The sequence below is a fragment of the Tamandua tetradactyla genome, chromosome 2 (assembly GCF_023851605.1).
Source record: "Tamandua tetradactyla isolate mTamTet1 chromosome 2, mTamTet1.pri, whole genome shotgun sequence".
NCBI lineage: Eukaryota > Metazoa > Chordata > Mammalia > Pilosa > Myrmecophagidae > Tamandua > Tamandua tetradactyla.
In genome coordinates, this window is record NC_135328.1 from 69,914,753 (window position 1) to 69,986,841 (window position 72,089).

General features: G+C 37.2%; 1 long non-coding RNA gene across 2 annotated transcripts; it reads left to right on the plus strand.

The window, feature by feature from the left end:
• Positions 1–14,482: 14,482 nt before the first annotated feature.
• LOC143660692 (uncharacterized) lies at positions 14,483–44,340 on the plus strand. Of its 2 annotated transcripts, none has more exons than XR_013164182.1 (5): positions 14,483–14,632; positions 20,915–21,036; positions 21,367–21,538; positions 31,633–31,775; positions 44,198–44,340. It is a non-coding gene; the product is annotated as an uncharacterized LOC143660692 (long non-coding RNA). The 2 variants fall into 2 exon arrangements; XR_013164183.1 differs by lacking the exon at positions 14,483–14,632 and adding an exon at positions 17,025–17,087.
• Positions 44,341–72,089: the final 27,749 nt, after the last annotated feature.

Consider the following 72,089-nt stretch of genomic DNA (forward strand, 5'->3'; position numbering starts at 1 on the left):
TGAGTGATGCTTAATTTAATCACTGGAAGCATTTTAAGGAGGATTCAGAAGAGACAGGCTCTCTTCCTACTTTGACTGGTAAGCCTCTCCTGTGGAGTTTGTCCAAACCCTCCATTGGAATTGTCAGCTTCACAACCTGCCCTACAAATTTTGGACTCTATGTTCCCACAGTTATGTGAGACACTTTTATAAATTTTACATTTACAAATATTTCCTGTTGATTCTGTGTCTCTAGAGAACCGTAAGTAGTGCAGGTTATGTAAATATTTCTAAGAGCCAAGCCATTAGGTTCCCATTTCTTTTCTCTTAGAAATCTCATTGCTAGATAGCCTGGTCCTTTTGCTTTGACCTTAACTGAACCTGATGCTCTGCTGTCTTCTCAGATTTCTCTTCACTATTCCTAAGAATTTCATTCCTTTTTCTCTTTTTGGCCTCATTTCTGGCTCTCATATTTTCCACTGCCTTGGTTTATCTCTGTGAAAGATGGCCATTGAGAATATGACATTACTACCATGCTGTTTTTATATTCTCCACTGGATTGTATGGAAAAAGCCTAAAAATCCATTTTCTAGAATAACTTTTCTCATATATGATTTTGAGTTAGAGTCTACCAAATAGAGACATTTGCATGAGATTTTTGGAAGGCAGAAGAGGAGGAGAAGCCATTGTTTGCTAGTAGCAGTTACGTGTAGACCTCTAGGTGAATAACCAGCTCTTGGGAAATCACCCTCATAGACGTGACAGGCAATTGGGATAAAATTAGATAATTTCTCTGTAATTCACTTCTCCAGCTCTTTTATTGGTTGTGTAATCTAATTTCTTTTAAACCTTTTTTAAAAAAATCTTTTAAAAATTTTAAACCTCTTAACTTGAAATAGCACATTGCATTTGATTTGCTACTTTGTTTTGTTTGAGCATACTCTCCAGCAGCTTTCTGAGAAAGGGTGATGGTAAGTCTTCTAACCTCACACTTGATTGATAGTTTGCTCAATTATAGAAATCTAGATTGGAAGTATTTTTTTCCTCTCAAAATGTTGAAAACATTCATACACTGTCTTTAAGTATAACTTTAGTTTATTGGTTGATATTGTTGTTAATAAGTGTAAGAAATCTGACATTCTAATTCTGTCCCTATCCAACTCTCAGAAGCTTTTAAAATTTCTCTTAGTGTCTGGTGCTTTATGATATCAAGATGATGTATATTCATTTAAACCTCATAATAATTGTGTTCAATAAGAAGATTCTATTCTTTTTGGAAACTCCCTTCAGTTCTGGGAAATATTCCTTTTGATTTTTGATAACTGTCTCTTCCCATTTCTTTGTTCTTCATTTCTATTATCTCAGTTAGTGAGTTTCATATAACTCCTAGCTTATTTCTTTAAATTTCTTTGCTTATTTTTCCAATTAAAAAAATAGTTTTTTGTCTTTTTTTAATTGAGAGAGCTCTTTGATTTTATCTTACATTTCTCATGTTGATTTTAAAATCTTAGCTTTTAATTATGATTTTATTTTTAATTTCCAAAATCTAATTCTTGCTTTATAAATCTCCTTTCTTTCTTTTTGTCCTAAACGGAATTTTGTTGTTGTTGTTTTCCATAAGAATGCAATATTTTCTTTTATTTCATTGAAGATATCAAGTGAAGATTTTCTAAAAATTTTTGGCTCCTTAATTGACCATTTCTTCTGATATCCCCCTGACTATTTGCATTGATTTCTGCTTTCTAATCTTAAGTAGCTGAAGAATTTTGCTAGTCTCTCATATTTTGGAAGCTTTGTGTACATGTTTATCTTTGTGTATGTAGATTAACAAGTGGCAGCTTCATTGTAAGATGATTAGACAGAGAATAGGTCATTTAGTTATAGGATTCCCAAATGTCATTCCTTGCAGATCTTTCTCTGTGGCTGGTTCATATTTTTTAGATAGACTTTGTCAGCTTTCTGCTAAGAATTTATATGCAAAATATTTTAATACAAATATTTGCATATTTTCATATACAAAAAAGAGAAAGGTGAATAGAGTTCATTTCACTCTGAATGTGAACTTTCACTTAGCCCTCACTTTTCCATAAGATGCCTCACTTTCACCCTCTTCTTTAGTGACCTCACTTGTCTTTTCTGTTTAATTTATGTAAAGAGTAATCTACAGTCTTCTGCCTGGGTAAGAAGGGAAGTTTTCATTTTTCAGCTCTACCCTTCATCCTTAATTTTGGAGTATTGAGTGTTTACAAGTTCAATCCTAATGTTTTTGCTGCAAAAATCAACTTGCTTATTTTGGCTTCTTTCTAGGTAGGTACTTAGGGTTCACCATTTTCTTCCTTCTAAATAAATAAACCGCATTCTTATTTTTCATCTTTCAAAATGTCATTACATCTCTCATTAATAATTTTCTCTGCTACTGTTCTTATATCACTTTAATACTTCTACAATTTTTTCCTGTTATTTTATTTAAAATTGAAGGAAAAACAAAGACAAAGGTTTGTGTTGAATTAGTAAAGCATAGCTGAATGTCTCTTGCACATCTTTGTTAGACTTAATCTTAGGTGCTATATAATTTTTAATTCTATTGAAAATGAGATATGTTTCTTATTCCATTATCTAATTGGTAATAGAGTATAGAGGATACTACTGACATTTCTATATTGATCTTGTATTTAACAATTGTGTAGAACGATTTCTAATATTTTTTCTATGAATTCTCTATGTAAATAATTGTATTGTCTGAAAATAATGATAATATTTTCTCTCTCCTTTGCTCTATAATCTTTTTTTTTTCCAGCAAATGACCACTTTATTACTTAACCAGCACAAAAGATAAGGGGAAGAGGTCCATTGTGGCTGATCCCCTGCGGAGGCCAGCTGCTCAGGAAAGGGTTAGTGGATGAGCTGCTCTGTCTACCCTGCTTTTTAAAATTTTTTATTAATAAAACCAATCAACATACAATATGAACATTCTTTTTTTCATCACATAGTTGTATATTATCATCATGATCATTTCTTAGAACATTTGCATCAATTCAGAAAAAGAAATAAAAAGGAAGCAGAAAAAAAATTCATACATACCATACCCCTTACCCCTCCCTTTCATTGATCACTAGCTTTTCAATCTACTAAATTTATTTTAACATTTGTTCCCCCTGTTGTTTACTTATTTTTAACCCACATGTTTTACTCATTTGTCCATAAGGCAGATAAAAGAAGCATCAGACACAAGGTTTTCACAATCACACAGTTGCAATGCGAAAACTGTATCATTATACGATCATCTTCAAGAAATGTGGCTACTGGAACGCAGCTCTACATTTTCAGGCAGTTTCCTCCAGCCTCTCTGTTACACCTTAACTAAAAGATGAAATCAGTTTAATGAGCAAGAATAACTTCCAGGATAACCTCTTGATTCTGTTTGGAATCTCTCAGCCATTGACATTTTATTTTGTCTCATTTCTTTCTTCCCCCTTTCAGTTGAGAAGGTTTTCTCAATCCCTTGGTGTTGAGTCCCAGCTCCTTCTAGGATTTCTGACCCATGTTGACGGGAAGGTTCACACCCTTGAGAGTCATGTTCCACATAGAGAGGGAGAGGGCAGTGAGTTTGCTTGTCCTGTTGGCTGAGAGAGAGAGGCCACATCTGAGCAACAAAAGAGATTCTCTTGGGGATGACTCTTAGGCCTAATTTTTAGCCTATCCTTTGCAGGGTTAAGTTTCATATGAACAACTCCCAAGATTGGGTGCTCAGCCTATTGCTTTGGTTGTCCACACTGCTTGTGAAAATATCAAGAATTCTCCACTTGGGAAAGTTGAATTTTTCCCCTTTCTCACCATTCCCCCAAGGGGCATTGCAAATACTTTTTTTATTCACTGTTCAAATCCTTCTGGGATTTATTGAGGCATCCCTCTAGACAAACTTACAGAATCTCATGACCTACTCAAGGTTTCATATACTTATGGTATTCAATTAAGCTGTCCATATAAATTATATTAGGAAATGCACTAGTTGAAATATAAATTTTGTACCAAATAAATATTTTTTTGCTTTAGTCTCACACAGAAGTTAAAGTTTTAAAATATTAATTTTGATGTTTTCAACATCCTGCATTATTGACATTCCTTTGTTTTTCCTCATGCAAAACATCCTTAAATTTGTACATTTAGTCACTATTATTATATACTCTAGGCATTCATAGATTATACCATCTCAGTCTTTATCATATACCTTTTGTTCTGATTTCATTTGTGCCCCCAGACTTCCTCCCTCTATCATTCTCACATTCAGCTTCATTCAGTGTTTTAACATTATTATATTACAGTTAGGTAATATTGTGCTATCCATTTCTGAATTTTTACAATCAGTCCTGTTGCACAATCTGTATGCCTTCAGTTCCAATTACCCAGTATGTACCCTATTTCTATCTCCTGATGATGTCTGTTCTTAACTAAAATTATCTAAGTTCACTCCATAATCTTTATATCATTTAATTTAGTCTTATTTTGTTTTCTGGAAAGTCTAACATAATGTTGAATATAGATAATGAATGCAGGTATTTTCGCCTTGTCCTAATGTTAATGGAAAAACATAAATTTTTATCATTTAATATGTGGGCCTCTTAATTTAAGAACGTTTCGTTCCAGTGTGCTTAGAGATTTGCTTATTTATTTTTAAACAAGCTGGACATCTTTGTTTCCAAATGTTCTTCTGCATCTACCAAAATGAACATCTAGTTTTCTTCATGCTATAATTTGTGTTGTGGTTCTTTTTCTATTTTTTCCAATCAATTTTCATAAATTATGATGATCTCTTTGTGAAAAACTATATTGGGTGTGCTGAATTTTGTTAGGATATACTTTTGACTGTCATTTCATTTTTTCATTATAAATTTTTCAGGTTAATTTATATAATGTATATTTTAATTACAAATTACCCACATTTTTTATTTTTAACCAAGTATTTTTGGTATTACTGTTAAACATTTTTTAAATTTAACTTTAATATTTTCAAATTAATATATAGTTATGCCTCCTTTTCAGATCCTAATATATTTTATGCTGTCTTCTTTTTTCTTTGATCAGAACTTTCAGAGGTTTGCACATCTTATTAGTCTTCACATGCAAAAAATGACAAAACCCTGCTTTAAAAAATTGCTTTCTACTTCTTAAATTGGTGCTTTTATCTTTATCATGTCTTTAGTTCTAGATTTAATAGTTTTCTGTTTAATCTTTCTTCTGGGTAGTAGATTTGAATGCTAAATTTATTTATCATTGTCAATATTCTTTGCTAAATAAAAACATTTGGAGTTATAAATTTTCTTCAAGAACTTCTTCTCCACCATTGTAGAATTTGAAAATTTGTGAGTTTTTTTGTTTTGTTTTTACCGATTTCAGAATATTTGAAAATTTCTTTTATAATATATTCTGTAAACCGTGGATACTCAGGTTTACAGGGTATAATTTTTAATACTTAAAAATTTATTTTAACTTTTCTAAAACCATGTTTCATTGTGGTTTTCTTATTGAATAGGATTTATGGTTAGAAAGTATTAATGGTATATTTATTTTGGTTGTTTTATATATTTTTCGAGTGATTATGATATGACCTAGTTTTAGAAAGAGGCTCTGAATACGTTTTTTTTTAGACTAGACTTGATAATAGATCTATTAGTTTCTGGTAAATGTGTTTATTTTTTTTTGCATTGGCTGGCACTGGGAATCCAACCCAGGTCTCCCACATGGCAGGCAAGAATGCTGCCTGCTGAGCCACCATGGCCCACCCAGTAAATGTGTTTTAAATCTTCCATTATAGGTTGTGGATTTAATAATTTTTTCCACTAAGTTTTCCAGTTTTTTCCTTCCTGTATTCCAAAGATATATTGTTAGAAGTATATAAGTCCATAGTTATGTTTACTTTGTAGATTTCTTTCCTTTATTTTTGCTACTCTTAACCTCTATCAATGCATTTGTCTTTGATTTTATCTTATCTCAAAACAATATTACTTTCAAAAAAATAAATAAAAAACACAAAACAATAATACTCCAACATTTTTTTTTGTAGTTATTAGTTTTTAAAGAAGTTTTAATTAGATAAAACTGACATAAAATATTCCCCACATTTTAAAAATGAACAATTTGTCATATGTATTTAGTTCTGGAACTATCACTGTAATAAAAATAATGAACATATCTATCACCTCCCAAAGCTTCCTTATGCCCCTTGGAAATCTCTCTCCCTATTCCTTCCATGTCCCTTTGGTCCCAGACTACCCTGGATATGCTGTAATCATATATCAGTTTTTTTTAGAATGTTATAAAAATAATATCATATAGTATATACCCTATTTTGTGTGGCTTCTTTCATACAGCATATTATTTTGAAGTTCTTACTGATAGCACACAGCCTAGTCTTGCTTTTCTACCCAATCTGGTAATCTCTATCTTTTAATTGAGTTGTTTAGATAATTTACATTTAATGTGCATATTTATATAGTTGGGTTTAAATCTACCTTCTTGCTAATTTTTTTCCTCTTTGTTTCATCTATTCTTGATTGTCCTTTTCCTTTTTCACTGTCTCCTTTTGAATTAATTGAATACCATTTATGATTTGATTTTAGCTCTTTTTCACTTATTAGCTCTAACTCTTCATTTTGTTATTTTAATAGTTGCTTTAGGGTTTATAGCATACATCTTATATTTATCAGTCTACTTTCAAGTGATATTATACCACTTCATTCATAGTATATGACTCTATCATTTATTTTCCTGAGTTCTTAAAATATCTATCTATCTATTTATGTATTTATTTATTTATTTATTTAACATGGGCAGGTACCAGGAATCAAACCTGGGTCTACAGCACGGCAGGCAAGAACTCTGCCACTGAGCCATGGTTGACTGCCCAATATCCATATTTTTGATGATTCCTAATGGTTTAATTTTTATATCTATGATTAAATGCTTATTTTTGGTTTATAATTTTTGCATTTTTGATGAATTATATTCTTTTCCTTTACCTCTTTGAAGATACTAAGCATAATTTATGCTAATGTCATTCTGAAATCTCACCATTATTTCCATTTTATTGGAGCCAAAATATCTCTGTTGTTAAGTTTGTGTCTGTCTTTCCTCATAGTTTGAGTGGGAAACTCTCACCCTTCACCAATCTATCTAGTGTTGTTTTGCATCCACCTGGTTTTCCAGGGGACCCAGTTTCTCACTGATGGCTCAGGCTCCTACTCTGTTTGATTTTGGTTTTCAGGAAGATGCAGCCACTGAACCACAAACCAGCTTATCTCTGTTATTCTCTACATTTTTGCAACTGCTTCCTCTGTTTCTTTGTTGTTTTTGTTTGAGCACAGGCATGTGGTTTTCAACAATCTTTAGCCCTGAAAGTATTTGAAACTTGTTCTCGGTCTTCTTCATGAGGAATTGAGCCTACTGTAGCCCAGTATTCAGTCAGTCAGTCTATCTTCATCATCAAAGTGTTCTGTTGTTCCCTGTGACTCTGTAGGAGTCAAATGAACAGTTGCTTCCTTTTGCTTGCAGATCTGGAGTCCAGCAGGCCCTTGGCTTCAGCTTTGCTCATTTCTGAGTTCCTGAGCCATTTCTGGTGAATATGCTATGTCTTATTTTTTATTTGAAGTCTTTAATTTTAATATAATTTAAGCTATTTTATTTTTTATTTTGGAACAGTAGAGGGAACTCAAATCATGAACTCATAATCATATATATTTGGAGTCTTTGTCTTTTTAAAAGACATTTATGATACATGATTGTATTACTGCTACGCAGCAGAAAAATTACTTGAAAAGAAAACCGTCCTAAAAGTGGGTAGTGCCTCTTTTACTTTCTTCCTAATGACTGTAATTTCTGATGTGAAAATGCTTAGTCTTTTCCTCAGCAACATATAAATTTGCCTTTGGGTATAAGAATTTGAGAAGCAGAAAATTAATTATAGGTCTAGGATGACTTACACTGTGGGGTATTTGTTCTAGTTTGCTAGCTGCTGGAATGCAACACACCAGAGAAGGATTGGCTTTCAATAAAAGGGGATTTATTTAGTTTATGTATAGTTCTTCAGAGGAAAGGCAGCTAACTTTCGACTGAGGTTCCTTCTTATGTGGGAAGGTGCAAGGCGATCTCTGCTGGCCTTCTCTCCAGATTTCTGGGTTCCAACAACTTTCCCCAGGGTGACCGTTCTGCATCTCCAAAGGCCTGGGCTGAGCTGCGAGTGCCAAGATGAGGTATGCTGAGCTGCTTGGGCTGTGCTATGTTGAGCTCTCTCATTTAAGCACCAGCCAATTAAATCAAACATCATTCATTACAGCAGGCACACCTCTTAGCCGACTGCAGATGTAATGAGGAACAGATGAGCTTCACATACCATTGGCACATGTCCACAGCAACAGAACTAGGCACATTCACCTGGCCAAATTGACACCTGAACCTAACTGCCACAGTAGTTAAGAATGATGGGTAGTGTGCTGGTTTGAAAGGTTGTATGTCCCCTAGAAAAGCCATGTTTTAATCTAAATCCCATTTCATAGAGGCAGAATAATCCCTATTCAATACTGTATGTTTGAAACTGTAATCAGATCATCTCCCTGGAGGTGTGATTTAATCAAGAGTGGTTGTGAAGCTGGATTAGGTGACGACACATCTCCACCCATTTGGGTGGGTCTTGATAAGTTTCTGAAGTCCTATAAAAGAGGAAACATTTTGGAGAATTGCGGGGATAGCTTCAGCCGGTTGCGCAGCCGGGCGGTTTCGGCTCCAGACTTCGGGTGGTTCGGGGGGCGAGCTCGCTGGGATATTCCCTGAGAAATATGCCACAGAGAATGGAGATTCAGAGAGAACAGAGAATGCTGCGGCACCATGAAGCAGAGAGTCCACAAGCCAGCGACCTTTGGAGATGAAGAAGGAAAATACCTCCTGGGGAGCTTCATGAAGCCAGAAGCCAGGAGAGGAAGCTAGCAGATGACGCCGTGTTTGCCATGTGCCCTTCTAGCTGAGAGAGAAGCCCTGACGATGTTCGCCATGTGCCTTCTCACTTGAGAGAGAGACCCTGAACTTCATTGACCTTCTTGAACCAAGGTATCTTTCCCTGGATGGATGCCTTAGATTGGACATTTCTATAGAGTTGTTTTGGTTAGGACATTTTCTTGGACTTAGAACTTTAAACTAGCAACTTGTTAGATTCCCCTTCTAAAAGCCATTCCATTTCTGGTATATTGCATTCCAGCAGCTAGCAAACTATAACAGGTAGTGATGTGTTTTTGTGCAAGATAAGCCTGCTCAGTAGAGTGGGACACAAATCCAAGCCTTCTTGGGGTGTTCTAGTCCTCTCTAGAATTTGCACTTCACCTATGCTGATCTTTGCTTTTCTCTATCAATAGGGGCTTCCACAGTTATGGAGATTTTTCTTCTGAACTTTAAAGAAACAATTTATTTCTTATTTCCTCATGGGTAGCACTGTAGTATGTCTCTTATTTTTCTCAGATAAGTTGAAGATGGAAGGAAAGAAATGTCTCCTTTCATTGCTCTATTTTCCAGCAAACTCTCATATCCTTTCAAGCTCTACAAACACGACAACACCTGCATTAGGCCACCTGCTTCTGTTGGTGGGACACAGGTAAATTTCCTTACAGAGGTTACATTGCAATTACTGTGAATTAGCTGAAGTTAAGAGGGATTTTTGATCTGGCTTCCTTTGGAAAGGGGGTTGCTTTCCCAGGTAGATTTTAGGTCTTGATAGCTGAATTTCTAATAATATAAGGAAAAATCTTAGATGAAAGAGGGAATCTTTGTTAAAACTGCTTATCAGTGATTAATAAATAATTCTTCAAACACCATCTTTACATTTAGCCATGCTACTTTTGGAAGTTTCCAAGAACCTAGATTCAGGAAGCAGACTACCAGAGTTCAAATCCTGGTGCTGCCATTTATCAGCTATGTGACTTTGGGCAATATACTTAACCACCCTGTGCCTTGCTTTCCTTCTATGTAAAATAACATTTGAGATTGAAGCTAATTCATAAAGGTGTGGCAAGTATTGAACAAATTAATATATGTGAAGCACTTAGTGCCTAGAGCATAGTTAAAACTAAATCAGTCCTTTTTTAGTTGTTATTATTTTTATCTGCTATGTGCCAGACTTTGTTCTAGGCACTGAAAATATATTGGTGAGCCTAACAGAAAAGTTCTCTGCTACAAAAGAGTACCCATTCTAGTGGGAAGAAACATGAAGCAAAAATTAAGATAATTTCTGATAGTTAGTGCCATGAAGAAAATAAGGTTTGTTTTGGTTTGCTAAAGCTACCAGAATGCAGCATCCAGAAATGGGTTAGCTTTTACAATGGGGATTTATTAGTTTACAAATTTACAGTTCTAAGTCATGAAAATAACCAAATTAAGACATCAAGAGGATGGCACTTTCTTTAAAGAAATGCTGCTGGCATCAGGGATTTCTCTGTCACCTGAGATGTCACATGGTTGGCATCTGCTTGCCTTTTTGTCTCTAAGCTCTCTCCAGACATCTCTGGATGATTTTTTTTCTCTCTGAGTTTCTGTCTTTTATCATCACAAAGGACTCCAGTAAAGGATTAAGACGTACCTTGAACTGGGTGAGTCACATCTCAGTTGAAACAACCTAATAAAAAATCCCATCCACAATAGGTCTATACCCACGAAAAATGGATTAAAAGAACATGGCTTTCTCTGGGATACATAACAGCTCCAAATTTACCACAAGGTTCATAATTCCTAAATCTGGAATTGAAATTGCTAATAGAAAATTTATATTATGGTTGAGTAAAATAATGTAAGTTCTTCACCTTAGATTATATCACAAATTCTCAGAACTGTAAATAATTTGATTTGGGGTCATATAAAATGTAATGATAATGTCTCAGGAGCTTGAGCTTAATTCTGTCTGCCACATTCGTGCTAGAGAATTGAATCTTTATCTTTTGCCAACTCTCTTATCCTCAAAGAGCCTCTCTTCAAGAATTTCCCCATAGGCCGCTGACTCTGATCATTCTTAATTTAGCAATTTACATATAAAGGGATCACTTGCTTCCAAAGTCACCATTGCAAGTGGCTACAGTGTAGTTGAGGGCAGAATCATTATCTTTTTGTTTATCTTGTGTTTTATTTCATAATATACTTGTTTCCAGTTTGCTTATGTCAGAACTCACTCCCCCACATAAGGAAGTTATAGAAATGGAGTTACCTCTGGAATCTATTAAACATATATAAATCTGTAATTTAAAAATGGTGGGACAAGTTATTTTGACTATTGTGCTGATGGTGAACTCATAAGACCCAAAATGACAATAGTTCTGAGTCCACAGTTTATTGTAGGAAAGGACACACCAATAGCATGCTGTAATAAAGCAGCAAGTACGTTCCCTGCAGCCAAAACCTGCCTCACAGAATAGTTCTGGAGAGCCAGGAGCAGATTCCTGTTGTCTTTCTGCAGGATGAGCTTTCCCTCAGATTCAAAACTGCTGATGTGTGCACGGAACATTTTAGAATCACAGGGCCCAGATAATGTTTCAAAAGAGTTCATCCACCTTGTTGGACTTATAGGCACATAACTGCTCTGTGACTAGATCCAGAGCTTTCTGGTGTTCACTGAGACCAGGTACAAACCATCAATCCTGCTGTAATTAATGAAGAATGCTGATCTCTGGTACAAACTGTCCCCAGACTTACCACAGGCCCACCTTGTCCCAACATAACACTACTAAAAATGACCTTTCATTCCTGGACCACAGATGATTACTATGCAGGTAAACCTCTGATTTCAGAAAAACAGCTCAGCCTCATTTCAGTTCTGCTGGAAGTAACACTCATAGTGCACCTCTTTTCACAATGAATTAAATCTAATCCTTTCAAGGCTTCCATAGTAGGCAGTATATTTAGTACAGAAATAACTATTAGTGATTTCTCAGTAAAAGTAGTATATAGAATATTAATGCAGTTCTGCTCTGAGAAATGTGGATAGTGGAAGTAGAGAGTGGTGGGTTTCAATTCACCTTTAAAAAACTTTTCAGGATGTTAAGAGATTTGGGAAGACTTAAAAAGAGAAAGCTCTGATCTCCAGGCATCAGTCAGGGTTCCCTACAACAGGTGACACTACAGAAATTAATTTTGTTTTATGATGTCTACATAGTTGAAAATCTCCTATATTTTTAATTTGCAAAGCATTTGAAAAAGAATTTTATAGCTTTTTTTTGTGTGTGTAGGCAGTATGAAAGAGTATGGTGTAAGCAAGTGGAATTTACATCTATTGGAAAAATCATACCTAAACTGTTTCTGTTAATGAATTGGTGCTAACTTACAGGGAGATGTCTAGAGGCATGCAACATGATGATTATACCCACTCGCACACAAATCTGGAAGGCGTGGTTAATATGTTCTAGTGATTCAGAAAAATGATCATAAACTATAGTGCTCAGCCAAAATGATTAAAATGGAATTTAATTGGGATATATCTCTCATTTAACAATGGCCGATATTTATCAAACACTTAATAGATGCCAGACACTCTGTAAGGTCTTTCAAGTGTTAATTCACTGTATCCTCACAGCCTGGTGCAATAGGTGTTCCGCTGCCCCTATCATCCAGACTTGCTCACCAAGTGCCAATGAGCCTAAGGAAATTGTGCCAGGTGACACAGCTTCTAAGTGGTAAAGACAGTTTTCAAACTCTGGCAGTGAGACTCTAAAGGTTATCTTTCTCAATTAGATTGAAGGAAAGGATTGAGGAAACTTTGATAATCTGAGGAAAATTTTGTAAATTTGTATGTTCAGCATAAGCTCTGTGAAATAGCTTTCACAGCTACTGAAAATCAGGCTGCTTTATTTTCCCTCTCTCTCTTTCCATTATTTCACATTGTTTTAAGAGTTTATAATGAAGTCTTCTTTTTATTGGGTTATTCTTTTTGCTTGTTCAACTTTAATTTCAAGCCTCACCTCATTTCTCAGTACCTCTCCTCTGCCCGTACCTCCCACCCTTCATTTTAGGCCATTTCTGCTTGTACAAACATGCTGGATGCTGCTGATTCCTTGAAAATTTCATTATTGAAACCTGGTGCCCAGATCAAATGCTACCCCCTCCATGGGCAGCTGAAAGGCTGGGAGAACTATACAGAGTAGTTTTATTGTCATGATAATTATATATTAGTTATTCATGTGCCAGAGTATATCACACACTGGTTTTTTTTAGTTCAGCCATCCATAGAGTCTCAGTCCTGCTTTCTCTCAAGAGAAATTGAGTACACATATGCTGGATAAAGCATCAACAGTCTCTTTCTTAGACTGTTGCAAGAAGCTATTTGTGCTGTGATAAAGCTTCCCTGGAGTACTATGTCTATATTTGCCACAGCTACATTGTCCTTTGTGACATTCTTAGGGATTCAAGAGTGGAACAGAGTGAACTATGTAGCCTGTCAAAATTGTCAGCCTGTTCCTGGAGACTTTCCACAAGCATTTCCCCCCAAGATGTTTCTCCATTGTGCCTTTGCTACCCCATCTGTATAGATTACATTTGTCCTCTGCTTCTTATATACTTCGGAGCATCTGGTGGTTATTTATAAAATGTTTGACATTTTTTTTTGTTTTTAACTTATAGAAAATATTCTCTCTATCTCAATTCCAAGAATAGATGTGATTCTTCCTTTTCTTACTGCAATATCCACCAGCAGATTGCCCTAGATTTACCCAGACATTCATACTCACTAGACTCCCATAAGCTATAGTTGGGATCAGTCTTCTTAGAAGGGTGTATGAGAGGAACATGCTGGTAAAAGATTCCTCTTGTCTGGAGTTCTTGCAGCAGTCTATTTAATGATCTGCACAGCTCATCTAGAGACAACTCAAGTGCATGAAAATGATATCCACATTGTACAGGTGAAATTGCTGCCTTGGTTGGAAAGCTTCATGCCTGACAGGAGCCAGTATTTCTTGTGAGAACTCCATAGATATAGCTTCCAGAGTCCCCAGGGGGTCATGCCAATTGCATGAATCATCATCTTCAGAAAATCCCAAAATTTGGCTTCCACATCAGGAATTATGAGTCTCCCAGGTTACATACAATCTGTCTATCAAATGTTACCTAATAACATCACTTACATGTACCATCTTTATTTGTTTCCAGGGAAACAGAGCCAGGAAGTGAACCAAAGGTCAGACCACACACAAAAGGAATTTTCTTAATACTTTGCCTAAATTTATGAACATTGCAAATTTTATCACTGCTTTATTTCTTTGGGTTGATTGCTAGGAAATTTGAAGCAATGGGGGTCTGAGGCAACCATACAGAGTGAGGGCTTTATGATCACCCATCACTGATTTTCTTGGATCAGATTTGGATTATTGTGGTTATTACAAGTTTAGAGAGAGTGGTGTAAAAGTGATAGTATCATAATTTTAAGGAACTTTAAAAAATGAATACTATACCTCCTCTAATTATAACAGATTTATTGAGCAATGGCTATGAACCAAATCACATTAAATATGCTGTCTCATGGACTTTTCCCAATGATATGAAGATTTCATGAACAAGAAACTGAGACCCAGCAAGATTAAACCATTTGCCTGATGCCACACAACCAAACCCATATGCATTATCAATCAACTGATTTAAGGTATTGCCTCTAGAATTTACCAATAAGCATATATGTTTTTTAAAGAACTGTACACATTCTCTCATTTTCTGTTTAACATTCTTCAAAAATATTCCCAATAATTTCAATGAGTCTTAGCGATCACCATTTACGAATGCTTGCATGCTGTTGTAACACACTGAAATACAAAAATTTACTTAATACCCTGTTCTCACACAGATACTTTATTTTCAATATTTTATTACATTGCCACGGCATTTTTTTTGCATGTAACTTTAATTTATTTTGCTCTACTGCTTATTTTCTTTGCAGTTTCTTTTGTTATAATGCTGAGAGAATGATCACTTCTTCCCAGTCTGATAAATAATAATACATTATATTTTACCATGGTTTGATTTTTTATATTTAAATTTTTACTCCATGTGGAGATTATTTTGCCTTTTAGAAGAGAGATGTGGATCCAATTTGTTCTTTCACAGATTGCTAGCCAATAATCTTAGCTCTGTATTTGAAGTAATACTCTTCTTGTTTTTCAAAGCATAATTGTTATAGAAGTTCTTAAATAGAAGTTCCTGAGTCAATTTCTCCTCTCTTTCCTGTATTCCATGGAACAATATACCATTTGGATAATGCTGAAATGGTATTATTTTTTAGAGATAGAGAATATTATCAAGTGTGTTCACTCCAGTTTTACATTTTATTTTTTTTTCACACACTGTAAATCCATCTTAACTGTATAATCAATGGCTCTTGGTATAATCACAGAATTGTACACTCACTATTGCAGTCAGTTTGAGAATATTTTTATTGCACTGAAAAAAATATCCCATGCCCTTTATAGCCCCATTATTGATGCTTACCTTTGGTATAGTACTTTTGTTACAATTGATGAAAGAATATTATAGTGTTCCATTAACTGTAGTCTATAGGTTGCATTAGTTGTATTTTTTCCCATACCATACAATTACTAACAGTAATGACATACATTTGTTCTTCTTCACAGAACTTTCTTATATTTATAAGATTAACCACAATCATCATTCACAACAAGTTTTGCTATGTTTTACAGTCCCATGTTTTACCCTCTAGCTTTGCTTCTGGTGACACACACGATGGTGGGCTTCCCTTTTCAGCCCCCACTCATACTCACCACTGTTTGTTATGCTTACAGTGTTCTGCTACCATCACCCCACCCACTTCCAAATATTTACAATCAACCTTATTAAAAATTCTGTACACCTTAATCATCATCTGTCCATTCTCTACCGTCTTTCTATTTGCTGGTAACCTCTACTCTAGATTTTACCTCCCAGAGTTTGCGCATTGTAATTAGTTCATATTAGTGAGACCATACAGTATGTGTCCTTTTGTGTCTGACTTAATGGGGTGAATTATTGTTTCAGTGTACAAATTTCATTATTTCCTAAGGTTACTTTACAGAATATTACTTGATATTTTCATTTGTTTATTTTTCAAAACAAATTTCTGAATCATTTGCTCAACTTCCACCAAAAAAGTTCTAAAGAGATTTTAATTGGATTCCATTAACTCCATAAATTAACTAGAATAGACATGTTTGCAGCACTTATTCTCTCTTTCATAGAATATGGTGCACTTAATCTGCATATTGGTTTCTTTCTTTCTTTCTCTTGTTTTAAGATGTCAAGTTTGTGGTAATTTGTTATGAAGCAACAGAAAACCCCCTTTGATTGAAGCTAAACTTCAATCAGCTAACGTTTGCCCTACTTCTGGAACAGAGGAGGTGCTTTATTGTGTTTAATGTAGAAAAAAAGATTACATAATTTTGTACGGTTATGAAGGTATTTATTTAGTTTTGTTCAACACATTTCCCTTTGTTGGGCAAGTTTAGTGTTTTCAGAAGCAGTAGAAATTTGCTATTTTTATCAAAGCCAAGTTGGATTTTTCATTGGAATAGGGAACATTGTGAGTAAATATTTTACATATATTTGTGTTCTTTTTTGTGGGGAAGTAGAAATCCTGTTGTCATAGACATACTTCTAATGAGGCAGAGTCTCTTAAAAGATCAGAGGGAGAGAAAAGTCTTAGAAACTTGGATATCTGGAAAGAGCAAAAATGAGGACTAAATGTCTTAAGGAACTACAGTTGGCAGTAAGGTAGAGGGTACTAAAACGTATGATAACCATATTTCGTTGATAATTTTTGCATCTATATTCATTAGGGAGATTGGCCTATAGTTTTCCTTTCTTATAGCATCTTTACCTGATTTTGGTATTAAAGTGATCTTAGCTTCATAAAATGAGTTAGGTAGTCTTCTTTTTTCCTCAGTTTTTTAGAAATGTTTGAGCAGAATTGGTGTTAGTTCTTTTTGGAATGTTTGATAAAATTCCCCTGTGAAGTCATCTGGCCCTGGGCTTTTCTAATAGAAAGATTTTTGATGACTAATTGAATCTCTTTACTTGTGATTAATATGTTGAGATCCTCTATTTCTTCTTGAGTGAGTGTAACTTGTTTGTTTGTTTCTAGGAATTTGTCCATTTCATCTAAGTTGTCTAGTTTGTTAGCGTATAGTTGTTTGTAGCATCCTCTTTTGAGTTTTTTTTTAATTTCTTCAGGGTCAGTGGTAATGACACCCCTCTCATTTCTGATTTTATTTATTTGAATCCTCTTTCTTTGTAGACTTGCTAGGAGGCCATTGATTTTATTGATTTTCTCAAAGAACCAACTTTTGGTTTTATTGATTCTTTCTATTGTTCTTTTGTTCTCCTGTTCATTTATTTCTGCTGAAATTTTGTTATTTCTCTCCTTCTATTTGCCTTGGGATTAGTTTGCTGTTCTTTTTTAGTTCCTCCAGGTGAGCAGTTAAATCCTCAAATTTTGCTTGTTCTTGTTTTTTAATATAGGGATTTAGGGCAATAGATTTCCCTCTCAGCACTGTCTTTGCCAAATCCCATAAGTTCTGGTATGATTGTTGTATTCTTATTCTCATTCATCTCCAGTTATTTACTGATTTCTGTAGCAATTTCTTCTCTGCACTACTCATTAAGAGTACATTGTTTAATCTCCATATAGTTGTGAAAGTTCTCGTTCTTTGGGGCTTTTTTGATATCCAGCTTCATTCCATTGTGGTCAGAGGAAGTGCTTTGAATAATTTCAGTGTTTTTAAATTTATAAAGATCTGCTTTGTATCCCAGCATATGATCTATCTTGGAGAATGTTTCAAGAACACTACAGAAGAATGTGTATCCTGGTGTTTTGGGGGTGTAACAATTTATCTATGTCTGTTAGGTCTAATTTATTTATCAAATTGTTTAAATTCTTTATTTCCTTGTTGATCCTCTGTCTGGTTGTTCTATCTATAGAGGAGAGTGGTGTATTGAAGTCTCCCACTATTGTTGTTGAAAGGTCTATTTTTCCCTTCGGTTTTGCCAATGTCTGTCTCGTGTACTTTGGGTCTTCTTGATTAAAAGCATAACCATTTATGATTGCTATCTCTTCCTGGTGAATTGTCCCCTTTGTTAATATTTAGTGTTCTTCCTTGTCTCCCATGACATCTTTACATTTAAAGTCTATTTTGTCTGAATAGTTATTCTTCCTTTCTTTTTGGTTAAAACTTGCAAGGAACATCTTCCATCCTTTCACTTTTACTCTATTTGTATCATTAGAGCTAAAATGAGTCTCTTGTAAGCAGCATATAGAAGGATTGTAGTTCTTAATCTGCCAATCTGTATCTTTTAACTGGTGAATTTAGTCCATTAACATTCAGGTTATTACTGTAAAGACATTTCTTGAATCTACCATCTTGTCTTTGGTTTTCATTTGTCAGGTCTATATATTCTTTTCCCTCTTTCTCTTTTTATCCTTTAGGGTTCTCTTAACTGGTACTTTTCAATTCTGTACCCTCCTCTAGATCTCCCTCTGCTGTCTTTTTTTTTTTTTTTTTTTTTAGCCAACAGAACTCCCTTTGGTATTTCCCTTTAGGGCTGGTTTCTTGTTGATATTCTCTCAGACTTTGTCTTTCTGTGAAAATTTAAATCTCTTTACTTTTGAAGGGCAGCTGGCTGAATAAAGACTTCTTGGCTGGAAGTCTTTCTTTTTCAGGATCTTAAATATATCATACCACTGCCATCGCCTTCATGGTGACTGAGTAGTTTGAACTCAGTCTTATGTGGTTTCTCATGTATGTGTTGAGTTGCTTTTCTTTTGCTGCCTGTAGGAATTTCTGCTTCTCTTCAACATTTAACAGACTAATTAGAATTAGACCTATTTGGATTTATTCTATATGGAGTTCACTGGGCTTCTTTGATTTACATATTTATGTGTTAAGTGTTGGGAAATTTTACCCCATTATCTCCTACTCTTCTTAGCCCTTTTCTCTTCCCCTTCTGATACACAAATGATCCCTATATTTGTGTGCTTCATGTTGTCTATGATTTCCCTGAGACCCAGTACAAATTTTTCCATCTTTTTTTACCATTTGTTTTTTGTGCATCAAAAGAATTTTTGATTCTTTTTCAATTCAATTGAATTCAAATTCAATTGACCTGTTCTTAGTTCACTTATACTTTCTCTGCCTCTTCAAATCTGCTGTTGTGAGTTTCTATTATATTTTTAATTTGGTCTACAATATTTTCTTCTCTGTGATATCTACTATTTTTTTACTTATTCTTTCAATTTCTTCTTTGTACTCCTCTAATGTCTTCTTGATCTCCTTTATGTCTTTAGGCAACCCATTGAATTTATTTAGGAGATTTTTATGGACATCTTTGATAAGTTCCAAAGTCTGTGTCTCCTTCATGTTTTAATTTATTCATTTGGCTGTGCCATATTTGCCTGCATCTTCATATGCTTTGGATTTTTCGAGGAATTTGATTATCTTGAAGGAGTTATTTTGGAAGCTGATTTTCCTCAGTCATCTAAGCTTTTATATTTTCTTTGTTTTGCATTGAAGGTCTTCTTTCCCACTTGTTCAGTCAGTAATTCCCTGCCAAACCAAGGCCCAAACCTCATGCAGGGGATGCAACTCTACTTGAATATCTGTTTGAAGGTAGATGGATAGGCAGTTGGCCAGACTGTATTTTCTGTTTCTTCCTAGCAGATGGCACTCTTGGGCCTTCTCTTCTCCTCAGGCCTGCCTCTCCCCAGCTGTGGTAGCCAGGTGAGCTAGGTGGAGACCCAGTACAGTTCCAGCCAGGTCCACTGGTCCCAGTGTACACTGAAAGGTTGGGAATAGGCAGTGTGCACCTCAGTGGAGTTTCTGCTTGTGGGCCTGATGGGACTGGCAGCCCACAGGCTCCCGCTTGGAGTGACTTTGGCTTGCGGGACTGGGTATGTCAGCTGCCCCTATCCATAGCTAATCTGAAAATGTCAGCTGGCTAGGTGGGACGCGGTGAGGGAGTTGGGACACAGGGTATTGTGGGGATGTGGTATGGGTAAGGGCATGGGGATGAGGGTGCCGGGCAGTGGGGCACAGGGTGGGGCACAGGGAGGCAGGGCATACCATGGTGGTGGTATCTGGTGTGGGGTGGGCAGCACAGGTGAACACCAGGGTGTGGGCAGGGTACAGGGCACAAGGGCACAGGATGCAGCATGGCTTGCTGCCTTGTCCCTGCCTCCCTGCCCCCGCCTCCCTGTCCATGCACTCCTAGGGTTCCAGGCCTTCATATGGAAAGGGTAGAGATAGGCTCTGTGCACCAGCTGGATGGTCTGTATGAGCAGAGAATACAAGTTTGCCGGCTTCCAGGTTTCCCAAGGGAGCTTCATGCTGCAGAACAGAGGGTGTTTATCTCCCAAGCTAGCTGAGGGGGCAGGTACTTTCCTGGGTATGGCCTCTTGTCCTCGGTAGACTTCTGATGGAGCTCCCTTGCCCTGTTTTCCACATCCTAAGTCCTCAGCTCTTTCATCCAGGACCTCCCTATATAGCATAGAAGACCCTCTCTGGTCATTTGCACCCACAGCTGCTGTCTGAGTCATTTTTCTGTCACTCCTCTAGGTGTTACATGGAGCAGGGGTGAACTCAACCTATCCTATTCCACCATCTTTCCATGACAACCATATTTTAACAAGAAGTAAAAGCTGAGTATAAGAGGGGTGGAAGCTAAGTTCCAGGACCAGAAATTATAAAATAGCTTGGGGGTTACTAAGTGGAAATGAATGACAAGCAGGTAAAACAATAATTCTGATTTCTAAGTTCATGCAGGGTACCTTAATTGTATTTTAGGAAATATTATTTAGCCCATCTTAAAAGAGCTATTGTGGTCTATCAGTAGGAAGTGAAGCCAAGTATTGTTTCATAAGTAATATGTATACTTTTTATTTTTAAAGAGTACTTGTGAAAGTGCTTCCTTCAGCTGCATCGTTGTACCTGTTGAGAGAATAACCACAGTAAATTAAAATGAGGTGGTCAAATCATCTAATGTAAAAACTTCATCAGAAGTCTCTTGGAGGTAATCAGGAAAATATTTAAGTTGCTATAAGCGGAGAAACGTCCTGGAATGGTTTCCTTGATAAAAATCATACAATGTCATAGATCAGCTAATTTTAAAAATGACCATTAATTGATTCTGTGGTAGAGAGTATTCATTCGTCATTGTTCCTTCTCTCCTGCCCTGGACGTGATTATGTATGTGGGCTGAATATGCTTCCTTCCATGCTGACTTTGAGGTTGTCCATATGGCTTACTGTGGTCAGTGGAAAGGGGCATATGTAACAGTGTGTGAGATTTGATTGCGTTTCCTCCAACCTTCTTGCCCTTTCGTTATCTACCATGAGCTAAGCATGCCTGAAGCAGCCATCTTCCAATCTGAGTCTCAGACAGGGAAAGTCATGGAACAGAGAGACTGTTGCAGACACATCCTGCATGCTGGAGCCAAGTGCAGTTTAACTGGCCGGGAAAGCTTAATCCCATCCAGCAGAGCCACAGCTGACCTGCATATTCCTGAGCAAGAGGTAAATGTTTGCTGTTGTAAACCCTTGAGATTTTTGAGATAATTTTAGGCTTCTTTAAGCAAAATTGGACTAATATTTATGCCTAATATTTCTGCATATTTACTAGGTGCTTTATTTTTAATATCATCCTTACAAAAAAGGATCATAGTAAACTGACAGGGAAAGGGTCAAAGAAATGAAAACTTTTAGCCTATATCATGCAAATAATCAGTAATTTAATGGATATTGGAATTTGACTTGTGTGTCTGAATCCCATAGCAATATTCTTTCTCCTACTTCCCAAATAGTAAGGAAGGGTGAGGGAGGTCTTGATTACTTTTCCTTGTGACCATTGAAAACCCATGGTCAAGTATAATTCAAGTTATGATGACCATAATATATTTCAAAAAAGAGATTTTAGTGATTTGAATCAAGCGGTACATTTTAACTATAGATATGGAGGTGTGTGCAAATGCATAAATTTGGCTCTTAACGAATTATAAAATAAAAACGTACATTAAAGTTACTTTGAAAATGCAATACACGTTAGAGAATAATATGTGGCAACCATATGCAATAAGGAGAGATGAGATGAGAACATCATTTTGTTACACTTACATTAGCTCTAATAGCATTTTGTAGCTGATGCTCTTATGAAGGCTGCCAACTAACATTTTAGGTAAATGAAGAGCTAGGATGTAGAGCCTTCAGAAAGCAACCACCTCTCCTGTCAAGTAGGTAATTATAGAGGCTATGACTCCATTAGGAAAATGGAGGCCAATCAATGTAAACCCTAAGAGCTCAGATCCTTTGTAATTGATTGAGAGATTCAGTGACTTCAATGCAATTGAGTTTCAAATGTTAGAAGCCAATATTTGGCCAGGTGGCTGCCATGAATTCCAGAGGAAGTTTATGAATTTTAATGAGAGCAGTAGCTATACAATTCAAGTCACATATGTTAATACTGAATGAAATATGCAGATCAATATTGAAACTGCAACCTCGGGTACAATCAAGATTTCATTTGTTGCATTCTAATACTGATTTTTATTTCAGCGGGTATGTAATCCCGCCGAAATAAATGATCATACATGGTCTGGGGAACTCGTTAATGCAAATCACAATTGATGTTTGCAATTATAGTCTACCTCTTATTTCTGCTGAGATGAACCATTGCACAATTCAGGAGTATTTAGAATTTCTATATCAGAGGTGTCCTGTTTGTGCAAACAAGAGACATTTAGGTTTATTCATTCACTCAACAGTTCCTGCAAGGTTAATGTGAATAAGATACAGAAATTGGGGTAATTCATGATGAATCAAGCATGGTTATGGATTGTTTCCTAAAGGAGTTTAAGCATCTAATAAAGGAGGAGAGGATTTTTTTGAAATGATGGATGGTAGTGATGGTAGCACAACTTTGTAAACATAATTAACAGCACTGAATTATATATTTGAATGTGGCTAATAGGGGAAATTTTAGTTGTATGTATGTTACTAGAATACAATTAAAAAAGTGATTATAATACCTGGTTGGAAACGATATCATAAGAGAGGCACAGATAAAGCAGTAGTTCTGTCCAGTGGAAGTAATTAATCTATTATGGAGAACTAAGTAAATAATAAGAGCAGAGACTTTCACTTCTGGTAATATCACCCTAGGTAATTTTAACCAACATTCTCAACAAAGATGACAAGAACAGCTGGACAACATTAAAGAAAACATTAGTCAAAGTATAGAAGAGCCAAAACTATACTGAAGAATTACAGAGAGAAAAGCTAGGCAAAGACAGATGTCCAGAGACGTGAACCCAGCATTCAGGTTGCATTTCACCTGAAGAGATGATTAAAATGCTAAGAAGTACTTTTGATAGCCTTGTGTAACTAAGGGGACAAAAGCTGGAACCTAGGCCCAGTGAAAAGTAGGGGCCCTGGTTAAAACCCCACTTTGTGCTCTAGGTTGGGATCCCAAAAGGCTTACCCCAAGAGTAAGGATGACTGGGAAGTCAGTTTGACCCAGGCTTTACCCATTTCATAGGCCCAGAAAAGCTCAAACCCTGTAAATAGATTAAGGCAATTTTTGGTGCTATAAGGTGCCTGGCACAAGCAATTAAAAGTCCCTTCTGGAGCAAGATAATTCACTGGAACCCCGGTGACAAATACCACACAATGGATCAGCTTAAACAATAAATACTTATCTCAGGTTTAGAAGTCCTGACTTCCAAAATCAAGGTGTCAGCAAGGCCGTGCTTTCTCCCAGAGAAGTTGGTACATTCTGGTGATGACAGTCCTCTCTCCATGGCAGTTTCTCTTTCCTTGTGTCTGCTCTTCTGCTTTCTGCTGACTTCTGGCTTCCTCCTGTGGCTTTCTCTGACTGCATCAGAATTTCCTCTTTATAGGGCGTCCTGCCATGCAGATTAAGGGCCACCCTGATTTATTTTGGCCACACTGAATAGCATCTTTGAAGATCCTATAGAAAAATGAGTCCATACCTTAAATGATAATATAACCTTAAAGGTCTTATTCCTGGGCGGGCCACGGGGGCTCACTGGCAGAGTTCTCACCTGCCATGTCCAAGACTCAGGTTCAGTTCCCAGTGCCTGCCCATGTGAAAAAAAAAAAAAAGAAGTCCTATCCCTGAATGGCATCACACCTACAAGAATGTGTATTAAGATTAAGAAAGAACATGTTTTTTGCGGGGTGTATGATTCAGTCCCCAAAAGAGGTGTAAATTAAAAAAAAAAAATACAGTGGTCATCATATGATAAAGAAAAAAATGAGCTGACAAGCTAAGAGATAAGCTGATATGAATGAGACTGAGTAGAATCATCAAAGGCTTTAAAATAACAAGGCTTAATAGATACAAGGAAATAAAAGGCAAGCTTGAAAATATTTACAGAGAATTGGAAATGCTAAAAATAAACAGAGAAATTATAAAAAGAAGTAAATAAATTCTAAAATCAAATGATTGTAAAAAATTTAAGTGGAGATATTTTCTTTGAAATAATTTATTAAGCTATGTGCTTATATTTTCCTGAACTATTGTTTATGTGTTTCATGTCACAGTAAGAAATATAAAAGGCGTAAATGAGCTAATACCTAATATGTCAGAGAATAAGTTAAATTTTTGAACCTATTATTTTGTTCGATCTTTTGAGATAGGTACCATTATTATTTCACCAGACAGATGGGAAAAATAGCAGCTAAAATGGGTTTTCGTTTAAGGTTACACAGCTGGAAAATGGCAGAGTCAGGCTACCTAGAATGCTTGACTTTATCTCAGACTCTGAACTCTATACTAGTAGAGGCTTCAAGAATTGTGTCTAAGGATTATGCTCAAAGTGATACTATTGTGGCTAAACCTTCTGCTGCAGCTATTGATGCTAGTGGTTCTGGAAGGGATGATGATCCTATCCTTTGATATTATGCTCAGCCAAGAGACATTCATGGCAAATCAGTTGGGGATCCCAAAACTACCATTTCTTCTTTAGAACCTAAATGTGTCCTTGGGGTGGGGCAGGCACTGGGTCCCGACAGAAGAAAACTTCCATTTCTCTTTTCCTTCTTTGACCCTAAGTTGGAACTGGCCTCCATGTCCTATTGCTTTGTACACACATGCTTATTTTATTTCAGGAGTTTGGCTGCTTTTTTCTACCATTGGGCCTTTTATAAGATTGATCCTTTCCCTCCTAAAAAGGCCCTCATCTCTTTATGCAAATTCCTGACTCCACATCCCCTAACCAGAGCTGGGAACAAATAAAGGGATGTTGTGAGAAATAGATTTAGCCAAACTGTAGAAAACAGAGGATCTTTTATATCCTTCTCCGGGGTGATAGGCATTATTTGCCTTACAATTTTATAACTAATGTCATGCAAATGATTCTTTCAGGAAATAAAGATTTATTCAGAAGTCAATTACTGGTTCCATTTCTAGATATAATTGGCTGGTATTTTTAGTTGTCAGCTTCTCATGCTTAAAACAAAATAAATTTCTTTCATCAGATATCCTGCCACACATCATAAACAGTGAGATTCTTCTCTAACCCAAATAAGTTCCACTGATGACTGTTTGTGTCTTCTGATGACTTAATATTCAGTACTAATGTCCAGGCGCATGGGAAGACAGCATCCTACTGTGCCCACCACACATCTGAAGTCTTGCCAGCCATGCTCATCACATTACACAACGGTAGTAAAAACAAAATGGAGCATATCTGAGGTGGGATGGCTGGAATGAATATTAGGAGAAATGATCAAAGGACTGGGTATGTGTGCAGTGCAGAAGTGAGGGCAAAGGGAGCCAGGATGGGCCTCTGGGCCATGATTGGAGGAAGGGCTGGGCGGTAAGTGGAGGGAGATTGCAACTCAGAATGAGCAGATTTTAGCTGCTGTACAAATGGAGTAGTCCAGCAAGAGAAATGAATTGCCTTAGGAGCAATGAATTCTCTGTCAGTAAAGGTGTTTACATACTGAACGATAGCTGCCTGTTAGGAAGATTAGACCAGTTTGTGGACTGGTCTCAGAAATTAACAGCAACTGTTACCATAGGAAATGTGTTCAGAGCTTTTTCAACCAACACACGACTTTTCAATCACAGCCCACTTATAAGTGGAAGGTGCCTATATAAACTTTTGTGTTTCCTATTATTAGGAAACAATGGAAAGAATAATAAACTTTTTCAACTAACTGTATATAATACCACATCATTGAGCTAGGAAAGGAATATCAGGCTCTACTGAGATTCTACAATTACAGATATCATAAAACTTGAGCTCAGGAAAAAACATTGAGTCTTTTCTTTCTCTCTTTCACCCTCTTTCTCCTTCCTTCCCTCCCTCTCACTTTCCCTCTCTCCCTTGCTTCTCCTCTTATACAACAGTATCTTAAAATTTTTTGGTTAATTCTCTTGATAAATTATGTAGTTACTATGATATTCAGGGATTTGTATTCTGGGTATTGTAGTGGGAAAGAAAAGATGCTTTGGGGCACTGCCTTCTGAAAACTGGTGTTGCGCAGACAAGGCTTTCACTTACTAGAGCGTCTTTTAATAATATAAAGGTGGGCAGAGCTCCAAGCTCTCTGATTTCTGCTTTTTCTGACCTATTTGGTGCTGGAAGTTAGAGAGGATTTGGCTTTTCTAATCAGTTTTATCTCAATAATCTCTGACTTTGAAACAGCAGTAACAGAACTAACTGGGCAGAAAAAAAATTCCGCTGAGAGCCATTTCAATTTGTAAACCTTTGGTGAGCAGTTTAGCACGTGGATCTTCAACCCTGGAGGAGTCATATCAGGGTTTAATAAACCTAAGCCAAAAAGGAGACTTAGATCTGCAAGATTTTATTTGAAGGCAAAAATAAAGACAGTAGGGGAAAGTAGACCTCTGGTTTCAATTGTATAACACAAGCCATTGGTGGCTATATTTTTCAATTTAGTCATGGCTTAAAAGAGTGATAATTTCACCTTAAGTTTTAGGATTATTTTTTTTGCATTTCTCTGTGACTGAAGATCTGTGCTTCTTTACAATCTTAATCATACACCTTTGAGCGGATAGATTCTCATAATGGAAGATAATTCTCTTTTTCCAGGAGGGAAAACCACCCAGGAAAGTCAGATATGGAAATGTGAGTTCCTCTGATTATATTAAACAATTGCTGTGCTTCTCCTGATCGAAAGATCCATATTTTACATTTGTAATGTACAAAACACAAAGATTTCAGGTCAAAGTTTCTGGTGCTTTAAAATATTACTTGAGTCTAATTAACCAGTTTTTTTTTTCCTTGTGAAATTTCTACCATTTATCATCTAGCTCCAAATGTTACAAGTCCTGGAATGACTGCTTTTATACTTGGGTTTTGGGTATGTCTTTTTCTTTTTGTATGTACATTAAATAGTATAGGCAATCAGAATCTTGGCAAAGGTTTCCTCTTAAAATTATTCCCCAGAAGTGAGATATAAATGAGACAAGAGGGGAGAATGGGAAAGAGAGAGAGAAAGCAGGTGATGAAAAAATCCAAATGGAGATACTTAAGCTTTAAAAAATTAATTACTATTTTGTTACTTTTGGGGATGTATTCAGTATCATTAAATGTCTCATTGACCACAGTCATCTTTCCAAGCCTATACCTGTACGTTGTCTTAATTTTCAACATATCTGTCATCTGGGGCCTTATATTTTATAAACAATTTATTATAGAAATAATTTCCCTTGAGATAGTTTTCCCAGCTTCAAGAGTGATTAAATCCCAGGGTATTTTTTTTAAGACTCATTTATATAGATAAGGAAAGTCAAAGTGACAGGAATATATGGAAAACAATATGAAAAATTATCCTCTGTTTTAAGCACTGGATGGTTCTTTATGAAAGAAGTTTCTTGTGTTAGTGAATTTATAGCTGGCCCCCAAAAGGCTAGTCAGCACCATGTAATCACTTTAATGTTTTTAAAAATGGCTCCTTTCTATCTACAATTTGAAATAATTCCTGAAAGAGTATAATACTTCTATGACTACTATTGAGTTCCTATGATATGCCAGCAAACATGCCAAGCACTTTGCCTGAATTGCATCATTTAATCCTCATAACAATCACTTGTGGTGAATTATATTATTTTTATTTTTATAGATGTGGTCACTGCAACTTGGAGAAGCTAAGTTGCTTATGATCAAAGTGAAAGTGCTCGAACAGCCGGTACATTGAGGAACCAGAATTAAATACCAGGCTGTCTAAATTTAGAAACTGCACACTCAACTTCTCTGCTGAACAGCCCCTTAATCAGTTGTTCCATTGACCCGTTACTGGATAGTAGAAAAGTTATGTGTCACATATTTTGGTATGTGTACGCAGCATATACATGCATAAATAAAGTATCAGCTTTTTCATAATTCCTGTGAAAGCTTATATCTTCTTCCTTTGCAGCATTTTTCTTCTCTACTAGTAGGTTATGTTTATTTTTAATGAAACTAGACAAATAAATGTTGTCTTGATCTCCTTTCTGGCAATTTTTTTTTGAGGCTTAGTTCAAGACTAAAAAGAGGAATTGTTTTATATTTTCTATATGAACTTCCTATTTCCCCAGGAGCTACATCAGCTTGTTCCCATCATTGGAAGAGATTGGAAGGAAGGCTACATTAAAAATAAACAGCATTTAATTTTGAGATCACTTATGAATATGAACTAGGATTAAACTGTGCTTTGACAGGTATTTTGATGCAGGTGTATCTATCTATCTATCTATCTATCTATCTATCTATCTATCTATCTATCATCTATCTATCTAATCTGTAGTTCACATAAACATTTATTGAGGATTTTCTTCGTTCCAGGAACATTCAAGTAGCATATATCATGTTGTATTCCTTCTTCAAGAAACTCATATATATTCCTAGGCCAAGTAAATCCTGAAACCCAGAGTGGCCAGTGTCTCCAGAACATCAACTAGTTCCATCCCCTTATCCCATATTATCAACACTCCTTTTCAACATGAAAATGTTAGAATGGGCATAGCCCAGATACCTCTAAAAATTGGGAGAAGGATCAAAGGAGAAGGTGGAGTTATAACAGATAACAGAAAAGATAGGATTTAATAAATGAGTATGACTGCTGAATCATTATATTGATTTTCTTTTAATCTCCTGTGTCTTGGAGTAGATAGAAGGAAAAACTTAAAATTGTAGAACTGTAACCCATACCAAACTCTGAAATCTGTTCTCTACTACTTGTTACAATATATGTTGACATTTATTACTTTTTTGCATACCCATTACATTTCACAATAAAAAATATAAAAGTAAAATAAAAAAGAAACTCATATATTTTATATATCATCAGCTATATTTATATAATCTATGTTTATATCATCAACTATAATCTATACAAATGTACACATACTCTTAATTTTCTGGACTTTTGTTGAACATCATAAACTCAAAACTTATCATTTCATTTTCCATCCTTATATCTAATTATTGCCTTTCTATGGAATATTGTTTTCCTAACTAATATTACCCAAGCTTTCCTACCTCTCATCTCCCAAAATTTAGATGGCATTTTGCTTGAACTTCTCAGTCTTCCTTTTGTTGATTTAGCTCTTTCCTGTGCTTTTGCATTCTCTTTGAGCCTCTTCTTTCTCCTTCCCACCTTCCTCCCCAGTAACTCCTATTTATTCTTTAAGAATAAGCTTGGGAAGTTCCCCTTTCAGAGAGCCTCTACCATCTTGCCCCCATCTGCTTTTCCAAGACTAGCCTAGGTGGGTGTTCCTTCTCTAGGCTCAAGACATCCAGGTTACAGTGTCCTGGAAACATCTCCGTTGCAGCCATTCGTACACCATATGAGCTATCTGATTGCATATCTGACTCCCCTACTACTTCTTGAGTGCATACTCTGCTTTACTCCTCTCTATATTTCCAGTGCACAGCAGTGTTTGGCACATGGGGGATGTTGATAAATATTTGCTGAATTAATGCTTAAAGGCACAGCTCTCACAGCATCTGAGGCTCTTCTCTCCAGACTTCCTTTCCTGACTTTCTATGGCGGGTACAAACTGTAACACTTATTTGGGAATTATATGTTGCTCTAGGAACCTCCCTTATATTATTGCTACTTTGTCTTAAAATGTTATTCAACATTTCTCTATGTTCTCAAATATATTTTGGACTCCTTGGAAGTAAGAGAAAGATTTTACAGTTTTGGGTTTCTTCAAAGTACCCCTAATCCTTCTTTGTATATATTATCTACTTGATAGTTGGTTTACAAATTATTAAAACATTTCAAAACGCAGTGAGAAGAGTTCCCTCCAAATCACAGATTTCACTGCCATTGACTTTTTGCTCCTTATTTCTTCAAGCATTAGATATACTGTTGAACAACCAAGACTTCACAGAAGCCCTTTTTTTATTTCAAAGGAATCAGAGGAAACTGAGAGAAGGTTGAAGTTTTTTTTTTCTTAAAGAAAGATAAAATACAGTAACTGTGAAAACTTTCATTTTTTTAGGTTTAGTTTTCTAAGTTACCTTGGTAAGTAACTTTGTTCCTTGGTTACCCTCTGAAACTTTGGGTAATAGAAAGGCATATTTCTCTGTTAGAATTGTGGTGAAGAGTAAGTGAGATACTTTATGTGATGTGAGAAGCAGGGCTGACTGCAGGGTGCATCCTCAGAGAAAGGGAGCTGTTGTTACTATGGGCATTCACCATGGCAGGATCATTTGAAGGAATTCCATAGTAAAAAAGCCACTTGGAGCTCATTCACTTGTTTTATCCCATTCTTTTTACAGATAATAACAAGTAAACATATCATGCTTTCTATGTTAGGTACTATTCTAAATGCTTTACATATACCAACTCATTTAAGTCTTTAAACAATCCTATTAAGTACATTCCATTTTGATCTCCATTTTGGAGATGAAGCCAATCCTGGCTGACATCTATCACCCAGTATAATTATTAGCGGCACTTTCTTTTACATTCAACAGTGTGTCTGTGTGAATGATTAATTATATGGTCTCTGTTTGTTCTATTAAGGGGATGAATACAGTGTTCTGGGGGCTCAAAATAGGGAGAACTAACTCACTGTCCCAGGGTTCCACCAGACTGAGGCTTGTGGGATGAGAAGTAGTTTGTCAGAGAGGAGAGAAAGGCATTCAAAGGCTATAGACAGGAGTTGAGAGTACTGGATGTATCCAGAAAGAGTAAGTATATTAGGCTGCGTATAAGAATCACCTGGGGAGCTTTTGAAAATCCCCGTGCTCAGGCTACATCTCAGCGCAGTTAAATTAGAATCTCTGGTGCTGACTTTTAAAGCTCTCCAGGAGATTACATTGTGGTTTGAAAACTCTTAGATAGAGAGCCTTTGAGAGAAGGAGAAGGGGTGATGGGCAGCAGGCAGGGTTGCTAGGCAAGGCTCATGGAGGATATTGTTCATAGCCAAAGGCACTGCTTTTAGAAGCACTAGTCCTGTTACTTGTTCTGAATGAGGGGCCAGGCTCTCTGCAGAGCCTGAACCAGGCTGGGACATATGCTGAGGCCTTTTTATTACTGGTTCTTTTACGTTACGGTAGCTATATCAGCTGATAACAAACTGTATTTACAACTTCCTAAAAATGTACATTATGTCCTTCATACAGCTTGCAAAATTTCTACCCAAGACCTGGAAATCCTTTCACTGGTGATAAGGATTCCAAGGATTATCAGACATGTGAGGCAGACCATGGTTTTATATAATAAGGATGAACATGAACATATATCTCACAGCAAAATCCCTTAACAGGTACGTCTCCATAGATTTCCATGAAGGAAATTGAAGGTTAATTAGCTTTTCCTGTCTCTTGATTATTTACCAGTCTAAATGTTCAGAACGTAGAACCTGCTAATTGTCAAGACTGGTTTAATGTATAAAGTAAAATTAGAAAGTTTGAGTAATGATGTGCATACTTCCTATTGCAGAGGTATTGTCTGCCCTCCTGGAGTTACTTTATGGATGGAATTGAGCTGTCTGCCCTTCAGGATGGCACTTGGGGCAATGACTAGATAAATAATAAACTTGATTGAGCAAGAAGGCTTTACTGGCCAGGGCAAGAGGGACCCCTGCATTGGGGTCTGTGCGTTAGAGGGGTTCTGTCCTGGCTCTGCTCTTTCCATGGTTCAGCTTGTCCTCAGAGTCAAGGGAACTTGGCCACCTGGAACTTGTGCCTCACTTCTAGGACCCTGGAATTCCCGACCCAAGTGGTCCCACGTCTGCTTTCAGGGCTCACTGGACCTCTTTCTTAGCGTCCTTAGGAGAGGAACAGCCATGCTGTCAGTGGGCTTGATAGGAGGTCATCGGTTTCTAGTTGTGGGGTGTGGTGTGAGATTGGGAGAGCCAACCCTCCTTCCTTCACTTCCCAATCTGGCTCTGCCATACACTATAAGGTCACTTGCACAGGCATGCATGTAGCACTCCAACACATTTGCCCAATATTCTATGTAATGCCAAATAAAAAAACCATCTATCATCCCAGCACTGGGAGTAGATGAGACAGGTACCATGTCAAAATTTATGACTAGACCAGACCCTGCCATTGCAGAACCAGGAAGAAGGGACTGACCATATTTGTATCTTAGCACTTTCTGGTGAATCCACTAAAGAGTAGAATAAACAATAACAACAGTGGTGACGCACCACTGATGACAGCAATGAGAGGCAAAGGACTAAAAAAAGTTGAAAAGCAAATATACTAAAAGACAACCTAGGCCTTTTCACAGGCCTGTGTCACGTTAAATCAGTTTCACCTGTTTGTGCCATCTGTTGGGTTCTCAGGAAGCCAACTTTCAGGTTCATCAAATGCAGGGTTTCTCATGAAATCTAGGTTCCACTTAAATTAAGGAATTTTCTGGATAAAAAAAAAAAAAAAAAAAAAAGAGTAGAATAAAAAACCCTAAGTACCTTCCAGGAGTCAGGTACTGTATTAACCACTTTGCTGTTTTTTTTTTTTTTTTCTTTTTCATTTCATTGTTTTTCCACATGAGTATCCCCTTATTGCAGCACCATTTGCAGAATTTTTGTTCAGTTTGGTGTTTCATTTGTTTGTTTTGCTTGCTTGTTTGTTTTGGGAAGTGCATGGGCCTGGAATTGAACCCAGGTCTCCCATATGGCAGGCAAGAATTCTACCACTGAACTACCCTCGCACCTCCTAACCACTTTGCTATTGTTATGGTATTTATTCTTTGCAGCACAAGTATCATCCTGTGGCATAATTTTATTCTTGGCCTGGTGGCTTAGTCTCTTTCTCTCCCTCCCTCGCCATTTTGGCATGTCCGGTTCTTCTAAGCCTCTGAATTACAAGCCTCACCAGCGACTAGTGATGATGCAGCCTTGTCTCTCTAACCCTATTGGCCTTCTCCTTAGTCCTCCACCTACCCAACATCCTCTGCTATGGGTACACTCAGGAACAGCATCTCTATGGTCACAGTCACTCATCCGTCCTCCCTGTGTGATTGGCTACCCTCCCCTGGAGGCCACACCCTAACTCCGCCTCTCCTCAAACTGTATATAATCCAGGGCTCGTCAAGCCTCGTGGTCTTTAGCTTCTGGCGGCCCTGGTATAAGCGTCTACCAACAATAAAGCTACCTCGCTTCATGCCTTAATTAACTCGGCCTCCAGTCCTTTAGACCCGCAGCGAGGTCTCCTGCGCGCGCCCCTTGGACCCAGACCCCCGGCTCGAGCCCCTTTTCTGCGTGCGGCAGTGTCGTCTAGCAAGCAGTGAGAAGCTGAGGAGTAGAGGGTCCCCGATAGCTTAGCGGTTGGGCCAAACCGCATCATCCTTCCCATTTTAAAGTTGCAGAAATATTTGTTTGGGAAATTAAAACAACTTGCCCAGGTTTGGGTAACAAATAACAGACTTGAGATCATTGACCAAGTCTCTGCTTCCAGAGGTCATTCCATGTCTCAACTTGATTCCTCCCATCAGGGTTAAGTTATAAACAAAGGCACTGTATTAAGAAGTGGAGTTTGGCGTTTTCAAAATGACTGATTTTCAACCCCCACCCAACTGTCTTCCTTCCTCTTCTTTCTTCCTCTCCTGTCTTTTGAGTAAATCACCCTAATTATTAACTTTGTAAATGAAGCTCTAAATAAGCTATTTAAGTTTATTCCTGTTAGATGGGACAACAGATTAGAAATCCAGTGCCACCTGGGGTGGAAACGTGTTAGATTTCCATGCTAATGCCTCATGCATGTTTTATGCCTTAGATTAGTAGATAATGTGGTCATTGATCATCTTGTGTCATACGAGCTACAAACCTGCTGCTTTGAGCTAATTCTTTTAAAATCTTGTTTCCAAATCAGTATTCAAAGTCCAACCAAGGTTTCTGGTTAGGAAAAAGGTCATATTTGCTTTTGGTGTGGGTCAGAAACATTTTTCTAACTGTGCTTTTTGAAGATAATAAACAGGGCATAATATATCACTCGAGTAAGGTGTGAGAAATTGCCAAAGCAAAACGATTTCCTAAGATGTAGGCTTGCAAGTCCTTTTTGAACCCTGTCCAGTTTCTTCCTGTGCTACTTGTAAGTCAAAAAAATATTTTCAAAGTTATCAGTAGAAAACCTATTCAGTATGTATTTGAATTACCTGAGCATTTATCCCATTAAGTAGGAAATTGAGGACAATTTTACTTCAAGTTACTGCCATTAGTGAGGGGTCTAGTTCGAATTCTGATGCCTTTACTAGTAAGTGTGTGACCTTAAACAAGATTCTTATCATCTCTGAGTTGCAGTTTCTTTATCAGAAACATGGTGCTCAAGATAGCACCTACCTCACAGGATGGCAATGAGGAGCGACTGAGGCAGTGAGTATGAATCATCCAGTAACATGCCAAGTACATAGTAAATACTCATCTAAGCATTTGTGATTATTGGATCCTTTTTCCACTTAGAAAGTTATTTTGGCTAAAGATGTGACAAAGAGAAAAAATCACTGATGAAATGGAGTGGCCGTAGCTTACCTCTCCTCTTTCCTGGGTAGGGCAGTGACAGACCACAGCTCGCTCCCTCTTATGCACTGGAATGCCTATAGCAGGGTTGACAGGAAATTACGTTTACTGTTCAAGAAGGACCTTTTCAGCCTCTCCAGAATCTAAACTAATTCAGTGATGGGAAGAGGAATAAGGGACACAGAACAACTCCGCCCCCAGGAACATCACCCCCGTTGCCTGGAAGAAGGGCTGGTTCAAATTATGTTTCGCGCAGTTGGCCGTGGAGAGTTATGGCTCATCTCTCTGCCATGAGTGTTAAGGGAAAGGGCTGAAAGTTGACCAAAGTCCCTCCTCTTCACTGCTTCCTCAAAGTCCTCCTCCTTCGATACATATGTGCCTGTAAATCTGGCATTGAGTGCATTTCTAAATAGAATGGACATGAATAGCCATCTTTTGTATTTCTGGGGAGTTTCTCCAGGAGCAGTCATGGGATCCTGGGCTGCCCTGGTGCTGGCAGAGAGCAGGCAGGGCATGCTGGGCTCTGTACTTGGTGGGCAGCTCTCTCTCCCGCAGCTGCATCTCAACAGCAGAGGGAACTTTAGGAAGGCGTATGAGGCTTTGAAGGATTTCTCTGTCTGCCCATAACCTCATGAGCTTGAGGCAGAAGAGCAGAAGTTTTTTTGATCAGGGAATATTTAGTTCAATAAGACAGTTCCTGAAGTACATCAGAACCAGCCATGACTAGTGAGAGGGTCTGGGGATCTGACATTAGACAATTTTGTCTGAAAGTGTTTGCTGGACAATGTTTCCTATAAAGGTTTATTGTTTGTTTGTTTGCTTGTTGGGAGGAATGGGATGAAGCTAGGTCACTAAATCCACAAACCTATCACAGAATTCAGTTAATTAGATTGCTCTTTCCCTTTGTGAACCTTTGCAACGCACTTTGAATTACAATAGCATGTTTCAAAGGCAGTTGCAGGATGGTTTCCTCACTGAATAGCCAAGGTTTTCCTCACTCATTCTACTTCTATACATGGAGAGTACATAGCTTTAAATATACAAATACATATATGTTCATTAAGTAAAGACCAGATAAATAATTTCATATTTCGTTGAGAACATGTCTGTTTGGCAATTTTGTCTTCCTATTGAATGTATAGTTAGAGATCTTTCTAACTAATACAATATACCTTTCACATTTAGAAATGCTACCTAAGCTCTTAGTACAATGCTGAGAACATGGTACATTAGCACATTGATAAATGAGCAAGGTTGGACCTCAATAAAAACAAGTGTAGGGCATTAAATTTAAGAATGAAGAAATATGCAGAGATTCAAGATGGTAACGGGCTGGCAGTTCATAGAGTTGAGGAAAATGCTCTAGAAATGTTAGACTACAAACATATATCAGAGTAAAACTAAGGTTAAGCTAATTATTAGGAAAAATATGGAAATTGCTTCCTGTACTCAAGGAGGGGTTAACAGTCTGAAGGAATGTTAGAGGTGCAAAGGCTCTCAAGACAGACCACTGGGTGTGAATCCTTTGGTAGATTGAGTTATGTACCTCAAAAAGACATGTTATTAATCTTAATCCATGTTCCTGTGGGTGTGAACCCATTTGCAAAGAGGACCCTTGGAAGATTATTTTCAGTGAAGGTGTGGACTCGTGAATAGGATCTTCTGATATCCTATTTAGGTGTGGCCCAATTGAAAAAGGGTGCTTCATAATCCATACTACTGGAAGACTTATTAAGAAAGAAAATTTGGGCATAGAGAAAGCCATCAGTAGGAGAACAAAAATATCACCATGTGGTGGAGGCCGAAATGTAAGCTAAGGAACCCCAAAGATCATGGAAAATCAGCACCAGAATGCTGTAGAGTTTAAGAAGAAGGCACAGTCTTGCAGGTGTCTTGATTTTGGATTTCTAGGCTCTGAAACCATGAGACAGTAAATTCTTGTTTAAGTCAACCCACTGTATGGTATTTGTTATAATAGCTCTGACGAACTAAGACAAGTCCTGAGATTGCATTTTCTACCTGTGAAATACAGGGCGAGTTGCTTATTTTCCTCATCTATAAAATAGGCATAATAATAATAATAATATTTGCCTCCTAGGGTTGTTAGGAAGATTGAAAGAAGTGGCTCATATCAAGGGACCTTGCCCTTGATAATGCAGTAAGCACTTAAATATGGGAGCTCACTATTATTTCCATCAGTTCAGGAGCATAATAAAACTTTTAACTAAGGATATTGCCTTAATTTACCAGAGCTGCTATAATAAATACCACAAGTTGGTGGCTTCAGCAATAGGAATTTATTGTCTCATAGTTTTGTAGGCTAGAAGTCCAAATTCAAGATGTTGGCAGGATTTCTCTGAAATTTATCACATTCTAGTGGTGGATGGCTGGCAGTCAATAACTCAATCTCCTCCTCCATCACATGATGCTCTCTCTTCTGTCTCCATTGTCTTCTGTCTGAATTTCCTCAGCTTATAATGACTTCAGTCATATGGATTAAGGTCTGCCCTGATTCAATTTGGCCTCATCCAAATAGAAACTTTGAAGATCATGTATACAAATGAGCTCCCCTCCACAGGACTGGGGAGTTAGAATTTCAATATATATATATATATATTTTTTATATATTTTGGGGAACATGATTCAACTTTCACAGACATCTTGGTAAGCCTTGTGTGCTCTTCTTAAGTCAACTGACCTTTAATAGGAGAGCTCAAGAAAGTTAGATAGATAGTAGAGGATCTGTAGGGGCTAACTTAAGAAATAAAGTTCAGAAATCAAAGCAGAGAACATTTGGGTGGGGATAATGGTATCTATAATAGCCTATAGATTATCATGTTGGATTTCTATCTCACCTGCAGATCCTACACTGGCACTATATCTCATTTAGCTAGGTGTTCTGTTCCGTGTCCTAGTGCCTTTCTTGGGCCCAGCTTCTGTTTTGGTGTCATAGCCAAGACTGTGAGATTGGTCCCTCTTCCCCATTTTCTAGTAAGTCTTGAAAATAATAAAGATAATATACTTATCAAATTGGAGGATAGCAGTGCTCTTAGAGGAAGAGACAGTATTCTGGGTCACCGCATAAAGATTCAGAGGTCACAACTAATTTAGAAGATAAAATTTGCTAAACATAAATGAACAGTCCATCACTTACATCAAAATAAAGTCAACTCTTCAAGCACAGGCTGGAAAAATTTGACTCAGTAATCTAGAAAATTGTCTTACTTTCAATGTCAAGACAGGACAGTAATATGACTTGCTGTTTGATGTATTCCATACTACAGTTGACTGTTACCATGCATATAGGATTTGGACTGAACTTCTCTCATTCCCAGAATTAAAAAGACGTTCACTGATATTGAAAGACTAAGCAGCTCACTTACTAGGGAAGTGGCATACTCCTAAATATTGGTATTGAAGTGTATGTACAAAATTGAGGCCGTATGTTTTGTCATAATCAACTCATTTAATCAAAGCAGCCCTATAAAGCACATACTCGTATCATCATTATAGTATGTATTTCATGAACCTGCTGGTTGCTTTCAAAAAAAGTTAAAGAGATAGTGTTCAACAAGAAATTTAAGGTCTTCTTGTTTACTTCTCAGGATAAGAGAGGCTAGAGTTCTAGTGCAATTTGTAATGGTCAGAGCACATTTGAAATATTGTTCTGTTTTGGTGGTACAACATAAAATAGTTGTTGACCAACAGTTGTGGTCTGTAGAAGGCAACTGGAATGTGGTGAGGCCAGAGACTATGTCATGAGAAAGAGTTGGAGGAACTGAAAAGTGTTTAGTTTGGAAGAAAAGATGCCTTGGGGGAAATATGGTGGCTCTTTTCATATATTCGAAAGTCAGTAGGTATTTGAAGGATTGAGCCAGAATCAAGAGGTATAAGGATCAGTTATACCCATTTGATATGAGGAAGAACTTCCTAAATTCCTTTGGAGATGTCTGAATGGTTATGGGTGGCCTAGAGAGAAAACGAGTGTCCCTTCTTCAGAATTGCTTAAGCAAAGGTTGCCTAACAACAGATGCTGAGAGGCTTCAAGTGCAACAAATAAGCATGGGCATTTCTACTGGAGTGCTACGTGCTCTTTTCACTGTATCTCTGCCACTTAATAGCTGGAAGATCTTGAAGAAGTTACTCTATAACTCTGAGTCTCAGCACCTATCTCATAAATACCTTTGAATGTTCATAGATATAAAAGCAATGCTTAATGAGAACTAAGCAAATGTTAGCATTACTTACATAAAGCAATGCATAGTAAGAACTAAGCAAATGTTCACATTACTTATGATTTTTATTTAGGAATGCTAAAGAGAAGATTTCTGTAAGGAGTAAAAGGTTTTGTGAGATCTCTTTCCCCTTTTATTATTATAATTACTGGTAATGATACAGTCAAACTGTGCTAATTTTGTAAGTGGGTCATTGAGTCAATAAATCACCAGATATCCCCAAATAGTGTCAATATGACATCTCACTTTGCCACTATAAATACTGCCCTAGAACAAATGGAGATACACAGATAGATGAAAAGATGACATACATTTTATAAGGCTGATACATTGACAGCTGTTCTGAAGAGACTGGCTTAAATGTTAATTTTAGCAATTTCTAGTGCCTGCTCCATCTATGAGAGATAGTGTATATAAACAAGGTGTTTTATGTGAATTCTTGAGAATGTTTTCTTAAATTTCATATGAATAAACCAGGAATATTGTTAGCACTATAATTTGAACTAAATAAACTGCAAAAGGTTTATTATTCACTGGAATGCATTTACCCTGCTAATGCAATATTGTAACCTTTCTTTTTTTTTTTTTTTTACTACATGTTGATAGTTTAGCAGTCACCATTAAATGCTATTAATGAAATGGTACAACTAATAGATCTCATTTGTAGTACTCTATGGTTTCCTTCAACATTTTATTAGTAAAGTTGAAAAATGTGATGATGACAAAAGGAGTAGAAAACAAAAGCAATTATTGGGCTCAGTATAAATGATTGAAAAGTTGAATTGGGTGCTCTCAGCCAAAGCAAAAGGAGGTTTGAAACAGTGCCGGGTACCCTGCTCTATAGCAACTTAATGAGTACTGGTTGATCAAGAAGCAATTCCATTGACAGTTGCATTCCTTCAAATTAAAATTCTTGTTCAAGCTGTGTCTATACAGTTAAAGCAATAAAGATAATTGATATTCGGTAAATTAAGTAAAAAGGAAAAAGAAAGAGAACATGAATAAATTAGCTTTCTTCTCCAGTTTAGCCAGTAGTGGAAGATTTATCTCTGAATCTATAGTTGGATAATTTCTATAGTTGAATAATTTCCACAATTTTTCTATTTTATTTTGTTTGTGTAAAAGGAGATGGTGTGATCCCAATGTATAATAGGTAGGAATATAGGGAGCTTTCAGATATTTCCCAGAATAAAATTCTGTTTTGAGTAATAAATGTATCCCCATTAAAAAAAATAATTGGGACAAATCTAGAGTCCTGCATTTACGTCTAAAAAAATGGTTTGAAAGGATTATGCGCACACAGAAAAGCCGCGTTTTAATCTTAATCCACCTTGTGGAGGCAGCTGTTTCTTTTAATCCCTGTTCAGTAGTGTATCTTTGCAGGGTGTGACACATCCAATTTTGGGTATTAACCTTTGATTAGAGGGAGATGTGACTCCACCCATTGTAGGTAGGTCTTAATTAGTTTACCGGAATCCTTTAAAAGATGAAACATTTTGGAAAAAGCTTCAGAGCCTTGAGAGGCACGAGAGCCCATGCAGCCAGAAACCTTTGGCGATGAAGAAGGAAAACACCCTCGGGGCAGCTTCAGGAAACAAGAAGCCGGGAAAGAAAGCTAGCAGATGTTGCCGTGTTTGCCATGTGCCTTTCTAGTAGAGAAAGAAACTCTGAACTCCATCCACCTTTCTTAAGTGAAAGTAACCTCTTGTTGGTGCCTTAATTTGGGCATTTTTATAGACTTGCTTTAATTGGGACATTTTTATGGCCTTAGAACTGTAAACTAGCAACCTATTAAATTTCCCTTTTAAAATACCATTCCAGTTCTGGTATATCACATCCTGGCAGCTAGCAAACTAGAACACCCTACAATTACAGAGTAGAGGAAATATGACTTCATGAGTATAAGTAAAAATGTTAGGGGATTTCCTCAAAAGAGCACTCAGTGTTAGTCAATGATATGATTAAACCTACCAAAGAACAAACACATGCTCCTGTGGCCCTAGTATTCAAAACTGGTTAGAGAATGGCTGAAATTACTGGGTCACATTGTAAAAAGTACATTTTATGAAATAAATTGACTAATGGAGTGGTTGATCAGAATGGGGAGGAATTCAAAATTATATCAGATGAGTAATCATGGGAAAAACTTAAAAATGGGTAGACAATCAGGTCTATAGTCAAGTATTTCAAGGCTATCATAAAGAATATGGGGAGGATTCATCTCGAATACTTTCTCCAAGGATAGCAGGAAAGGTATATTTGTGAAAACCATAAAAAGTATAAGGAAAAAATATGAATAGACACTGTGATGTGCTGCCTTTCTAGTGACAGATTCAATATCTGTTTTTTTTAAATAAAAATCTGGCTAGCATTTTACAGGAATTCTATAGAAGGTATTCAAGTCTAGAATGAGTAGTTGAGCAAGATTATGTTATGAGTCTGTGAGTTAAATTATCAAATTTTCTATCATGCTGCTATTATCTCAGAGAATCGAAGAGCTATTGATATACAATACTTAAACAGTTTGAATTTTTTAAAATGAGAAATTCTATAAATATAGAAAATTTAATTTTCATAGGAGTTCAGTGAAAAAAAGATAAGCAAAATATGTTTAATTTTGTGTGCAGATAATGTAATAAAAACAGAAACCCATTCACTAATTAAAATTCTAGTGAGCTGTTTTCATGTGGGCTCTCTGCCCCTTTCTACCAAACATCCCTCAGAAAAATCACACTATTATTCACTGTTAAGAATGTAAGCATCATCAAATAATGAAGTTTATGGTCATGAAAGTGAATATTGATTTGTGTAATTTGGGGAAGAAAAAAGGGAGGTAGGTAGAAGCTCATGGAACTCATTCCAAAATTTTCATAAAACAATCACAGTGTACACATAGAAGACGATGTATGTGTCAAGTCTGGATGCTGAAGATGAAAAGCAATCATATACCAAAAACTGGTATAAATTTCTGCAAGTAAGACAGCAGAATAATTTAATGCTGTGCTTGTTACTGTGTTTTCCTCTGGAATTGCTTTGCTTCATGCGTCTATGCTTTTTAAAATGGGTTGCAGCAAACTGGATGCATTTTAATATCGTATAATCCCTACACCTAAATTACTTTCTTATTGAGAAATTTGATCCAAATTCCTTTTTCTTTTGTCTTTATACCACTGACTTGAGAGAGCAAGGATTCACCTAAAAGTGCTGCAGTGAACAGAATCCTTTCACTCTTCCCTGACCATGTGCTGAAGTTCTTCTGGCCTCTCTGTGTGGCCCATCCTTTGTGTTTTGTATTGAAAAATTTGCTATCATGAAGTATCAGACAGCTTGTATACCTACTTGGAAATTCAGATTTTAAAAGTAAAATCAGTATTTACTGTTGACAAGTCCCAAGAAAGTGGGTATTTTAAATATTGCCTGATGTGAGGTATGGCATAAAATTCATAATGAAGATAGTTCTGATCTACCTATTATAAGCACTATATGGCTATGTTCGGAAATGATCTGATTTTTGAGCATTCAAACACGTCTTAAAATATCTCATCTCAAAAATAAAATCCAGCAACATAAAGAAACATTTGAAAACAAGTGAATTGCTACAGTTCTGCGTAATTGCTACATTGCTATAAACCCTACAGTTGTAATGTAAATGTAAAGTTAACTGCATTAGAGATAAGTTTAAGAAAAAATATGAAGCTTACATGTATGTATTCAGGCAATACTTAAGCATGAAGAATTGGGCTTTCATGAAATTATCTTTTTTGTGTGGTTTTGTCTCCTTCTCATTTGCAGTCAGGACCAATTTTGATTTTTTTCTCTCTCTTTTCAATCAATTTTGTAAGGGATGATCAATTCAAAAATATTCCAAAGAATTATCTTTTGATTTTATTGATTGTTTCTGTCGTACTTTTCTTATTCTCTTGTTACTGCTCTTCTGCCCTTCATTTTCTTTCTTTAAGTATGATGTTTGCAGATCGTTATGTGTCAGCCTCTTTCCTATTCTACTGTACACATTTAAAGCTACACATTTCCCTCCCAGCCCTGTTTTAGCTGTATCTCCCCGTATTAGTATGCCCTACCTTCATCGTCATTTGTTTCAAACTATTTTCTAATATCCATTGTTACTCTTCCTTTTATCCATTATGTAGAAGAATATTAGTTAAGTTTCTAGTTATCTTTTTGTTAGGCTAGCTGATTTCACTGTGACGGGAGAATATACATAGATGATTTCAATCTTATAAACTTTGTTGAGGCTTTCTTTATGGCCTCAAATATGGTCAATTTTGGTAAATATTTCATATGAATTTGAATAGGATATGAAGTTGTTGACGTGCCATGACTTTTCTCTATTCATGCCAATTTTTTTGTACTTCCAACTTTTTTGTATCTTCATATTTGAGGTATGTCTCTTGTAACTTCCCTATTTAAATCATCTATGGGTCTGCTTCTACTGTGTTTCCACCCCCCACCACACTCTCTTTGGTATTGGGGGGAAATATGCCTGTATTTTCATATGCCCAGTAATTTTTTATTACATGTTGGCAACCGTGTACAATCTGTAGAGGTATCAAATGATATTCTTTACTGAAAGAGATGATTTACCCCTTCTTTTGCCAGATACAGAAGAAGGGAGTGGGTGATGATCACCTTAACCCAACCAGGGCTGAATTGTGTTGGGGCTGGGTTGTAGTTTTGGTAAAACTCACTGTACCACTGGTTATACCAAGTTCTTGGGAATACATCTGTCAATTCCAGACGTAGCAGATTTTTGTGTCCTCAGCACCAAGAAGCAACAGAAATGTCTCTTCTGCTTTTCAGAGTTTTCCACCTTGGCATTTTAGCTTCCATTGTTGTGTGGTCTCATGATTTGGCACATGTCTTGAGGGAGAGACTGGAAGCATGTTTGAGGCAGCTCAAGACACCAATTTTGCCACTCTATACCTGTGCAATCACCAAATCTCTGCTGTTTTTTTTTTTGTTCTGTAGTGGCTCTCAGTCAGGACCAAATCTGGATTCCAATCCTCTAGTCCAGGCCAAGAACTGACTAATGCTTCCAAGGAAAAGGCTCAAATCCTCAGCTCACCTCAGAAGGTTTCCTCTCTGCAATTTTATTTCTCTGATTCCTTGTTGTTTCTACACTTTGTGATTTAAAACTATGATTCTTGTAAATTACTTGGCTTTTCAGTATTTCTCATTGGAATGTTCGCCTGTAGAAAATTACTTCATCATACTTAAAAGCAGAAATATGTGTCTGTTTCAAAATAAGAAGGTAGGTGCATATTTTCCCCTCCATATTATATAAGCAAAATAATTAAGTTGAAGCCCAGATATTTGCTTAGGCCAAATTAAGCTTGCTTCTTTTCTGGCTGTCATGCAACATTCTAAATCAAGAAATCTGTTTTATTTTATCTTATTTATTTTTTCTTTTTTTGCCAAGGATCTGCTTTGTTTGCCTTATGACCTGCACTAGGACTCTTCTGCCTTGCATCCTTTCCCATCAAAATTTGCCTGACCTATACTTCTTCCTTTAGGATCCCAAGAGTGAATTGGCTAATTACTTCAAAGAATTAGTTACAACCAAAGAGTTGGTGGTTTATAACTTGCTATATCAAAATAACATTTGTATTTTAATGGTTTTGTCCAGAAAGGCATATAATGAGAGTGGCACAGTAGATGAAATACATAGGGAAGAGCAGTCTTTTTTTTTTTTTAAATCTTCCTTATCACCAGTCATATAATGTAAATACTATGAAGTTCACATTGCTTTTGTTCATCAATCCATTAATTCATCAAACATTTATTAAGCACCTGCTATTTACAAGACCCTTTGATGGCCAATACAGGAAATACAGACATAAGTAAGATAGATCCTTTCTCTTAAGAGTATCATGGTCTAGTAAAAAAGATAAAACAAATATACAAATAATTTTAGTCCAAGATGGAATTGGATAAGAATCATAGAAGAAGGAAGAAAATAAAGTAGTGTGGGCATATAGAGAAAGAGATGTCTTCTCAATCAAATTGATTAAAGATTCCTTAATGGACAAAGTGGCTTTTCAGTTGGCTTTTGAAAGATGGGTGAGATTTCTAGTGAGGATGCATACAGAGGTAGGAAGGACTTTTGAGAGAGAGAATATCATAAGCAAAGGCAAAAAATATGGGAAATATGGGGAGAAGTTCTCATATGGGCTGTAGTTTCCATTAAGGAAAGAGGGGAAGATCAGTGACCTTTAAGTGGTTTCTCCTGAAGCACTGAAGATTGAATCCTTGGTTATATGTAGTGATTAGGTTAACCTAAACTGCTGTTGAATAGCAATAAGAACTGTGCTGTGAACTGAAGATGTATCAGCACTTGACATTTCAGTGCTCACTGTCTAGTGAGATTCTATTAAACCATTTTATTTTATTTACTATAAAGTGAAGTGGGAAAAAGTGCTAACAGAAATGTGTAGAAAACATTATTCTCTCAAGTAGTCCTTGTTGCCCATAGAGTTTCCCTCCAATTTTCAAACCATAGAAATCATCATAAAATTTTTTTCAGCCTTCTGCAAGTAATCTGTCTGATTTTATCAATACCGCTATCCAGATGAAATAATTTAGACCAAGATACTCATTTTTTGATAACTAAACTTTACTGATTTCTCTCTCCCTCCCCCTCTCCCTCTTTCCATTCCTCTCACCATTTCTCCTTTCCTCTCTCTCTCCATTCCTCCCTCTCTTCTTTCCTTCCTTCAACTAATATTCATTGAGCAGCCCAACCTGCCAGGACTGTGTTAGAGGTTGAGGAGTCAGCAGTGCTGGAGGCACAGTCCTGTTCTCTGGTGACATCAGTGTAGATAAAGCAGGTTGGTGTTTTATACCAAAGAGAGCAGCAAATATACATGGATCAAACATTCATTCTCTTCAAGTAACTGAAGCCTGGCTCCAGGGCCTGTACAGAGTGTAGATAGTTTCTTTGCAAGTGGACTGACTTTCTTTCTCTAAATTGGCCTATTTCTGTAATAGCCAACAACAAGGAGGATGTATAAAAATAAAATCTCCACACCACTTATCTAGAGCATAAGGCTTATTATCAAGTGCAGCCATCTGATATTTCCTCCTGTCTGAACTCGACTTCTCCCTATGTCCACCTACAACTCAGATGTAGTTAAAATCCGGAATCCATCATAGTGACTTCATTTGGAATAGCAGAATAGCTGGAAACAACCCAGATGTCATCAGCAAGTAAATAGAAAACTGAATTGTGTTATTTTTACGCAATGGAGTAAAAAGCATAAAAAGAATGAAGTCTTATTACATGCAAAAATGTGGATGAATTTTTAAATAATTATGCCGAGTGAAGGAAACCATAAAAATAAGAAAGCATACCAAATGATTTCATTTATATAAAACTCCACAAAGTGCAAACTAACCTATAGTAAAAGAGAACAGATCAGTGATTGCCTGATGCATGTGAGGAGGGGCAGAAGAGATCACAAGAGAGTATGAGAAAAGTTTGGGGGCAGATGAATATGTTTGCTTCCTGGCAGTGGTGGTGATATTTTCATTAGTGTAAGCCTATGTCAAAATGTATGAAATTGTGCACTTGAAATAGGTGCAGTTTTTTGAATGTCTATACCTCAATAAAGTTGCTAAAAACAAGATAGCCTCTTTATTATAATTTATTTAATCTCCAATTCCCCAATAGACTTAGGGACATGGCACTAGTGATATTCTTTCTCTTGTTCAGTGATACCCCTCTGGTGCTTGGTCCAAGGTGGGCATTCAGTAAATGCTCATTGAATGAATAAATAAGTGGTTAAGATATTACCTATATAGTAAGTTGGCCTTGTTTTAATTCATGTTAAAATGTTGATCAGGTTATAATCTTAGTCATTAATCATATTAATATTCTTGCTATAATGCCAACCATAATATTAATGCCCTTAAAGTATTTATTTATTTATTTTTTACACAAGCAGACACCGGGAATCAAACCTGGGTCTCCCCCATTGCAGGCAGGCGAGAACTCTGCCTGCTGAGCCACCGTGGCCCACACTGAAGTATTTTTTTTAAGGCAACTCCGTTCCAAACCTAAAATGAGCCCAAACTCACCTACCAATTTTAATAGGAATTCATGTTAGAAATGAAAGTCACAAAAAGTTAGTAAACATCAAAAGGCAGCTAAACATCTTGCTTGTACTCTTTAGAGGTCAGTTAGCTTTTAATGGAATCCTGAAGTGTAGGCTCCCATGTGGATAGGTGGATTAATGCTATAATGAAATTCTTAACTTCTGCTTTGCCAAATGCTTATAACTACAAATGATGTCCAACATGTAAGTGTGGAGAGTGATTTCACTTTCCTAGGCCTATGATTTTAGTCTCTGAATGGTGATATGAGTCAAAAGTCAGTGAAGAGTCTCTATGCATCCCTTTCAATTGCTTTCAGTGTCATCATTTATAACATGATTTTCTTTAGCTTAGAGATTGGTAGTGATTCAGAAGTCCCCTCTACAAAAATTTCAACTCTGAGCCATTTGAGAAATTATGAGGGATTTAAATTTGGGGATTTAACCCCCAAGTTTAAATCTTGGAAACTGGTTTATCATTTCCTTCCCAGGACCCTCACCAGCAATACCATCAGGCTTTAAAATTGTCAGAACCTACGTTATGACACTCCCATAAACAGCCTTCTATATAAATGTAAACACCAAGGCGGGATTGCCTCGAACTTCACAGCTCTTACTCTTTAACAGTGTTTTATATTCTTGATACTTATTCATTTCGCTGATTCCCTACTGCAATATACATTTTACCTGCCAGTTTCCCTTGCCTTAAAATAGTTGTTCAAGCAGCTGCAGATGTTCTCTATGACAATTGCTTTTGTGATTTACTCAAAATCCTGACAATTTTTAGATCTGGAAAAATAAAAAGCCTAAGATCTCTGGGGATATCACTGTTCAAGATCATATTTAATCTTCCTGAACTGTCTTCCCTCAGTACTGTTCTGTTTTAGCACAGTGCTGCAGTACAAGAGTTGTAAGAGACATCCTCTGCTGTTCCCCTCCTTCGGAGAGGCGATATTCTGAAGGCTGTTTCATTTATTTCACTTGATGCCCAATAATGTCTCAAAATTATCTCAGTGCATTCAGCAAGAATAATAGATACTCCCTCAACTTTCGGATGTAATTTATTCCCTTACATTTTAGTTCTAAATGAACAAATCTGTTGACCATTGGAGGATTAAAAAAAATAATAAGTGGTCACTAATACTAGCCTGTCTTTGGTTGACAGCAAAAAACTGAGGAAATTAGGAAGGAATAGAAGGCCCAGGATCTTGAACGTCTAAATTTATTGTAAATATAGTAGTGGGGACTCCTAAATTCATGGAGACTGTCAGTTTGGTATTGTAATACTTCAGCAACAACAAAAAATGGCATTGTCTGACTAAAAAAGTCATCAGTTCCAAAGACAAATTAGTGAAGAAAAAGTCCGTTATGACTTGGTGAAAAGTCTGCAGTACCTAGATGTCAGACATTTGACATTAGTGCAAAAAAAATTGAAAAAAAAAATGATCCAAACAAGTCTAGTGTGCATCCCTATTTATATAAAAATAGAATTTTTTTTTGTATTTCTTAAATTGTTTGTGGATTCCTCTTCCTTATAGATTAGGAGAGTTTAGCAACTCTTTTAAGATACTTCTCTTAACTCCTATAAAACATAATTCTTACTGGGTATAGTTGCCCGAAAAATCTGGTAAAAACAATACCTACAATTTTTCTAAGTGCTTTACATATTTCATTTTTCTAACAGCAACAACAAAAACCCTATAGCATTTATATTACAGTGGCCCTCATTTAATGTATGAGGAAACTGAAGCTTAGAAGATTGAAAACACTAAGGATTCATGCCTATAAAGAAAACCCGGGTAAGCTCAGGTATGTATGCACAAAAACCTGTATCCTTCCCAGCTACAATGCTTCATGGATGCTGCAGAAGAGGAAATGGAGGGCTCCCTTCCCAGTCTGGATGTCTACCTTTAAGTAGGCCATGAAACTATGGTTTAGTTATGAGTTCAACATTGAATTGGGGATGAAGGTATTGTGGTAGATTTATTGTTGTGTTTCCTGGTTTAGTTGTGAACAAGAATAACCTGGGCATCTTTGGAAAAATAATACTCAGCTCATGTTTGGAGATGATGATTCATTAGGCCTAATGCCCAAAGGGTGGGGGGGGGGGAGGGGCTTTGTAATTTTCCCCAGGTGGTTCTCATGTACACTCAGATTGGGAGTCATTGGGTTACATTGTTTCTGTAGCGTTTTAGTTTGCTAATGCTGCCAGAACGCAATATACCAGAAATGGAAAGGCTTTCATAAAGGGAATTTATTTAGTTACAAAGTTATGTTCTTCAGAGTAAAGGCAGGTAGGTAACTTTCATCTTAGTTCTTCTGTAACATGGGAAGGCACATGGGGATGTTTGCTGGTCTTCCCTCTTGGCTTCTGGGTTCAAACGTTCCTTTCTGCATTTCCAAACATCTGGATCTGAGCTGCTGAGCTCTCTTCTGACTTCTCTCTTCTAAGCTCCAGCTAATTAAATTGTCACTCATTGCTGAAGGCACTCCTCTTACCTGAAGCGGATGTAATCAACTATAAATGAATTTTGCATGCTGATGATTCAAGTCCACATCAACAGAACAACTGGTCACCATTACCGGACCAAGTTGATACCTAAACCTAACTACTACCTGTGTTACCATTTAAACTTGTGATTTCATCAGTGTGACATGAACGATTCTACAAGTAGACCTCATCTCCTCAATTCTGTACCCTTACCACCAATTTTCCAACCTCAGAAAAGCATTCCTTTGTCATACAGCCCTTTCTCCTATTTAAAAGCAGAAATTTGGGAGAGTCCCATTTTGAGCCTGATCAGTTGTTTATAATTTGGAGAGGCAATGGAGTCCCTGAATGAGAGCACTAATTAGGAGTCAGAAACCAGAGGTCTAGTCTCTTCTACCATTCTCTTTCTCTATCACAAATTGACCTCGTTTTATTCACCCTTTCACATCCAATACTTCTCAAACAATTTGAATAGTAAATTCTCAATATTGTTTTTCATTTCTGTGAAATTGACAAATTAAAACCTACCGTCATCAACATTCACTCACTTATTCAGTAAACAAGCATTTTTTGTAGAATTAAAAATTATTTTATTTTGAACTGATTCTTACATGGTATCAAAAGACGTTTCTAGTGTTCTGATTTTTGCCTCTATCAGAAAATGTTACAGGCTACAGGTAATTATTTTATTTTTTTACTTTTTTAAAAGTATTTTTATTGAGAAATCTTCACACACATACAGTCCAATCCTATTATAAAATCAGTGATTCACAATATCATCACATAGTTGTGTATTCATCACCATGAACATTTTCAGAACATTTGTATCACTCCATAAAAAGCAATATAAAGGAAAAAGAAAATACTCATAGATCTTATACCACTTACCTTCCCTCTCATTGACCACTAGTATTTCAATCCACCCAATTTTTTGCTGTTTATTCCCCTTATTACCCCTGTTATTTATTTACTTTTTATCCTTTTTACTCATCTGTCCATACCCTGGATAAAAAGAGCATTAGGCACAGGTTTTCACAATCACATAATACATCGTAAAAGCTATATAGTTATACAATCGTCCTCAAGAATTAAGGCTGCTGGAACACAGTTCAACAGTTTCATGTATTCGCTCTAGCCATGCTAATATATCATAAATTAAAAAAGAATATCTATATAATGCATAAAAATAACCTCCAGGATAACCTCTAGAAACTCTATTTGAAATCTCTTAGCCACTGAAACTTTATTTTGTCTCCTTTCTCTCTTCCCTTTTTTGGTCAAGAAGGCTCTCTCAATCCCCTGATGCCGGGTCCTGGCTCATCTCCTGGAGTTAGGTCCCACTTTGCCAGGGAGATTTACACTCCTGGAATTCACTTCCCTTGTAGTGGGGAGGGAGATGAGTTCACCTACTGCGTTGGTTTAGAGAGAGGCCACATCTGTACAACAAAGGAGGTTCTCTGGGTGTGACTCTTAGGCATAATTATCAGTAGGATTAGCTTCTCCTTTGCAGGAATAAGCTTCACAGGAGTGAGCCCCAAGTTTGAGGACTCAGCTTATTGAATTATTTGTCCCCACTGCTTGTGAGAATATAAGGAATTCTTTAAATGGGGAAGTTGAATATTTCCTTCTTTCTCCCCAGTCCTCCAAAGGGACTTTGCAAATACTTTCTTATTTTGCCCAAATGACACTGGGATATATCAGGGCATCAAACTAACCTGTACAAACCAACAAGATCTCATGCCCCATTCAAGATTCCATGTCATTATGGTGTTCAAGTAAATTGACCATACAAGTTAAATTAGATAATGTGCTAATCAAATATATATTTTGCCCCAAGCAAACATGTTTTCTTTTGGTCTCACACAGAGATTGGAGTTTTAAAATATGGGCCAGGGTGGGCCACAGTGGCTCAGCAGGCAGAGTTCTCACCTGCGATGCCAGAGACCCAGGTTCGATTTCCAGTGCCTGCCCATGCAAAAAAAAGGGCCATATCATCCTTTACCCATTATTCTGATTTATCTTAGTCTTATCCAGATCAGCTCCATTCTTATCTCTAGTCAAAGTTTGATCATTTTTTCAGCTTTCTTAGCAGTCGACATTTTTTTAGATCAGAAGGCAATCTATTGAACACAGACACCTAGATGATGAAGATACCATGGTGAGCAAACCAGATTCAGCCCTCGCTCTGCATATATGATAAAATGAAACAGACAGACCTATTCCATAATCCAGGAATATAGATTAGTAAACAGTGAAACTCACTCTCAAATGTTGAGTGTATGAAAGAGAGTGATAATTGTCCCCTAATACTGTTTTTCTTATCTTCTACAGTAATCATATTTGTAGTTGTCCACATACAGCTTGTAAAGGAAATAATTGCCAACTTTTTTTTTTTCAGTGAATGTGACCATGCGGCTACTCTGTTCAACAGGATAAATGTGAAAACATCATGCGACAGTTTACAGCAACCTTCCCTAAGAGCACCTGGTTCATGTCCTTTGACCTGTGTTTCTGTCCCCTTATTGTTGATTGAAATGTGGGTATTGTCTGGAGCTCCATCCTGAATCATGATAACTCCCTAGGGCTAGTGATGTTAAGGACTGGAAGGAGCCTGAGTCCCTGAAGAGGCTGGGGAACAGAGCTGCCATGCCATCCCTGGATTCGCTCCCTGAGGAGTTTTACAGTGCAGTCTGGGAATAAATTATGGGGAAATGGGGAACTACTTTATTCTGGGTCTCAAGAAAGCCTTTCCAAGAAGAAGTGATATTTCATGTTAAGTTTGCAGGTAGGCTGTGCAAATTGTCAAGGATGAGCCGAAGCAGGGAGATGAAGGGTTTAAGGAGGATTTTTCTCTAGAGAAATGGTTACTGTGAGGAAATAATGCATGTGAAAATGATTTGCCAACTTACACGTGGCTGTAACCAGGAGACCTTCTTATCATAAAGCCCATGCTTCTCTGCACATGCTTCAAGGCCTGGTAGCAATTAATTATCGGCCTTACATCTCACCATTTTCATCTCCCATTACTCCCTGTCCTGGATTTCAGGTCAGGCTCATCAATTTGTAGTTCTCTTCTAGCATTCTTCTCTGCCAACCATGCCATTTTCAAAGGAGCCTTTAAAATCTGCCTCCTTCATGGAGAATTTTCTGAATAACCCTGGCCCCATTCCCAGAGCTCTGATTACCAGGGAGCTACAACATTTCCCGTATGTATTCTTAGACTGTATTTTCCCTCTACTTTTGCATTTTCTACTTCCTATGTGGGTTACCCAAGAGTAAGTACTATGTCCTGTGTTTTCTTTACATCCCAGAATGCCTCGCTCATGCCTCTTCCATGATATTCAATTTGTTGACTGAATGGCTAGAGACCAGGTTGAAAGTCCCTTCCAGCTCTGTCTTGCCCATGGATGATGCCTATTTGGTGATGAGATTCTTTAAGAACCAGTCAAATGTGATCGTTTCTCATCTTGAAATCTCTAACATTAAGGGTGGCCCTGAAAAATTCATCAGGGGAATAAAGTTTTCTTTGTCATTTCTGCTGCCCTGCAGGCCTGTGGGTAAATGATGGTGGATGGACTGACGCCATAGTGGCTGACTGCAATATTAAATCTACTTTTCGTCTCCCCCTAGTCTAGCTGATAGATTTTGATTTATTGAATTTTGCATTCAGGGACCAATTTCCCTTTGATATATTCATGCTCCAGGCTATACAGTGCCGACCATTGCATCAGAGATATTCAGGCAAATGATCAGCTATGCAGGCAGAATATGTCAGCCATGATGGGATGATGGGATGGCTTTTCCCGAGGTCCTGGAGATCTTTTGATTCTTCTTACTCAGTGCTGTGAAAACAGGTGCATGAAGTTGGTCATCTTTAGGGACTTCCTATCTCACCTTCATTGAAAGGTCTCGCTTGGGGACCTCCATAAGAAACATGGTGTTAACACTGATGGGCAGACCCTCTGCTATGCAGAGCCAGGGGAGAATGAACTACTGCTCATAGCTGAGCTTCCGTATTAATCAAGAGCTGACCTAGTGCTTTCATTTCCTTGACCATTCAAGAAAAACCATACAATGGGTCAGCTTAAACAATGGGAGCCTAATGGCTCAGTGTTCTGAGGTTAGGAAAAATGTCCACATCACGGCATCATCAAGGTAGTGTTTTCTTCCAGAAGACTGGGGTGTTTTGGGACTGCTGCTGGTGATCCTTGGTCCTTGGCTGGTCATTTGGCAAGGCACGTGGTGGCTTGCTGCTTCTTTGGATTCCTGTCATTCAGCTTCAGGCCACTCCCTCTGGCCTCTTTGTCTGAATTTCATTCCACTTATAAAGGATTCCAGTAATGGGATAAAGACCCATCCTGATTGGTGTGGGCCCCACACCTTAACTGAAGTAAAAGGTCCTACTGACGATGGTTTCACACACACATAAACAAATTAAGTTTAAGAACATGTTTCTCTGGGGTGCATACATATTCAAACTACCACACCTAGTTATATTTTAGAAAGTGTTTTTTTTTTTAATTTAAACATTTTCAGAGACTTTTTCTGTTTTTTTTTCATTTTCCTTTTTGCCTTCTTACCTAGAAATATGCAATATATTTCCATTTTTTTCATTCATGTATTCAACAAACATTTGCTGAACATCTATTATATGCTAAGCATTAAGAGTAGAAATATAGAAAAGAAATTGTCTCTGATCTCAAGGAACTCAGAGGATAGAATTGGGGTTGGCAAACTTTTTCTCTAAAGAGGCAGACAGTAACTATTTTTGTTTTAGTAGTCCATATACTCTCCATTGCAGTACAAAAACAGCTATAAACTCTAAGCCCCATTCTGCCTGTTTATCAGACATCTACTCATCATTAAGACTCTTTTAAAAGGAAGCACTTTCTATGGAATCTTTTCTGACTATGATAAATAGAAAAAGCTACTTCCTCTTTGTGTCCCTATATTCTGTACAGCTTTTGCCAGGGGACCTCTAATACTTGGCTGTGCTATTTGCTTTCTATCTGTGAAAGGCAGTCCAGGCAGAGGGAACAGAATCAGCAAAGGTATAAAAGCATGGAATGTCCTGGCATGTTTGCTAAACTGTCTGGCTGGGTTAGAAGGGGTGAGGACTGGTATGAAGCTTCAGGTGCTACTGCAATGAAGAAAAGTGCTGGGCAGGGATGTGATCATGTTGGCCTGGGAGTTGTGCTAGGCCATTTTTGTGCTTGATTTAGTGTAGAATAAAGGTCTACTCAAGGGCTTCCCAAAGGGAAATGCCATGATCGTGTTTCAGGAGAGGCAAAGTAAGATAAGTTCTGGGTATTCCAGATATTCCTTTCTGAGAGAGGGGAGAAGCACCTACATAATAACTAAGCTATAAGCAAGTGTTTAGTTCAGTGCTCAGAAATATCACTCCAGCAATTCTGTTGAGTGGGGTAAGGCTCAAAGCAAGGTGACCAGATGGATGGATGCCAGCTTGCTAGGATGTTGGAACAAGGAAGGCAGAACGATCTTTTTGGTTCAGACGTCTTGATTACCTCCATGATATAACGTCAAGTCACACAGTAGAACCTTGGATGCAGTGTGCCCTACATTGAAAATGAGAAGAAGTCATTCTAATATTGAGTCTCAGCCATTCTTTTTTTTTTTAATTTTTTATTAATTAACAAAAAAACAATTACAGGAAAGAAATACAAACATTCTTAGTATATGCTCATTCCATTCTACATATATAATCAGTAATTCAGAATATCATCACATAGTTGCATATTCATCATCATGATCATTTCTTAGAACATTTGTATCAATTCAGAAAAAGAAATAAAAAGACAACAGAAAAATAAAACGAAAATAGAAAAAAAATTTTACCTACCATACCCCTTACCCCTCCCTTTCATTGATCACTAGCATTTCAAACTAAATTTATTTTAACATTTGTTCCCCTATTATTTACTTTTTTTTAATTAATTAACGGAAAAAAAGAAATTAACCCAACATTTAGAAATCATACCATTCTACATATGCAATCAGTAATTCTTAACATCATTACATAGATGCATGATCATCGTTTCTTAGTACATTTCCATCGGTTTAGAAGAACTAGCAACACAACCGAAAAAGATATAGAATGTTAATATAGAGAAAAAAATAAAAGTAATAATAGTAAAAACAAAACAAAAACCTATAGCTCGGATGCAGCTTCATTCAGTGTTTTAACATGATTACTTTACAATTAGAGTCTCAGCCATTCTTGAATGTAAAACTCCAGAAAAGCCATTTACCTTCTCTTGAGTTAATATCCTCAGATGGAAAATGAGGAGGTAGGTTAAGTAATTTCTGTTTTCTAGCCTAAACTTCATGAATTAACTATTTAATTTCCAGTGATCATTCTTATTTTATAATTGTTCTCCAAAGCTCCTCCACTTTATTCAATATTGGCAACTTGAATCTCACCCTATTATCTTTAAGAAGCATAGTTGAAGGCTTAATTTTATGCAAGTTATGTTGAAGACATTTCAATTACATCTTAGATTATGCCTTTCTATTTTGTTCTCCCCACTCCTTACTGCCAATTGATGCCCTCTGAGAAATATTTCATGAATATAGGCTTCTTTTCCATTTCCACATCTACCTGCAGAGTCATTAGTTCATTACTCTGGTTTTTGTGGACCTTTATTATGACCCTCATCTTTATCTTCATGTTTAGTTTCTCTTCTTCCTGATGTTCCAGTCAAAAAATGAAAAAGTACTATTTTACTCTTCTCTATTCCCTCACTTTCAACTACTCCTTTTGGCATGTGTCATATGTCTCCCCATAAGGTCTGAGCTATGATTTATTTATCCTTCTATCTCCAGTGCCCAGTCCAGTGCCTGGTATATACAATGAAAATGATCAGTGCTTGAACCCAAGGAAGGTTTCAGTTTATGCCAGTTCTTCTTTCTCCCTAGAGAATATTTCTCATCTTCCCTTCCCAGACAATGTAGTACTTCTCTGCTGGCTGCAAACATAACACTCTTTCAGGAAGCTTTTACTGAGCACCTTAACAGAATGTGAATTCTCCCTTCTCAGAGTTTCATGTTGCCCCTTTTTTTTTACTTCTCTTTTACATTTTTCTGATCCTTGCTTGTAGTTTAGTTATTATGGAGGGGTTTCTCCCCTCTCTCAGATAAGAATTCTGGAATACATAGGACTTATCTTTAACCATGCCTCTCCTGAAGCATCTACTATGATGTCTTGCAATTAATAGGTATTCAATACGGGTATTCATGGGAGGAATAAGGGATCAAACTCCTTTAACACAGACACTACAATCAGAGGGCCATCTGTTTTGCGCCAAACAAGCATGGCTTTTGTAGAAAGGAACAAAATCAGCTGCCCTCTTCCACTGGGACCTGATTATAATGTAGGAACAATTGAAAACAGACTTTCTAAAGAAAAAAAAAAAGAATCCACAATCTGCATTCTAAATGCTGGAAGGGATTTACCTGTGAGGTCTAAGAACAACAATTTGTATCTTGGTTTATATGAAAGATAGAAAGCCCAAGCATCCGAGAGAGTCTGCTGACACAGCACAGAGGCAAGAAGCAGCAAAGGGAGCGGGAGCTGGGGCTCAGGGCAGGATGAAGAAATTAATAATCCACTTATTATTCACAACAGCAAATGGCTGCAGGCTATTGGCAAGGGATTCAGCCATTATCTGATTAACTGGTAATGTTGCACCAAGAAATCTCTTTTCAACTGCACTTTTTTTTTGTTGTGACACAGAATGGTAAGAAGCTGCTATTTTGTGCAAAAAGCCGAGAGCTGCAGGTAGTGGGCCATATCGAGACTCTGGTAGGCTGTCACTCCTGCGAAGGTAGAAGCAAATGGTCCTTTTTTGCTGCTGTTATAACTCTTTCTGGGAATATCAGCTTCTCTACAGTACCATAACTCAAATTTAATATGAAGTCTGAAGCTGTTTTCCTTTTCATTTTGAGCTCTTGCTCAGACCAGGAGTGCCAGGTATCTGTCTTTTCAGTGGAAACTTAGAAAACAGCCTGGCATATCTCTCCTGGTGACACACAGCCATCCAAAGGGAAAAGATCTTTGCTTTGTAATGTAGGTTCAAAGCTCACCACCCTCTGCTGTCAACTCTAGTTTCTCTCAAGAAATTGCCTTTATTTGCCCCGTTATAGATTGAATTATGTACCACATAAGTGGCATGTTCAGGTTTTAATCTGCATTCCTGTGGGTATGAGCCGTTTGTAAACAGGACCTTTGAAGATGTAATTATTAGTTAAAGTGTGGCCAAACCGAGTCAGGGTGGACCTTATTTCATGTGACTGGAGGCCTGGAGGCCATGTAAGGAAAGGAAATTCTGATGCAGTCAGTCAGAAGTTAGTAAAAGCCCAAAGTCAGAAGCTGGAAGCCAGTGGAAACTGGAAGAGCAGGCACAAAGAGAGAGAGAGAGAGAGGGAGAGATGGTTATATAATGGAGAACTGCCATCATCAGAATGTTCTCACTTTACAAAAATAAATGTGAAAGTCCTTAAACCTCATAGGCAGAGATAACCAGAATCATCATTATGACTGACTCCCCTAAGTTTATGTTTCTGATGATTCAACAATCTGCAGTATGCTTCTATGATGATGTTGCATAGCAAGCTCCTATTTCTATTGATAATACCCTAGGTTTTTCTCTGTGAACCCCACTCTACCCTTCAATTCCCAGTGGCAAATTCCTTCTACTCTTCCCTTGAATCTGTGGGAGAAAATTGGCTTCTCAAATACAAACATTCAATGTAATTTTTTGGTGCAATAATTCAAACCAATATCAGGCAAAGATTAACCAGAAGAATGTTCAAATAAAAACCTTTCCCTTTGTCTTAGTTTCTTCAACAGAGGCCTATAAAAACCAAGGTATTTTTTGCAGCTGTAAAAGCATTTAAGTAAGAAAATCAAATCCTGTATAAAACTATTACAGTAGCCTTATTTCCAAAATTAGTTAATGGGGAGTCTTTTATGTGGATATCAATTAAATTGTGGCTAAAAAGTCAATTATGTAGTAATTGGAGGATAAAATAATGGATTTACCTTAGGTAAATTCAGAGTCATGTTTGAAATGTGGCTCTTCATTATTGCAGCCTTGATGTATGAAATTAATTTTATATATATAATGGTATTCATTAAATGTAAAGGTTTACTGAGAAATGTCTTACTAAAGTATGAAAACAAAGACGAAGTTGAATTTTTGATTGATTCTACTGTTTTTTTTCAATTATTAACCCACTCCTCCTCATCAATTACATAAAATTAATATGATTGTCAAGTTTTGAGTTTATATATATGTATATTTTTACAAAATACATTAAGGATGAAAAATCAATTCCTATTGTCATTACTTAAGCCTTGTTTCAGTTCTTGTGCATCTTCAAGACAAACTGACAAAAAGCCAACTTCAGGTGAGGACTTGTGCTCTTCTCCCCACACGGTGCTGCATCCTTGCCCTGGTGCTGCCCCCCTCCCCTGGGGAAGCACCCAGCTGTGTCCTACAACACTTCAGAGAGGAGAGAGCCCCTGCTGGTCTCCTGAGTAACAGATATCTCCAGGAAATTGGGAAGTGGGATAAAGGACTCTCCAGGGTTTGCAGGGACTGACTGAGTGGCAAGCAAGTGCATCTTCCTCTGAAAACTAATAACCTTGTGTTCCATCCTCAGTACCTCTTTTCTATCAATCCCCATGTGAAACTTAGAAACATTTTTAAGGTCATCTGTTCATCGATTATCCTTCAATTTAGAGTCAGTTTTCAAGGTTGGAGTTATAAGTCCAAATCAAACATCCAAATTAGTCATTCATTCATTAAACAGATAATTATTGAATGTCTAATGTGCTGTAGACACTGTTTCTTTTGGAAAAATCTTGATATTAATGCTGTAATATAGAAGATTAAAATGTAAATATTCTAAAACTTCTCCTTTACTGGCATCTTATTATTTACAGGTCTTTAAGATAGATATAAAACAGATTAAAAAAACACACACCAAACATTTCAGTTCTTAGCTGGACAGGCAACTTCTAACATGTAAGCTGCATGCAATTCCAGTTACAACACATTTCCCAGCTAGTGTAGTATTACAGCTCTTCTCATCTGTTTTCCCTTCTAGGTTGCGAGTACCCTCGTGTCAAGCAAGAACTTGTTCATTTTTATCATCATAAACTGCAGTCCCTGAGAAAGTGCTTTGCACGTGGTAGGAAGGGTATAACACTTGTAGAGTGGAGTGGGAAAAGATCTATAAGATCTTGCCATTGGGCTTTATGGAGTTCCAACCCCTTGTAGCTACTAAAGTAGCACAGGAATCACAACATGGAATGACTAAAGACACATACTAATCAAGATGTGAGCTAATGAAGAGGATAGTGTGATGTCCTACAGGGTTTCCTAAATATGAGATTTCAGGATCTTGAGACATGGTCTTTGAGTACTTTACATCTGATAATTGCACTCATGTTGAATTATTTTACCGGTTATAAAGACAAAACTTCTATTTTGTAATGATAATTTACAATGTACAGACACATTAATAAATGAGATTTAAATTTCTCAAGACAATTTTTCATAACGGAAAACGTGCAGACCTGGAGAATATGACTGAGAAATACTGGAGTGTGAAAGAGTACTGGGCTGTGCTCTCATATATATATATATATATTTTTTAAAGTGAGCGGGTTTATTTCTGTGCTCCCGGGTAAAGCTCACCGCTTCCAAGATGGAGAGAGGTGAGTCTGCACGTGGGCTTCAGTGCTGGCAGCTTTTAAGGATGGGGGTCAGGTAACATCTGGAAGGGGCGGTTCATTAGTTCTGGAAGTCAGGTTGGGAGGGGTGACACAGCCTCTGCAGCTCCAGTTGCAGTGCCTTTCCCCTTCCCCTGACCTAACATTCCAGCCTTTTTGTGATAATAGGGCACCGAGATCTTTCTGGCTACTTCCTGCTGTAATGGGGCGGCGTGAGGTTATAGACCAGAACCGTCATGGCCAGGGGAGTGGGGAGGCTGGCTGTAGGAATCTGGTGAGGAAGGCAGGCGATGATAATGATGCAGGAGCATTTGGTTGACTGCTACCCGGGATAGTTCCTTCATGGGTCCCTGCAGGAAGTTGAGGCAGGGAGCCAATCTGTGGTGGATACAGTGGTGGGCCGAAGGATCCCTTGTCGCTGGCTATGTGGAGGAAGGAGGAGAGAGGAAGCCGGGGCGCCCTTGGCCAGGCAGGCGGCACCCGTGCTCCTCTCCCGGGTTTCCGGTACCAGATGAAAGGTTTAGGAGGCAAAAGGGTGAGAAAGAAGAAAGGTAGACCAGGAAATTTAAAGTGTGTGTGGGGGGTGATTTCTGCGCTCCCTGGCAGAACTCACCAAACCCAACTTCTGACTAGTTTCAGGACCATTGGCCAGATCCCTAACACTTTTGCCATTTCTCCACCTATAGAATAAATGCTCCAGATCTGGTGAAAGTCAATCTGTTTTAAATGGACTCGTTCTTTTTTTTTTTACTTACAGTATTTTTGGATTGATGACTTATTGAGGCAAGGTAAGGCCAACAAGCGAAATCATCCATTCTTCATAACTCTCATCAAAATAATCAATAAAGGCTGATAGTGGAATGCCTAAACTATTTTAAGATAATCAAATACCATAAGTATTATGTGCTGTGATAGTTATTTGATACTTTTTTAGTCTCTGCTATCCTGCCAAACAAAATCAATACCAGGTCTGGTGTGTCTCTGCAAGTCTGTGTGTGTTTGTATCAGCTTGCATGTTTAAAGAAGGGTGAGGAACGTATGTTGAATGGCCACAACACAGCAAATTGACTACATGAGGTGCCTCCAGTTGTGTTATGTAACCTGATAAAGCTTTGTGGTAATTGCTTTGAAGTATGGAAGCCATAGTTTGTACCCAATAGAATATGCTTACTTTTCTTGTCAGGAAATCTCTCCAGTTTTTCAAAGTGATACGCATTTGGCTAAGAAGTTGTTGACAGAAAATCTGGAATTTGCTCATACTGATTTTGTAAGCCAATGTTTCAGTAATTGATGATTCATTATGTAATTGTTTAAATAAGTAAAAATTGGATACATACTTGAAATTTAAATGTCCAATACAATTTAATTGGAACAATGAACTAAAGAGAAAATACTCACTTGAAAATAATTGTTATAATAATCATAATGTATTTGAATAATGAATTTCCAGCTATTATTGGAAATATAGTTGCAAAATTCACCTGATTCACTGAATTCAATGAATGTTTCAAGGTATTTTTAGCATTCATTGAATTTAGCCAATAATGAATGTGGACCCACTTCATGTCAGGCACTGTTCTAGGTGCTGAAGATAGCAGTGGCAAAAACAAAACTGTTAAACTCATGGAATTCCCGAAGGGAAAAAAGGAAAATAAGCAAATATAGAAACAAATATATAATATGACCAATGATGAGAAGTGCTACTGTTCAAAATAAATCAAGGTAATGGAATAGTTACTATGATCAGAGAAAGTCTTCACATAGAGTGTGAAGAACTTAATTGGAGACATTAGGGAAGTGAGGTTGTGACACATGCGGATACCTAGGAAGAGTTTCAGGAAGAGAAGCAGCAAATGCAAAGGCCCTGAGGTGAGCCTCTTTCGGCCATTTGTATTTTCTGAGTGAAATGGGAAAGTTCTCTTTCAACTATTTGAATTTTCTGACTGAAATGGGAAGCACAGTCATCAGGATATGGGTTGGGGAGGAGGTTCAGAGAGTTGAGAGGAGAGGAGAAGATATGAAATCGTCTTTCAAGATTATAGAAGACATAAAGGAATATAGAACAGAGGTATTTCTTTGCCTCAGAAGGACCCATTAAGATAAGTAGTCACAAATTTCAAGTGAGACCAGTCAGCACAATCAAGTGTTTTCCTTCAAATATGATCACTTGTACAAGTGCAGGTGTGGAATAGGCAGAGAGTAGGATTTAACTGGGGTAGGAATTTTTTCAGGTGAATATGATTGAGGGGAGTGGAAAGTGTAAGAATGCAGTGTAAAGAAGGTTGGAGTAATTTATTTTATGTTGTGATGGCTGAGCATCTGAACCGATACTATTCATGACCACATCTTTCCACACTAGCCAGTATCCATCTGTGAAGTTGCTCAAATCATAAGCCCATGAGCCATTATTGACTATTGAAACTATTGGTTTCTCCAGAAGAAGATCCCCAGAGAGGATTCCTTGCAAATAATAATAGTAAGGAAGCTGGGGAAGCAGGGCAGGAAAGGATGTCCAACAAGAAAGAGAACTCTGGGAAAGTTCTCACAGAATTTAGATTTCACTGATCTTTCTTGAAAGCACAGGAGTATAATTCAAGTCTCAGGCTTGTCTTGACCCTAGGCAGGAGGTGGAGCTTCCATTCTTTTGCACTCAACAGTCACTGGTTAAAGACTTCCCCAAAGCTCTTTACTTTCTGTCTTCAAAACTATGAGATCCCATAGTTTGAGGGCTGTTGGAAGCAGTACTCCGAAGAGAAGATGGAAGGTACACAAACAACAGAAGGAGGCAAAGGGATCTGGGAGGAACACACTGCTACTCTTCCTTCTCCTTTACAGTATCTAATTTATCAGTAAATTCTGTCAATTCTAAATCTAAGGATGGGGTGGGCAATGGTGGCTCAGTGTCAGACTTCTTGCCTGCCATGCTGGAGATCTGGGTTCGATGTCAGGTGCCTGCATATGTAAAGAAAAAAAAGTTTAAATCTAAGTATGTATGTTTATATTCTTACATATAAAATCCATTCACCATTGTCCATTACCTTTGATTCCATCTTAGCTCAATCCACCATAATGTTTTTTCCAGACCACTTAGGGTAACTTCTTAGCTAGTGTTGCTTCTGCAATTCTTGATCCCATCAATACATTCTTGACACAGCATAAAGACTTTCTTATAATATAAAACATATTGTGCCATTCCTTCACTAAGAATACAATCCATGCTCCTTATCAAGCTCTTCAAAGTCTGTTCCTATCTCTTCAACCCTTATCTTGTCCCGTTCACTGCCTCACTCTTTTCTCTAATAAAATTTTAGTTTAAGTTCTTTGAGCATGCAAAGCTACTTCTTGCCTCAAGGGCTCCTCTGCCTGCTGCACCTCTGATGTCACTATTCTAATTGTACCATATTTACACTATGCACATTCAGTACCCACCACCATTGCTATCGCTACCTGCTCCTTTTATTATTCATTTCCATGTGTGGTTTGTTTTCTCCATAGTATTTTCACCACTTGTGATTATTTTTATTTATTAGTGTGTCCTCTCCACTACAATGTAAGCCTCTTGTGCACTGTGAGTGTTGCATCATCTAGCTTAGTACAGGCCTGGTACACAATGGAAAACTGATAAATAATTCTTAGACTAGTGAGTTAATGCTTGGATGGATTGGCTGTTTGGTTATTTTTGTCTAGTGTTTAGTAGAGTTAAACAGGAATATTCATTTCCCATTACATTCTTCTTATCTGGAATTGACTGGGCCTGTGTATAAATCCTTATGCCTCCTGGAAATACCACACCTATCCACTACTGTGAACTTTGCATAACTAGCAATGATGTGAAGTTATTGTGGGTGATTGAAGATTTTTTCTTTTTATTAATTTTTAAATTTTTTTCTAAAATACCAAAAAAGACCAAACGCAAACATTCTTAAATTTTGATCATTCCATTCTACATATATAACCAGTAATTCAGAATATCGTCACATAGTTGCATATTCATCATCACGATCATTTCTTGGAACAGTCGCATCTATTCAGGAAAAGAAATAAAAAGAAAACAGAAAAAAATTCATACATACCATACCCCTTACCCCTCCCTTTCATTGATCACTAGCATTTCAATCTAAATTTATTTTAACATTTGTTCTCCCTATTATTTTTATTGCATATGTTTTACTCATCTGTTGATAAGGTAGATAAAAGGAGCATCAGACACAAGATTTTCACAATCACACAGTCACATTGTGAAAGCTATATCATTATACAATCATCTTCAAGAGACATGGCTACTGGAATACAGCTCTACATTTTCAGGCAGTTCCCTCCAGCCCCTCTATTACATCTTGATTAACAAAGTGATATCTATTTAATGCATAAGAATAACCCCCAGGATAACCTCATGACTCTGTTTGGAATCTCTCAGCCATTGACATTTTATTTTGTCTCCTTTCACTCTTCCTCCTTTTGGTCAAGAAAGTTTTCTAAATCCCTTGATGCTGAGTCTCAGCTCATTCTAGGATTTCTGTCCCATGTTGCCAGGAAGGTCCACACCCCTGGGAGTCATGTCCCACATAGACAGGGGGAGGGCAGTGAGTTTGCTTGTTGTGTTGGCTGGAGAGAGAGCAACAAAAGAGGTTCTCTTGGGGGTGACACTTAGGCCTAATTTTAAGTAGGCTTGACCTATCCTTTGTGGGGTTAAGTTTCATATGAACAAACCCCAAGACTGGGGGCTCAGCCTATAGCTTCGGTTGTTTGCACTGCTTGTGAGAATATCAAGAATTCAACTTGGAGAAGTTGAATTTTCCCCCTTTCTCTCCATTCCCCAAAGGGGACTTTGCAAATACTTTTTTATTCACTGTTCAAATCACTCTGGAATTTATCGGGACATCACTCTAGACAAACCAATAAAATTGTGATTGAGGATTTTGATGCATTTTATTTATTATGCTGTATATATAAATGATCACTCAGTGGATGATGGTTGGCGTTGTTATAATAGACGAACTAAGTATTTGTTTGCTTTTGTCTTTTGAATATTCATTTTTATGATATGTTTCTTTGTTGTTATACAAATGATTTAAGCCCTGGGAATCCTGAAGTGCAAAACACTACCCTTTGTAATCTGAGCTCATAAATAGATGTACAGAGAAAATACTTTAGAGACCAAATCACAGTTAACTCTAATTCATTTAGATGGATTCCTACAGATGATTACTCAGTTATGGGAATAGCCAAAGTATTTTTAAAATATGACAAGTTAAAATAATTAGGAAGGTTAGATTTATAAAATGAAACTTCAAACCTTGCACATAACTTTGAAAGCTCATTGCTAGTAATACATGGATGGATTTCATCTATTCCCTTACATGAAATATGTATTTGACAGTGGCTAAAGTAGATCATTCTAAAGTATGATTTTATTTTAAATATCTAGATAAAAACATTGATCCCACATCTTTCATTTTCTTCTCTGGAAGCTGATTGATTTCTGAATTACTGGGCTATGATGATCCAGTATAGGATTTAAAATCCCACAATGACAAGATTTTCAAATTATGAGGAACTTTTAATTCTCAGTGCCCAAGTCACTTCATATTATTAAAGCTAAGACAGAAAATTGTCAATGCATTGCCACCACACTCAATCTAACTGTGGTCTGACCTCATGTGAAATTGCAAGAAGGTTGTCTTTTGGCATGGAAGAGATGTTTGTTTATGACACTGAGTGAGGCATGAACCCAAAGGCTCTGTTCTCTTCTATTCTGAATGATTCAAGGCTTCACCAGCATTAATGCCTACAAAAAGCTGACATCAAAGAAAAATACCCCAAATTCAACTGAGCAAGTAGATTTTTAAAAAACATATTGGATTTACATATCACAAAATTCACTCCTTTTAGGTGTACAAGTCAATGTTTACTGAATTGAGCAACCATGACTTTAATCCAGTTTTAGAATATTTTCACCACCCCAATTAGATCCCTAATGCTCATTTATGGCTCATCCCCATCTCTACCCCCAGCTCAGGCCAGACTTTTCTGTTTACTTCTTTTTCTATAGATTTGTCTTTTCTGGACATTTTGTATAGATGGAATCATATAATATATAGTTTTGTGTGTGTTTGTCTTCTTTCTCTTAGTGTAATAGTATCAAGGTTCATTCATGTTGTAGTATGTATCAGTGCTTTATTCTTTTTTATTGCTGAATAGTATTTCATTGTATGGATATATCATATTTTGTTTACCCATTCAAAAATTGGTGTGCATTTGGGTTGTTTCAATTCTAGGCTAATACAAATAATATTGGTATGAATATTCATGTGCAAACTTTGTGTGGATGTATGTTTTAATTTATCTTTGATAGCTACCTGGCAGTGAAATTTATGAGTTTATGTTGAACTTTTAAGAAACTAATAAAGTTTTGAGTCATGGTTTAGAAAGCTTCAGGGGTTAAAAAGATAAATGTGAAGATGTAACCTTTTTCTGAAGAAGCTTATGATCTATAAAAAGATAAAACAAGCCAACAAATCACTAAACTTCTAAAAATCACTAGACCAGGAGGGAGAGTGTGAATATCATAAAAAGGTATGAGAAAAAAGAGCTCTCCTCAAATTGCGAGTGACAAAAATGTGCTCTAGAAAGTTCTTTGAGATGTGTCTTTGAGGATAGTTTAAAATTTTAGGGTGATAAAGCAAGAAGAAAGGAAAATGCAGAAAATGCTGGGCAAACTGTCAGCAGTGCAGTGTAGCAGAATATTCAGATGAAACATTTTCATTCCCATTTTGGTGGAACATTACAATAGGGACCAAATCATCAACAATTTAAACTGAGTTGCTATGAATCCATGCAGGATGTGCTAAGAAATGATGCGGCATTTCACCCAGTGACCAGCTATCGTAGAATAGCATCTGAGACCTGGAAAAGAAATAAAATAGTTGGGCGAGAGAATATTTTCTGCATTGCAACTATCTTTGAGCTTTCCATTCCCTACCTCCACTCCATCTTTTTCAGCTTGAGGCAAATTAGAAGTCTTCAGGGGGGTGATGTGGTTGCTTTGATGTGTGTCTCTGTGGGTTCCAGTGTGAAGAAACAGCAAATATAAAGAAGGCTGAGCTTGGTGCCAAATGGACTTGCACTGCCTATGAATGAGTAGGACATGTGTAATGTCTATAGGCTAAGTGATCTAAAGGTTGAGTGAGTGAGTTGGTCAGGGATTATTTAAAAAAGAACCCTGTCCAGAAGAACTGCCTGGAGAAGCAAAGGAACACTTTGTGGAATGAACTGTCTGAATCCCACAGGCTAAGGGCTGGATTCTTAAGTAACCAGCAAGAGAGGGGACATCATTTATGTATGGGGAGTTAACATCAGTCACTCAGTGGAAGGTTCTCTCCAAAAGCCAAAAGAGTCCCCAGAGAGAAAGAGTCAATCTGTGTGCATCCATCACCTTCACAGGGAGCCTGAACTGTGCCAATCATGTAAGACAGTCCTCTTTTACAACCTCCTCTTCCATTTTGTCCACCAGAAAGGGGGTGAGAGGCCATGGCTAGTTAATGGGGAGAGGAGATGGAGCTGAAGGAAAGAATAGAAGGGGTCCCCACTGCTCTTCCCATACTGCAGGCTTCCAAGCCCACAGCCTACCTGGAGTGAAGAGAGAGAAGCTTTAGGTTGAATGAAGAGGCTAGAAAGAAGTTTAGACTTACCACTGTGCATGAGACTTTTTTAAATTTTTATTTTATGAGACTTTTAATTATTAAAATAAAACTGTTCTTGAGACTGAAGGAGGCTTGAGGACTGTTTATTATCCATGAATGACTAAGTATACTATGGACCTGCCTGAGATTTCATAGTAGACCAAAGAAAGAACCACTGGCAGCATATTTAATGGTGGAGTAGTGGGAAAGAATTAATGTGATTTCTGCTTATAGCCTATGACTCCATCACTTCCAGCTCATTCAGTATAATGGTTTAGGATGTGTACAGGATGTTAGTGGGAGCTGAGCACACAAAAGTAAATTCACACCAAACTTTGAAAGGGCTTATAGGCCATTTGGAGGAATATGGGTAGAGGGCAGTTGTGTGTAGTCTGCTTTGATAAAATAGAATTCAAAATCCAAAACATTCTGAAGATTGTGTCCTATTTAAAAACATGATGTGATTATGGTCATGGTAATAAAAACGTAAGTTGTCTTCTTTTTAAAAGAGGTATTTACAAGACAACGTGCCTTTCAAATTAATCAGAAAATTGTATAACCATTTTTATTTCATTGTATTTAACATCCTAGTTCCCCAGACAGTCCCCTTGCAGCTTGCAAGAGTTAATATCCCACCCTAAGTGCCTCAGTTGGCACGAAGACACTTTTTTAGATGGATGACAAGGAGGAGAGAATTTAGTCCATGTATTCACAGAGCCCCCATACTACTGAGAGTAAACTAAGTGAAAGACATCCAGGAGAGGTGAGAAAGATCAGCATATATCATCTCACTGCCAGATGCTTAAACCAAACCATATGTTCCTGTATATCTCTACTCCCCCTGAAAACCAGGAAGAAATGAGAAAGTCCAGACTGTAAATGTCAGTGAACTGCTAGATTATAGATTTCGCAGAATAATGCATTTGCCACCCTTAATGTAATTAAGCAGAACTTCAGGGAGAAGCTGGAATTTTCTAACAGAAATTTTGATTTGCAATCAGTGTGCTTAGGTTGTTATTAGTGGAACAGTTTTATATGGTGTGGGAGTGGGGAAGGAATAGCCCAGCTTCCCATTTAAGCACTTTTTGATTTAACTTCTTATAAAAATTTATGCCTACTCAGGACCTATACAGTTTTTGTACTCAGAATGACTAGGCTTATGTGATTTGTGTGTCTGTGTCTGCCAGGATATTTTAATTTCACAAGTCAATGTTCAGTGCAGCTGTTGCTCCCTTTGGTTATGATCCCACCATACGAAAAACAGAGTCCTCAGTAGTTCCAACATGAAGTGGTTAGTGATAGTAGCTACTTTTATTGAGCACATACTCAGAACTTGACATATACTACCTCGTTTAATTCTGGAAGAACCCAGGAAGAAAAGCATTTTTCAAATGAAATAAAAAAAAAAAACCCAGAAAACAAAAACCCAGAAACTTAGAGATTAATCAACTTGCTTGAAGTAACACAAGCTAAATGAATGATGGATAGGGATTAAAGTCAGGTCTGTCTTCCTATAAAGCCTGCTCTCTCCACAATGAGTCAATGCCTGGAGTCAGAATCAACCAGAGGTGACACCCACTGCTGGAATTAGTCAATGCTACACCAATATACTACCCAAAGGCTTCATATGATAGAGATTGAGCACTTCTATTTTTATAATAACTATGTTTCCCATGCACTTTCATATAAAGGGATACATTTCATCTATTTATATTCTACTTCTAAATGTTTCCAAGAACACATTGTACTATATGAGCATCCATTCTCCTTTTTTATAAAACTCTGATATGCAATTCCTCAAGAATTACTTTGGTCTTGTCCTGAGATTACTGTGGTGTGCTTTTATTTCAGGAATGTTTAACCTATCTGTATTGAGGTTCAGCCATCCCTTTTGTTCTTTGCTCATTTACAACTTTCTCTTTCTAACTCTTCTACCCCTACTCCTTTATTTCTGTTTGTTGTGTTTTTTTCTTGGTTTCTTCTATTTTGGTTTGCAAAGTCCTCTCTTTGTCCTACATCTGCATTAATGTCTCAAGATATTCTCTCTTACCTTCATTTTTTCCTTTCTGGACTTCAGATAAACTTACTTTCTCTGAAGGGAGCCTATCCTCTCTCCTTTCTCTCATTCTTGGGCTTCTTTGTTTTAGATTTTGTTTTTGTTTTTGGAAGTTATTTTATAAATTTTATTTTATAATCAACTTAGTTTTCACCCATATCACTGTGGTGATAGGTACATATATAACCAGTATATAGAACTCATTTGATGAATCTCTTCCTTGTTATATAATCTGGACAACTATACACAGATACAAATACTGTATGGGACATTCCTTATTCCTTTGGCCCAGACATGTTTGGGGAGCCTGGTGTTAGTGTATAATTTGGCATTCCAATCTCCTTCATGGCATACATTTCTAGATCTCTTTGATTGTTTGAGGGGCCTGATTCTTTTTTTTTTAAATATTTTTATTGAGAAATCTTCACACACATACATTCCATACATGGTGTATGACTATTTTTTAGAACATTTGCATCACTTCAGAGAAAGAAATAAAAAGAAAAAACTCATACATACCATATACCTTACTCTTCCCTCTCACTGAACAGCAGTATTTCCATCTGTATTAGTTAGGGTTCTCTAGAGAAACAGAATCAGCAGGGAACACTGACAAATATAAAATTTATAAAAATGTCTCACATGACTGTGGGAATGCAGAGTCCAAAATCCACAGGGCAGTTTGTGAAGCTGACGATTCTGATGAGGGTCTGGACAAATACCACAGGAGAGGCTCGGTGGCCGAAGAAGGAAGAAAGAGAGCCTGTCTCTTCTGAATCCTCCTTAAAAGGCTTCCAGTGATTGGATTGAGCATCACTCACTGCAGAAGACACTCCCCTTGGCTGATTACAGATGGAATCAGCTGTGGATGCAACTGATGTGATCATGATTTAATTTAATGAAATATCTTCATTGCAACAGACAGTCCAGCACTTGCCCAACCAAACAGGTACCACCACTTGGCCAGGCTGACACATGAACCTGACTATGACACCATCTAGCCAATTTATTTTACCCTTTCCCCCCATTATTTATTTATTTATTTATTTATTTATTATTTATTTATTTATCCTTATTTTTGTAATCATGCCTTATGATTGAATAAAAGGAGGTTCAGACACAAGGTTTTCACAATCACACAGTCACGTTGTAAAAGCTATATAGTTATACAGTTGTATTCAAGAATCAAGGCTGCTGGAACATAGTTCAATAGTTTCCCTCCAGCCACTCTCTCCGCCATTGAGACTTTATTTTATCTCATTTCTCTCTTCCTCCTTCTGTCAAGAAGGTTTCATCCTCCTGATGTTGATGGGTCATGGCTCTTCCCCGGGAGTCAGGTCCCACATTGCCAGGGAGATTTACACCCCTGAGAGTCATGTCACATGTAGGAGGGAGGGCAGTGAGTTCACCTGCCAAGTTGGCTTAGAGAGGCCACATCTGAGCAACAAAAGAGATTCTCTGAGGGTGACTCTCAGGCCTAGTTTTAAGTAGGCTTAGCCCATTCTTTTCAGGAATAAGTTTCATAGGGGCAAACTCCAAGAATGAGGGCTTGAGGGGTCTGATTCTTGAAGCCAACTCCATGGATGCGCTTGTGAATACTGGTGGTGTACTGCCTGGTCACCACCTTGTTGATAGCAAGTGGTTCTTTTTCTGCAGAAGCCAATCTGCCTGGACTTCTTTGGCTTTTTTTTTTAATTAGAAAAGTTGTTAGTTTGTGGAAAAATCATGCATACTATCCAGAGTTCATACTTGTATTGAGTTGTTAAAGCTGCTGGAATGCAC